This window comes from Pinus tabuliformis, chromosome 5_1, assembly GCF_031772625.1.
Source record: "Pinus tabuliformis cultivar Carrire ecotype Pingquan chromosome 5_1, CPIR1, whole genome shotgun sequence".
NCBI classification, from domain to species: domain Eukaryota; kingdom Viridiplantae; phylum Streptophyta; class Pinopsida; order Pinales; family Pinaceae; genus Pinus; species Pinus tabuliformis.
Genome location: NC_142305.1, coordinates 366,573,526 through 366,645,614, shown reverse-complemented (window position 1 = coordinate 366,645,614; position 72,089 = coordinate 366,573,526). Strand labels below are relative to the sequence as shown.

At 35.5% G+C, this 72,089-nt stretch overlaps 2 protein-coding genes and 2 pseudogenes across 2 annotated transcripts; 2 read left to right on the top strand and 2 right to left on the bottom strand.

Moving 5' to 3' along the window:
- Positions 1–42,607: 42,607 nt before the first annotated feature.
- Positions 42,608–44,314, bottom strand: LOC149164965 (putative pentatricopeptide repeat-containing protein At3g13770, mitochondrial pseudogene; annotated as a pseudogene).
- A 2-nt stretch (positions 44,315–44,316) lies between these two features.
- On the bottom strand, positions 44,317–44,793 carry LOC149164964 (putative pentatricopeptide repeat-containing protein At3g13770, mitochondrial). Its single transcript, XM_089429661.1, has one exon. It carries the CDS (start codon positions 44,791–44,793, stop codon positions 44,317–44,319), a length of 477 nt encoding a protein of 158 aa, XP_089285787.1.
- Positions 44,794–46,503: 1,710 nt separating this feature from the next.
- Positions 46,504–54,909, top strand: LOC149164963 (TMV resistance protein N-like). The gene is made up of 3 exons (XM_089429660.1): positions 46,504–46,840; positions 53,667–54,505; positions 54,607–54,909. Exons 1-3 carry the CDS (start codon positions 46,504–46,506, stop codon positions 54,874–54,876), a joined length of 1,446 nt encoding a protein of 481 aa, XP_089285786.1. The 3' UTR covers positions 54,877–54,909.
- A 1,734-nt stretch (positions 54,910–56,643) lies between these two features.
- Positions 56,644–57,295, top strand: LOC149164962 (xanthohumol 4-O-methyltransferase pseudogene; annotated as a pseudogene).
- The last annotated feature ends 14,794 nt before the right edge of the window (positions 57,296–72,089 follow it).

The following is a 72,089-nucleotide window of genomic DNA, read 5'->3' as shown; positions in this document are numbered from 1 at the left end:
TGACTAAAGAAAATATTGAATATTTTATAATTATTTTATTATTTATATGACCTCTTACGTTGGTGTAAGAGTTTATGAGTTGTGGAACTGAAGACTTGCATTCTATAATCAATTTTTAAGGCAAAGCTTTTTTGAAGGAAAAATTCAACATTGAATCTGTTTATGAGTTATACATATGATGTCTTGTCATTATTTTAATTAGTTAATAGATGCACATGCTATTCATTTTATAACAATGTTGATGTTCAACTTTGATTGAATCTTGTGATATTTTGTTAGCATTTGTTAATATATGTTGCAATGTATTTTTACTGTTATTCAAATATTATGAGTTATTTGTTGTTCATGTTCTTATAAGATGGTGAAATATAAAATCAAAATAGTTTTCATTGTACTTTTATTTTAACAGATTCTTCATAAACATCTTGTGTGGCTAGCTGGAACCAAATTCTAGTGATATTCAAACACACATAATATTTTCTCTTAAATAATATGTTTGAATGAAACCCTCATCCCACCACCTTCCCTGTTCTTTGTTCCATCAAATCGAAATTACTACGCATCAACAACAGTTTGTATATTTTTTGTAGATAACATTAAGTACAAACATATGTCATATTTTCCGTATTTTTCATTTTAATCCAAATGGACTCATCACTATTGAGGAGCACATTAAATAATTTATGTTATCCATGAAACTAGGAGCAGTTTAACATGAAGATAGATTCTTTGTTGTATATGTTGCATGTGTTGAGTGATCCTCTAAAAATGTTTGTCAAAATATGTGAACATAGGGACCTATGGATGGTTTTTCCAATTTTATATTATTCTAGGTTTGTTGTTAGCTACTCATATATTGTTCTTGTATTTACTCGTAGGAATCTAAATCAAAGGGTCATTTCTACGAACATATATTGTTTGATGTTTTCCTTTTGCTTTAGTTAGAACCAGACAAATGCATTTTCATATTAGGTTAACTACATTAATTATTTAGTTTATAAAACCATTAATGGTTGACCCAGACCATTATTTGTAAAATCTCAACCTAGTAGTGGGTACAAAGCTACATTTTGATCTAATTGTATCTTTTCAGTAAGCGTAATACATGCTATTGGCCAAGCTCATTTTGACCCATCAACTAAACACAATCCAATCTTTGAATTTAGGCATATTAATAAATTCTAATGTTACATATTGTAATTTAAAAATATGATTATGAAGAAATTTATAGTGAATTAAATACAATACAAAGGAATGGAAATGAACCTATGGGTAACTTACTTCAAATTTTATGGAAATTTGTTGTAGGATTCCTAAAAGTAATAGCATCCACCCAATAAACTATTGACTAGTTTTCATACCTTCTTTATGCCCCTAAAGGAGAAGAGTTTCCTTTGGGAAATGAGAATAATTTAATGTTGTGAAAATTATATTTCTCTTGACAATTGAAATTTGTAATTGAAATGTCCACAATTGTTGTAGATTCAGGAGATTCAACAATTGTTATGGTGGTTCCATTGCTAGTTGGGATATTTTTGAAAATAAATTTATCAAGAAGTTTTGTGAAGATAAAATAAAATAATTATTAATTGTGGAAATGTCAAATATTAAAATTAATTTTGCTAAATCAATTGAAGATTTCAACCAAAGATTCCATTCTATTCTTAATGGAATAATGAAGACAAGGAGATCATGTGTCAACAAAGGTTTATACTACTGCCCTTCCCTCAAATGTGGCTTTTTCCACTATTGGAGAAGATAAAAAAATATCAACCTTAAATATGGAACAAGCTTTAAATGGTGAAAAACAAATTCTTAAAATAGAATCCAAACAACTTTCTGGTCAGCGGAAAACTAAAACAATTACGAACAAAAAACCTTTAACTAGCAAAACTAAAACATTATTTTTATTTTATTTTATATAAATTAAAATATTATGTTTTAATTTATTCTAATAATATAAATAATTAATATACGAATTGCATTTTGTTTCTTTCCCAAATTTTTCATGCTAATTTTTAAATAATAGTTTCCTTTTTTGTAAATGCCCATTATTAATTTATAATTTCATAATAATAAATATAAAATACTTTTAAAATTATTGATTTTTTAAAAAATATTCAATCACACAATGAAACATCAAGGTTAGGTTCTATGGGGTGATTTCGTAGGAAGGTATTAGAAGAGTCAACCCCGACTATGGCATCTTCGCAATAGTTTTGTTGCCTCCAAGTGATTGTCTTAATTATTGAGATTATTGTCACACAATGATCCTTTGGAGGCATGAATTTACTTCTCACCAGCTAGTCTATTACCACCATGTCAATTTAATTTAACCAATACAAATAAAAAATCAGCTAAACAACACCATAAACTCAACTAAGCGACACCAAACTATCATATCAAACATGCTAAAAAAATATCCTTCGCAAACATTTGTTAAAAAAACATATTTCTCAAAAGTAATATTATATTAATAAATTTACAAATAAATATCCATTCTTGAGAAAAAAACTCGTTTTTCTTCTCTTACATCTTTTCAACTAACATTAATTTCAAATTAACACCATTGAAAAAAATAATTAAAAAATACAATTTTGCAAGTACACTGAAAACGTTGTGTGTCCGAGTCGGCCTCCATTCAAACTAACTTCTATGCAACACCATTGCGACTTCCAACATTCCCACTCTCCTAAGCTCCAATCAACAATGCAATAATTTTTTTTTCTATTTTCGTGCCAATTACAATCACTTTCTATTACTTTCAAATTTTTGAACATGTAAATTATCATATTAAACATGCTCAAAAATATTTTTCACAAACATTTATATAAATAACATTGTATCAACACAATTTGGATTTTTATTTTTATTATTTATTTATTTTATCATTTCTATTTTTAAAACATCTTTTCAACCAACATTTACTCAAAATTAACATTTCCCTAACAGAAAATAAAAAAATAAAAACACTATATCGACATGCTTCGAAAGAAAATCCATTTCCCAAACTCATTTTTCCCTTTAAACATCTTTTCATCTAACAATTCTTTCAAAACAACATCACTCGAAAAAAGTAAAATAAATAATAATAATAATAATAATATATATATATATATATATATATATATATATATATATATATATATATATATATATATATATATATATAGATATCAATATATATATATATATATATATATAGATATCAATATATATATATATATATATATATATATATATATATATATATATATATATATATATATATATATATATATATATATAGATATCAATATATATATATATATATATATATAGATATCAATATATATATATATATATATGTATATGTATATGTATATGTATATGTATATGTATATGTATATGTATATGTATATGTATATGTATATGTATATGTATATGTATATGTATATGTATATGTATATGTATATATATATATATATATATATATATATATATATATATATATATATATAATTGCCAGTATGGAAAAAATGTTACACCCCTAGGTCAGCGTCCACACCAACTAACTTCTATGCAACACCTTCTCGACCTTCGACCACCTATCTTCACCTCCAACCACCAATAAAAATTTCATTTTATTGATTTTTGTGCCACCAATCACTTTCTCTTACTTCCAGATTTTTAAACATGCAAACTTTCATATTTAACATGCTCAAAAACATCATTCACAAAACATTTCTTAAAAAAAAAAAAAATTTTCTTAAAATAACATTTTATCATGACAATTTGAAAACAAATTCCTTTTCTGGAAAAAAAATCATTTCTCTTTTAAAACATATCTTCAAATAGCAATTCTTCGAAAATAACGTTGTCGTAAAAAAAGCATTGCATGATGACTACGTTGCACATCAGGGTCGGCCTCTCCTCTAACTAACTTATATCCAACAACATCTCACCTTTTGACTACTTGACTAACTTCAACTTTGACCACTAATACACTACAACACCTTCTATGTCAGGGTTAGGGTCACGACTTTAACCAACTCATGTGCATTTCCATCCTGCCTTCTGACTACCCAACTAAGTTCACCTTCGACTTCATTGGAGAGATTGTTTCTCTATTTTTTTTTCATCACACCTATCAATTTCCTCTACTTTATTACATTCGCCTATATTTTAATTAAACCTTCCCTGCTAACACTCACCTGACCTCATCTCGATGTTCATAAGTTGTTTCTTGTCAGCAACCTTTTAACAAAATTTTCCTCCTTTCCTCCTTTTTTATTTTTGTTTTGTAACCTCTTGTTCACACCCTTCTTAAACTACATACCTCAAACTTGCATCCATTTACAAAGAAAGAACTTCTATTTGACATTGTCGCTCATAATTTGAAACGTAAATTCTTTTCCTCCCTTTTGACAGTCAACTATATAACAAACAAAGGTGAATATTTTGAACACCTCATAACAAATTATATATCTAAACAAACACACAATGAGTTCTCTTACTGTATAGCTGGCAGATCATCAACACATTTTTTACCTCTAGTCACTCCAAGAAAAACACTCAAATGACCACCAATAAAATTGACACCTTTACCAATTTGTAGATCGGTTCTAAGCTATCAGTATAATGAGCCAAGACAACCCAAGAGCAAAATTTCCTTAATAAAACTAGAATCATATGTTGTGTGCAATTATGCAACCACTCACCTCATTCTATGTCTACATGCAGTCCCCTAGTATTGCTCCATGCTCGTTCCAACCACTCATATCTTCCCTAGAAAAAATCTCTCTCCACTGCAATTACAAATCCAAACAATCACAACTGAAGAATACTAATCCAGACTAGTAGTACAAAACAAAAATCAACTAAGCAACACCATAAATCTTTCTTCTCTTCGATCTTTAAAAAATTGATCTTCTCTTCAGCACTGAAACATCTCATTTCGTCATGTGGGGTTCGCTCTTTCCATTCCATGCTCTCCACCATGCCCACCCTTTTATTTTAGATGGAACTTCGATCATTTGCGGCCACTTTTCCATGCCTCTTCAAAGTCCCTCTTATCGCAATAGTCCATTAAGATCTTAGATGAAGAATATTCTGCCAATAGTAGATCCTAGCCCTTAATAAATAAATAAATAAAAATTCCATCGATGGACTTCCATTATGATTTGAAATAGATATGCATATAAGTGAAAAATATTCCAAGATTCATCCAATTGCGACTTGCCCAAACTAAAAACTTTCTATCTCTTCAAGCGACCAAATAGACATTGAACCATTGTTTACAAGACAAACCGGTTGGTTCGCGTGCAATCCTCATTCCACACATCGTATGTTAGGGATAGGAACAAACGAAAAACCCCACTGGATTCTTATAACATCCAGCCAATATATAATGTATCCATAGAAAGGGTAATCATCATAATCTTTGTCTAAATATAAGCAACCAATATATAGTGTAGCCACAGAAAGGGTAAGCATCATAATCTCTGTCTAAATATAACGTGAAAATTTTCCCTTTATGAAAGATAACCTCATTTGGGGGCGTTACACCACCAAAATGGGGTTTCATCCTTCTCCAAACCATGTCTACACTAGGGAAAATAAGAGAATATGATTCTATGTTCCTACACACGTTTTAGGACAACCTAATCATTTTTTCTGCCAACTAAATTTCTCCAACAAAGAGAAGAATCCTCACTCTCCAACACTCAGACTCCCAAGATTTCTTATGGTCTTTGTAAAAGGGTTTGCTATGAAAAAATTATTTGAATGCAAAGACCCTCCAAGCGCAGTGAATAGAACCATCGCCCTAACTGTATGTTGAATTTTGTACCCATAGTCCAGATTTAAGGGAAAACCAACCGACAGATGTATCCTTTGTCATTAAGGTAAGATCCAACAAAGAAACTATCCTTGATAACATTTGCCAAAGAAATAAATCCAAATTCTCTGTCGCTACGTCGATTGGAAGAAGTAAAAAGATCGGGCTTTCCAATAAGAGACTCCATTCTTTACAGACCAACCAAAAATTTATGAGCACCGATAGAGGAAGCCAATGAAATACAAGCTCAAGAATCTCAAATGGAAAAACTTCCAAATACTTGGATCCATTAGAAAATGAAAAACATTCTTAAAATCAAACCAAAGATTAGATGTTACATTACGAAGGATAAAATCCTTAAAAAGGACTCATCACATCAAACATGCAAATAATCAGATTTAAAATTCCATAAAATATCCTTCGTAAACATTTGAAAACAAATTCAAAAACATTCACATTCTTGAAAAACACAAATTTTTTTGTCTTAAAACATCATTTGAACTAACTATCCTTGGAAAATAACATTACCAAAAATAAAAATAAAATAAAATAAAACAATATTTTGTGAATACGTTGTGCGTCAAGGTCGGACTCCCCTCCAACTAACTTTTGTGCAACACCATCCGACTTCTGACTACCGGACTAACTGCAACTCCCACCATCAGTACAATATTCTTTTTCTTTTTCTTTTTCGTTCAAACAATAAGTTTCTCTTACTTTCATCTTCTTAAACATTCAAACTATCATATCAAACATGCTAGAAAAATATCATTCACAAATATTTGCTAAAAAAAATATTCTTAAAAATAACATTATATTAATACATTTACAAAGAAATATCGATTCTTGAGAAAAAACAATCGTTTTTCATTTTTTACATATTGTCAACTAACATTTCTTGCAAATTAACAACATTGAAAAAGGAAATTCGAAAATATGATTTTGTGGGTACGACGATAGAGTTGTGCGCTAGGGTTGGATTGCACTCAAACTAAGTTCTATGGAACACCATCCCGACTTCTAGTTGCCCGACTCTCCCAAGCTATGACCAACAATACAATATTGTAATTTTCAATTTTCATACCAACAATTTCTTTCTCTTATGTTCATCTTTTTAAACATGCAAATTAACATATTAAACATGATAAAAAATATCCTTCGAAAACATCTATAAAAATAACATTGTATCAACACACTTAGGAAAAAAATCCTTTTTCCTCTGAATTTTTTTTATCATTTCTCTTTTTAAAACATCTTTTCAACCAAAAATTCTTCAAAATGAACATTTCCCTAAAAAAAAATAAAAAAATAAAAACATTATACCAACACAATTCGGAAAAAAATTCCATTTATGAAACTCATTTTTCCTTTTAAACATATTTTCAACTAACAATTCTTGCAAAATAACATTGCTAGAAAAAAAAGAATTAAAAACAAAGAATATGTGAGTATGGCGAAAACGTTGCAGTTTGGAGTCGGCCTCCGCATCAAATAACTTCTACACAATGCCATCTCGACCTCCGACCAACCAATTGTCTTCACCTTCAACCACCAATAAAAACTTTCTTTTATCAGTATCCATGCCACCAATAGACCTTTGACCACCCGACTTTCTTCATCATCGACCACCATTACAAAATTTATTTTATTGATATATGTGCCACTAATCACTTTCTCTTACTTTCATATTTTTAAACACGCAAACTTTCATATTAAACATGCTCAAAACTATCATTCGCAAAACACTTCTTAAAACAAAAAACTTTTTTTTTAAAATAACAATTTATTAAGACAATTTGAAAAAAAATCCCTTCTTAGAAAAAAAACCATTTCTATTTTAAAACACATTTTCAACTAACAATTCTTCAAAAATAACATTGTTGTAAAAAATAACTACACGCCAACTACATTGCACATTAGGGTCAGCCTTGCCTCCAACTAACCTCTATCAAATAGCATCTCGCCTTCCAACTACCTAACTGACTTCACCTACGACCATGAATACAGAACAACACCTTCTATGTCAGGGTTAGTGTCATCAATTTAACCAACTCGTGTCCATTTCCATCACACCTTCTGACTACCCCACTGAGTTCAATTCTGATTGCATTTGAAATATTGTTTCTCTAGTTTTTTATGTCACACCTATCACTTTCCTCCACTTTGTTTCAATCACATATATTTGAATTAAACCTTCCCCGTTGTCCCTTCATCCGACCTTACCTTTGTCCCTTCATCCAACGTTACCTCCATGCACATATTTTATTTCTCATCGGCAACATTTTAACAAACTTTTCCTCCTTTCCTTCTTTCCAATTTCTGTTTCATAATCTCTTGTTTGAACCCGCCTTACACTGCTTATCTCAAACTTGCATCCGTTTACAAAGAAAGAATTTCCATTTGACCTTGTCGCTCATAATTTGAAACATAAATTCTGTCTTTTCCTTTTCACAGGACATTACATAACAAACAAAGGTGAATCTTTTGAACAACTCATAACAAATTATATATCTAAACTAACACAGAATGCCTTCTCTTACTCCATAGCTGGTGGACAATACCAATTTTCGATGACAAGATTCACTGCAAATTCAATAAGATCACCGACGCGTTTTTTAAATCCACTAACTACAAGAAAAACACTCGAATGATCACCAATAGAATTAACACCTTTACCAATTTGCAGACTCATTCTACGTTATCAGTATAATGAGCCAGGACAACCCAAGGGAAAATTTTCTTTTTAATAAAACCTTAACTATACGATGTGTATAATTATGCAACGACTCACCAATTTCTATGTTTGTACATAGTCCATTGGTATTTCTCCATGCTCATTCCAACCACACATATCGTCCTTGCAAAAAATATCTCCATCCGCTCCAATTACAAATCTGAATAATGGTAGTCGAAGAATACTAATCCAAATGAGCAATACAGAGCAAAAATGATCTACGCAAAAATGGTAAACCATTCTTCTCTTCAATCTTTAAAACATATATCTTCTCTTCAGCACTGAAACATCTCATTTCATAACATGGTGTTCACTCTTGCCATGCCATGCTCATCCCCACACCCAACCTTCACTTTCAGATGACCCTTTAATCCTTTGCCACCATGTTTCCATGCCTCTTAGAAATCCCTCTCATTGCAGTCATCCATGGAGCTCTTAGACGAAGAATATTCCACCAACAATGGATCCCGGCCCTTGATAAATCACAAAAATAAAATTCCATCGATGGACTTCCACTGTGAGTCGAAATATATACATCTATTGACGAACTAGCAGAACCATATTTATTTTTAATTAAATGTGGTTGGTATATGCTAATAGGCATATATCGATCAATCACATGCACAACCACATTAGTAAATGTGGTTGAAATATGCCGATAGGCAATAGGTTTTATTATTAATATTAATATTATTAAATTAATTTTTTTATTCATATATTAATTAAATTTCATTTAATTAATCATTATTTTTATTATTATTTTTAGTAATTTTAGTAATATAATTAATTATATTACTAATTAATTAATTAATATTAATAAAAGCAATTAACGATTAATTAATTAATAATTATTAATAAATTAATTTATAGTAATTATAATTATTATTATTATTATTAAAATTTTAAATAGTATTTATTAATATAATAACCATTATTATAATTAATCATCATCATCATCATCATCATCATTATTATTATATTAATCGTTATATTTCTCATTATTTTAATCATTATTAATCATTATCATTAAAACCATTTGTAGCATGAAAATTAAAAATGAAAAATATAAATATAAACAAAATAGATGTAAGTTGGAGGTCAGAGGTTGGGTTTCGAGCCACATACCATAACAGAATGAAAGAGAAATCTTCTGACCCGACCTTCCGACTCCCGACATCCCTCTTGATCCAAAAATAAAGACAAAACAAATGTTAGTCGGAGGTCGGGAGTCGGGCCGCATACCACAACACACTGAAAAGAGCAATCTTTCTAGCTGACTACCCGACTCTCAACTTCCCTTTTAGCTCGACTAAGATGCACGTCAAAGTCGAGCTATCCGCTGGCATAAACATGATATCAACACCGTCCCGACTTCTGACCACCTGACTATCCATCACTATCTAACTTATTCCTAGCTGTCTAAACTAGGGTGAGGCCGTATACCATAACACAATGAAAGAACAATCTTCTGAGTCAACCTCCCAACTCGCGAGTTCCCTCTTATCCCAACTAAGTTTTGCATGAGGGTCACTCTATCTGCTGGGATATACATGATATGAACACTGTCCCAACTTTCTGACCACTTGACTCCCTACTACAACGGGATGGGACAACATACCTGACCAAAATGAAGTGTGTTTCTCTCCACACCTGACCTCTAGACTACCGACCTCCATCTTACTTCACCACAGTGTAGGTCAAGATTTTGGTCACCATTCACAAAAATTTTAATTTAAGTACATTCTGACTTTTGACTAACTGACTGCGTTCTACTCTTGACAGCAATAAAACATTTTATTTTTCATTTTGCGTGCCAACCATAATTATCATTTCGATTTCTTTAAAAAAAATTAAACAAACTCTAAAATGGAAAGTCATTATGTTTCAAAAAAACATTCCCCCCACTCTCACCATGAAACCTAACCTTGATTTTCACATGACAGTGGTTGAAACGTCTCATCACAGTAATGAATAATTAACACGTTTCATGTGAATTTATTGTTAGACATCCCAAGGTCCGAAATAAACTTTAGCAAATTTACTTCTTGCTACTCTCTATTTTGCACTTTCTTCTTCATACTTTGTTTCCAGTATATCTCTGAAACTTATTCCTAATTAGAAACTATCAAGTTCACATTCACTACAAGGCTTTTGATTTCTGGTAAACGTGCACTACCATACAAAACTGCACTAGTAAATTTGATATCTCTCATCAAAAGTTTATTTTTTTTATTCATTTCCAGGGCACAATAGGGAAAGAAAGGCAAATCCACGACGTTAAAGAATACTATACAACACATTAAGGAACGCCTAAGGGGAGCATAAAATCTTGAACCATAGCTCTATAATTTCAACACAACTCTCATCTCGAACATCACCTTTAAAACCTCGATGGGAGGTATGATGAAGTGGGAAGAAATTTATAATTTCTTTGAAAACAAAAGTTTGTTAAATTCTGAAACTTCAACTAAGGATGAAAACATAATTTAAAAAAATTAGAGATACGTAACTCCACAAAGTTGTTTCTAGAGTGAAATTTTTTCCTTATTATGACATGGTTGCATGGGTCATGCGACATCTAGATTTTCCAGCCCATACTATATTAGACTACAACAAAAATTTTATAGCCTCTTGGAATCTGCGAGTACTTTTGGGAGTTTACAAGCTTTGTTCTCCCGAAGTTTTCTTGAGGACCCATTTTCTCGATAACTTCAACAACATAGTATTCAAGAAGTGTGAATGGAATTATGAAAAATTTGTCAAACATTGGTTAAAAGAAGATAGAGAAGGATACAAACTTAAGGGATCAAAATAATATCCAGTCGTCATTTTCAAAAGACCCGTTAGATTCCACATCAAAATTTTGTCCCGTCTACATGGAGAGAAAGACCCTGAGCATTGAAAACTGTGATGGATGGCTTTAATACACAACCTAATCAATGATTCAAAGCATCACAATTGGGTGGAATTTTTTTCTCAGAATTTAGCAGATGGCCTTATGTTTTCCATTTTGTCTCCTCCAAGATATGAACAGTTTTTTTGCATGTCATCCTATATTATTGAAATTATAATTGCTTTCGTTTTGTTTCCTCTCATGAAATGGAATTACCTAGTTGAGAGAAACTTCCTATTCAGAACTATGCCCCTATTTTTTGGGAAAGTAAATTCAAAATCCATTTTTATGACATTTGTAATTATGTGATGACCATTTCCATGAAAATTTGTTTGGATAAACCCCTCCCAGTGTTAGTGAAGGCCTTAAAAAGGCCTTACAAGATATAGGAAACTGGTTAATTGAAGAATTATTCTCATATATTAGATTCTACGAAAGTGAAGTTGGCCGTCACCTTATTCCTAGATATATACGAGAGAAGATCACTTTAAGAGAGGTAGCCAATCAAACTGCCTTGAATCGTCAAGCTCAAAAATTTAGTAAACTTCAAAAGAAAATATGGTTGAACTTCCCAATTAACTTTGGAAACATTTTCCTTAAGGACCAAGGACACACATTTAAGGAGGTTTAAGAAATCAACCATGTTTGGTTTTATTCATTTCCCTTTCATGACTATGGCCCTCGAGGAATCATCAATCACCATTATAATGTTGTCAGCTACATCAAAACCTACACACATCAAAATCCTCCTTTTGATGAAAATTTCATTAATATTTATATTTCTCACCAAGATTTTGAAAGAGAAAAGTTGTTGACTAGGGATGATAGAAGTAGACTGCAAGAGTTTATACAATCTCATTATCACGACTTACTTAACCATAAGAGTCTTCATACAAACACTTTAATCCATGAGATCAAATATGTTGAGAGTCTGAAATACAATTTCAATGGCATTATTTCAGACCTTGTTTCCTCCTCTCCAAAAATAAAAGAATCCCAAATTGAAAAGTTCCTAATGTTTGTTTCACAATTCCAGAGACAAGCACAACAAAAGCAAGAACTATTAATGAAAAAGAGTCGGATACTAAGATAGAACAACAAGGTCAAATGAACAAAAAAATCAAAGGTCGGAAACAACAGAGATAAGAGAAAGAATATGCAATAGAAAAATAAAGTTCCTCTCGTGACAATATCACTAATATTGACGTCACATATGACACCACCAGGGCACATACAAAGTAGAAGAAAATTAATGATGAACTTCAATACATGAAGATTGATACAAACAAAGAAGAGAAAATTACCCAAGACCCCTTTGTCAACAATGATCTGTTTCTCTAAAAAGGAAAAAGAGTTTCCTAAGCAGCAAGAACAAAGTACCTAGATATTTATTCCACAAACTTCTCATGACACATCGATGACACCAATTTATACAAAAATCCCTCTTGAGTATTTTTTATTTAAACTTGTCACTAAAGTAGGAACTATTCATGGAAATGTCCCATCCTTGACTGAGTATTACCTTAATGCTCAAACCATGTCAATTTTCAAGAGAACGAAGAAAAGAAAGCTTGAAGGTTTTGAGACCATTTCATAATTCAGTTGGTAGGCATTAGGAAATGTTGAGGAAAAAGTTGAAGAATCTTTCCAGGCTCTAGGAGCCTTTTTCAATTAAAACCAAAAACATGTTGGTGAAATTTCTGCTGCCTAGAAGAACAATCTATAGAAGATAAAATGTATGTAAATAAAAATAAAGGAAAGCAAAGCTTTTAGTGAATAAATTTGACAAAACCATTCCACAATGCTTGTAGGTGGGTTCACCATTGAAAGAAAAAACTTATAGAGTGAATATGAAAATTAGTTGAACGAACTGAAACTTAAACACTCCACACCAAATCCAAAAGGAACATGAAAAAAAAATTAGAATATTGAAGGAATAATGTGACAACAAAATTCTAACAATGACCACTATTGGTGTCCAAGTATGAATCATGCAATTCACCCAATCCACATTTAATTGTCAACCCAGGGTTCAACTAGTTGTTTCAAGGCTATCGTGCACTGTATGTGCATCCACAGTTTCCCTACCCAACATTCAAAATTAACTATAAATTCATCAATGTGTAACAACAAGTAATACTGTAACAACAATAAGAGTAAAAATGAGTGATAATTATAACAACAATAAGGACTCACAACAACACACTGATAAACATTCACAACAATAATAAACTCATGGAAATGAACCTAACACACATCTAATCCAACAACACCTTGTTAGGAGAGTGGGCCTAAGACCCTTATTAGGGTTGTGGCGAGATCAATGAATCATGATATTCTCGGAACATCAACTTGTCATTAATAAAAGAAATATTACAAGTATGTTGTTACATACACAAAGAGTATTTCTCCTGTAACCTTAACGACTCTTGACAATGATAGCTTTCAGAGCCCGCAACTCTTCTTTATACAATGTTTCAATAATACAACCCCTAGAATTAAGCCATTGTATGCCCTTAATTACATGGTAGTTTCCAAAATGAAATAGAATGTTAAAATATTGCAATGTGTCAATTGAAAGATTGATTCACCGTTGCAGCCAGTATTCAAGGATAACACTGCTAGCTTTGATAGCATCGTTCAGTGAATCACGATCCTTGTAATTCTCCCTTTAAATATGAAGAAATAACTAAATTAGTAAGCCACTTAGGTAATAATCTCCTATGACTATGCTTCATTGACCAATAATCCATAAAGACATGACAAGAGGTATACCTGTGCATTTTAAGATATCGATTAACCACTATTGGTGTGAAATGGATAAAAATAAAATGGTAAAAGGGTAAGTAAAAGTATACAAATATAGCCACCAACATCTCCCCCCAACTGCCCTTACTGCATTTCCTCATGCAGTTCGTCACCTGCGCAAGTCTGGGTTAGAGCTGCGATGATCAACGTGAAGCTGTGCAAGATCGTATTTTGTAGACATCTCTATTCCTAGGGGCTCATACACATATATTTGGATGACTTCTTACCACCAATCCTCACTTACCTCGTAAGTCAGAGTGTACTGATCATCTGGCAGCCGGATGATGGGAAATGAAAACATCAAACCCATCCATTCGACCACATGAAGCCGTATGCACACAATATACTAGGGTATCCTATTTAGAGCCCGAGCAAAATTGGGGGCCCCAAAAGGCTCATATATCTTGAGAGTTGATGACGAGATCATCCACCGTTTCTAGAAGTTATCTTGATCCTCCTCTTGATAGGTGAAGATCTGTTTTGTGCATATATCAATGCACCATTGTTGAGTTTCCCACATATGCTATTTCCATCCCTCGACCCCCAAGAGGGTTTCATGTTTGTTGTAAACATTCACAAACTGACAGTTCTCCATCTGAATGATACGTTGCTTATTTGCTTAATTTTCTTCAAATGTATCAAAAGGCTTTTTCCTTTTAACCTGGTTGAATGTGTAGGAGGTAAAGGCTCTCAGTAGAATGTCTCCTACATATGGAACTAGCTTAAATGACTGATCATCACCCAGGAAGTAGTCATGCATGTACAAATCGCACATCAAATGCTGATCCAAAATATTGTGGCTTCTCATGATGCACTGTAACTACATTGAATCTTCCATATCATGATTGAGATCTTGGTAGACACTTTCTAAAGAAAAGAATAGATATTGTTCATGGAGGAACAAGGTGTAGTTGTGAGCAGGGGGGACTAAAGCCATTGCCTGTTGTGCCAAGGTAAACATATGTTCCTTATTGGAATTTAATAGCTTCTCCTGTTCTTCCAATCCCTCAATTCACTTATGTTGTTTCTCCTGCTTCCACTTTTCCTTTTCTATCTATTCTATGTAGCCGAAGACTATTTTTGTAGCTTGCTCGCGAGTTTTCCTTGTTCCTTCCTGGTGTGCCTCTAAAGGAATGGTCCCTCATTGAAAGAGGGTTGTTGTAGCTTGCCACTTTTGAATTTTTGCAAACATGACAAACTCCCACACCTTTATCATATGCAAAAACGACTCTATCTGTGTAGTTGTTGAAGTCCTTCGCTTGTCTTCAATCTATCTTGCCACCCAAAAAGTTCCAGGTCAAGGCTTTGCAGCATTTTCCATGTGCTTTCTCACTTTTCTTCGTAAGTGTCATAACCATTTACTCAATTTCATGATTTCTATTTTGACCTGCATATTCTCTTTGAATTGTGGCTAATATCTTTCCTTAAGAGGGGGTCTCCTTCTCGTACATTGCTTGATAAACTCTTGTTTCATAGCTACTTGTTCCATAGGCCTCGCAGCTAGTCCAGGGCCTAGCGGGTTGACGTCAAAAAAATCATCAACCAGTTCTTGTTTCACTCTGATTTCTTCTGTTTGTTCCTTGACTCGGGGAACAATCCCACCATCTACTTCTTCAAGTCTCGGGACCTCTACATCTTCCCCCTACGACTCTAGATTTACTGCAGGGTTTTATGGGGTAGTGTCTTTGTCACCTCCCTCTTATACTTTCTTTGCTACCTTACCATCCTCTTCCACCTGTACAAGAATAGTTCCTAACCCTTGCGGGTTAGTTTTGTCAACAAATTCCTCTTCCATTTTTCTTGAGAATGGTTTCTAACCCTTGTGGGTTAGTCTGATTGGTAGTGTCGTCTCCCATCTTCTTAGGAATGGTTTCCAACCCTTGTGGGTTAGTCTTATCTACAACATTCTCTTCCATCTACCCAGGAATAGTTTCTAACCCTTGCTAGTTAGTCTGATCAGCAACATCTTCCTCCATCCGCTCAGGAACAATTTCTGTATAAGTAATACTGGCCATAGCTTCTTCATTTTGTCCTTCAGTCGGCACTGGTTCTTATGTGACAATGCCGACATCCAACCCTTCTATTTGCTCAATTCTTTCACCAATCGATACTGGCTTTTGAATAACCGTGTTAATAATGGTGCCCTTATCCTTCCCAACAAATTTCAGGATCAGAGGAGAAGCTTCTTCTTTCTCCATGTATCTAGAGGAATTGGTTTTCCTTTCCTTTCTTTGAGAAGATGCAAGAAAAGTAGAATGAGTAATGATTCCATCAATTTCCGTTCTCTCAATTCCTGCTGACACAGGCCCTCCTTCCTCTTCTTATATATCCGCTGGTTGTTCTATGCTCCCTTTTACTCTTCCTGCCTGTGCTTCTTCCAAGTTGTCCTTCTACCTAGTAGCTGACACTGTCTCTTATGGAGTGGTGTCAACTATGGCCCCTGTTTCCCCCAAAGGTTCCATATTCATTTGAAGAGGTGGTGTTGGTTCTTATGCGACAGCACCACCTACATTTTCAATTACAAGTTCTTCAATTGTTTGAACAGGTGGTGCTGGTTCTTATGTGTCAGCACCACCTGCATTTCTGACCAGAAGTTCTTTATTGCATCGACAGGTAGTGTTGGTTCTTGTGTAACAACACCACCTACTTTCTCAACCAAGAGTTCTTTAATTGTTTGGATATGTTGTGCTATTTCTTGTGTAACAACACCACCTACATTCAACCAAAATTTATTCAATTGTTTGTACAGGTGATGCTAGTTCTTGTGTGTCAACACCACCTATAACTGAATCAAAGGGTGGTGATTCTCCTCCTCTGTTGGTAGTCGACGCTGGTTCTTGTGGAGCAACATCAACTATACTCTCTTCTATATCCATTGAATCTATCTCTATTGAGCCAACAAGTAACACTAGAATAGTGTCATCTGTGGTGTCCTCTTCCACTCCTACATCTTCTTCCTCTTCCCCTGCAGGCAGCATACCCACATGTTCTTCCTCTGCCAACTCGGTGAATTGTGGAAAAGCCACAAAGGTTCGAGATAGAGCATTCACCACCAATAATCTAACCAACCCACGATTTTTGAGAACCATTAATGGTTGTCAAGACCATTGGGCAGATTGCACCATCCAATGGAGACTGCTCCATAGGAAGTATGGTATGTCTAAAGCATGAACCTGTGCATGCTGAAACCAAAGGCATGCAAGGAGTTTGAAATGATGCTTAAATAATGTCGAGAAATTACCTTTGCAAGTAACATACCTCATAACAAAATATGCCACCTCACCCTATGGATATGGAAGTGATTTACGATCATACCCTCTTCCCTTTTGGACTGCTCTCTCCCCAGCCTGCAAGAATAATTCTGGAAACTCCGGCAGAGGAGACTTCTGAGAGAACCATTTTTGACCTCCTAGCTGTAATCCATTGGCAATTGAAATAGCTTCCTTCGTGATAGAAATATCCAACCCACAGACTCTAGAATTATTTCCTTCCAAGTTTAATGCTGTTGGGTCCCTATAATACTAGTGATTACCCCATTACTATTGTAGTTATACCCCTTATTTATATTGATGTACCCATGTAGTGCCCATATTGTTACTATTGTGCCACATAGAAGCCCACTATTGTTATTGTTGTGCCCTACAATATTATTGTTATGTAGGCTCTGATTGTATTGGGACCACTTAGACTCCTATATATAGAAAGGAGGTTTTTCATTTGTATCATCCAAGAATTGTTCATTTATGTAATGTAAAGGAGGTTTCCCCCTCGAAGAGGCTGAATTCTAAGGCGTTGATCTTTCTTTTCTATCTTTTCTTGAGCTGGTTTCATAACATTTGGTATCAGAGCTTTGGATTCTAGGGTTTCGCTGCTCCAAACAGGTCATCGTGGCATTTTCGCTATAACTTTTTTTCTGTGACGTTTCAGAAGTCGCAAAAAAAAACCCATTTGAGAAGAAATCGCGCTGAACCTTGGGTCCAAATTTCAGAGCTTTTCGCGCGATATTTGCGGAGATATGATCTGAGGAAGTTGGTCTTTTTGCAGACTCCTGAATTACATTCAAAACAGGTGACCTGGGGAAAATCGTCATAACTTTCTTTCTGAGGATCGGATTGAAATTTCGTAAGAAGGTACAGAAAGAGGACGGACTTTAGTTTGTTTTGGGTGTCTTTCAGATCCAAAGGTTGAAACAGTGACTCGTGGCACGTCGTACAAGTTCGCTCTACTGAACCAGTCTAAAAGCAAGTCACTGTGGGAGATTTCACATAACTCTTCCTTGGAGAATCCAATTTGGCTCAGACTTGTGGCATTGGAAAGAGGACGCAGAAGGCTACTACAGGTAGAATGTTTAGAATTGGATGATCCAAAATGACAGAGATACATCAGATTCAATATCAGGCTTCTATAAAGTGAAAAAAGGTGTGTAGTTTTTTTTTAATTTTTGTGTAAGCTTGGTTTAACGAAATTCAAAGGGCATAGTAAAGCATTATTATCGGTAACTGATGCCCCGAGGAAAGAAAATGCAAACACCTAGTAAGGAACCTGAAAGCTCTAGCATGACTCATGAAGAAGAGGAAGAAATGCTACATGATATATCAAAATTACAAGAACAAGTGCAACAAATGTCACGCTCACAAAAGCTAACAGAAGCTAAGATAAGTGGCGTGGAATCTAAGGTAAATGGCGTGGAATCTAAGATAAAGGGCATGGAAGCTAAGATGGAGGATTCGATGGCAAATTTGAAGATAGATTTGAATACAAACATGGAAGAATTGAAGAAGTTGCTACAAGAAAGGGTCACTAATGGTGAAAAGGTAGTAAAGGAAACTCATGATGAGAACAAAAGAAATGTTAATCATGATTCCATAGACTCTAATGTTGGATCAAAGACTCACCATGTTCCAAAAATCGATATGAGGAAGTTTGATGGCAAGGATCCCGCCACATGGATATTACAGATGGAGCAATTCTTCGATCTCAATAATGTGCAAAACACACAAAAGGTACGTATGGCAACTTTATATTTGGAACCAAATCAGTTTGTATGGTATCAATGGCTTTGTTCTCGTAAACAATTTATCACTTGGGCAATTTTTACGGAAGAATTGATAGCACATTATGAGGATACAAAAAGCAACACTTTTTTTAGCCAATTGATAAGTCTCAAACAAAAGGGTTCAATAATGGAGCACATTGAGGAGTTCCAAAAATTGAACATAAGGGTAAAAGATATTCCAGAGGAGCATAGGATTGATGTGTTCATAGGGTCTTTAAAGGATAATATCCAACATGATGTGCGCCTTTGGGAACCTGATTCATTAGAGAAGGCATTCAGGTTAGCAAGAAAAATGGAAAGCAAAATTATGGCAACTAGGAAGCATACCATTCACAACTATAAAGACGGAAGTGTTGTTGCCCATAGTCTTCCACAACCTACAAGGTTGACACCACAACAATTGGAAGAAAAAAGAGCAAAAGGGCTTTGTTACAATTGTGATAGCAAATACACAAAAGGTCATAAGTGTGCTGAGAAGAAATTATTCTACATAGATTGTGAAGAGGAAGAAGAAAAGGAGCAAGAAAGGTCAAAAGAAGAGGATATATTCCAGGAACAAAGCCTAGATGAAGAACAAATAAATCCGACCATATCTTGTAATGCATTGGCGGGAATTACCACTCCTCAAACCATCAAGATAGAAGGACAAATCAAGAAGAAAAAGGTAATAGTGTTGATTGATTCAGGAAGCACCCACAATTTTATTCATTGTAGGGTAGCAAAAGAATTGAATTGCTTCCTATATCCAGCACCAGAGTGTCAAGTGATGATTGCAAATGGAGGAACAATAAATTGTTCTGGAAAGTGCCATAATATCAAGCTATCCATGGGAGAATATGTATTGACTAGCCCAATGCTTTCCATTCCAATGGGAGGTGCTGATGTTGTACTAGGAGTCCAATGGCTACAATCCTTGGGTACAATAGCTTTTAATTTTCAAGAACTTTTCATGAAATTTTCTGTGGAAGGAAAGGAAGTTGAATTAAGGGGTATTGCAGGGAAACCAGGAAAGATAATCAGCTCTAATGGAATGACAAAGCTTCTAAAAAAGGAGCAAAGAGGTGTAATTGCACAATTATGTTCGCTAGATGTTTCCACATTGGAATCATCTATTTCTCCAGATCTCCAAAAAGTCCTGGACAATCATTCCAAGGTATTTGAGACTCCCAAAGGTCTCCCACCTATGCGTGATCATGATCATGCTATTCATCTGATTCCAGGAAGTGTTCCTCCAAACATCAGGCCGTACAGATATCCATATGTCCAAAAAAGTGAAATTGAACGTATGGTTGCAGAAATGCTAGAGGCTGGTATAATTCAACCGAGTCAAAGTTCTTTCTCAGCTCCAGTAGTATTGGTGCACAAGAAGGATGGATCATGGCGCATGTGTCCAGATTATAGGGAGCTCAACAAGCTCACTATTAAAGATAAGTTCCCCATTCCTGTTATTGATGAATTACTGGATGAATTGCATGGATCAATTTACTTCACCAAGTTGGATCTTCGTTCGGGATATCATCAAATCAGAATGAAGATTGAAGACATTCCGAAAACAGCATTTAGAACTCATGAGGGTCATTATGAATTTTTGGTCATGCCTTTTGGCCTTACCAATGCACCTTCAACATTTCAAGGTTTGATGAATTCAATTTTCAAACCATTCCTTAGAAAATTTGTGTTAGTATTTTTTGATGATATACTAATCTACAGCAAGTCTTGGAAGGATCATGTTGAACATGTTGACAGGGTGCTACAACTATTGGAGGAGAAACAATTATATGCAAAAAGATCCAAATGTTTCTTTGGAGTCCAGGAGGTGGAATATTTGGGTCATATTGTATCTCATGAAGGAGTTAAGGTAGACCCTAGCAAAATTAAAGCCATTAAGGAATGGAAAATCCCCACATCCATAAAGCATCTGCGAGGATTTCTTGGGTTGACAGGGTATTATCGCAAGTTTGTTAAGAATTATGGGAGAATAGCAGCACCTCTAACAACATTATTGAAGAAAGATTCATTTTCATGGACTTCGGAAGCAACAAAGGCCTTTGAACATCTTAAAGAGGCAATGTGCCAAGCACCGGTCTTAGCTACACCGGACTTCACAAAAACCTTTATTGTGGAATGTGATGCTTCAGGAAATGGAATTGGTGCTGTTCTAATGCAAGATGAAAGACCCATTGCTTTTGAAAGTCGTCCAATCAAGGGAAAGTTTTTAAGCAAAGCTATTTATGAGAAGGAAATGTTGGCAATACTCCATGCACTTAAGAAATGGCGACCCTACCTAATGGGAAGACACTTCAAGGTAAAAACGGATCATGATAGCCTTAAATACTTTTTAGAACAAAGATTATCCTCTGAAGAGCAACAAAAGTGGGTCACAAAGATGTTGGGTTATGACTTTGAAATCATCTACAAAAAAGGGAAGCAAAATGTGGTGGCAGATGCACTCTCAAGAAAGGATGAGGATGTGGAAGCATTGTTGTGTGCCATTTCTATTATCCAACCAGATTGGATAAACGAAGCAAGGGAGGAATGGAAGAATGACGAAGAAGTGTGGGCACTTATTCGAAAGCTACAACAAGATTCCAGTACTTCTGATACATTTAGCTGGAAAAATGATTCGTTATGGTACAAAGATCGCTTATACCTCTGTAAGAATTCCCAGCTAAAACAAAAGATTCTTATGGAATTGCACACTTCTCCCTTAGGAGGGCACTCAGGATTTTTAAAAACTTACCACAGGGTTAAGAAGGAATTTTTTTGGGATGGCCTTAAATCAGATATTCAAAAGTTTGTGGCGGAATGTTTGGTTTGCCAGCAAAATAAAGTTGAAACAATTAAGACACCGGGTCTATTACAACCTTTATCCATTCCAAGCCAACGTTGGGAGGAGGTTTCAATGGATTTTATCACAGGTTTACCCAAGTCTGAGGGAAAGAGTGTCATCATGGTGGTAGTTGACAGACTTACCAAGTATGCACACTTTTGTGCATTATCACATCCATTTAAAGCCAGTACAGTTTCTACTGCATTTATGGAAACAGTTCAAAAGCTACATGGAAACCCAAAGATTATTGTAAGTGACAGAGATCCCATTTTCACTGGAAATTTTTGGACAGAATTATTTTCTTGTCTTGGTACTCAGTTAGCTCATAGCTCATCTTATCATCCTCAATCTGATGGGCAAACTGAGATAGTAAACAAATGTTTGGAAGGATATCTTCGTTGCTTTGTATCTGATAAACAGACACAATGGGTCAAATGGTTGCCTCTGGCTGAATGGTGGTATAACACTTCCTTCCATACAGCAACAAAAATGACCCCATTTATGGCACTTTATGGGTATCAACCACCATCCATCACATCATATTTAAGAGAAAATTCTAAGGTTCAGGCAGTGGAACATCACATCGAACATCAACAACAAGTCCTCCAACTCTTAAAGGATAACCTCGTGTTGGCACAGAATAGAATGAAACAACAGGCAGATCAACATCGCAGTGAAAGAAGTTTTGATGTAGGTGATTGGGTATTCCTACGGCTACAACCATATAAGCAAATGTCCCTCAAGCAAGCTAAGAAGGATAATAAATTATCACCAAAGTATTATGGTCCGTACAAGGTGTTGCAAAAGATTGGTACTATGGCATACAAATTGGAGCTTCCTGCAGCTTCTCGATTGCACCCAGTTTTCCATGTTTCATGTTTAAAGAAGGTTATAGGCGACAAGCTCCCAGTTCAAACAATATTGCCAGAACTTGACGAGGAAGGAAAAATTATATTGGAACCGGAAGCAGTCATAGAAACAAGAACTCGACAGCTACGAAATCGATCAATTTCAGAGTATCTTATCAAGTGGAAGAACTTATCCGCTGAAGATTCCACATGGGAGGATGAGAATTTTATGCAGAAGTATCCAGAACTACTCAAGCGTTGAGGACAACACTTTTTTGAAGGAGAGGGGCATGTTGGGTCCCTATAATACTAGTGATTACCCCATTACTATTGTAGTTATACCCCTTATTTATATTGTTGTGCCCATGTAGTGCCCATATTGTTACTATTGTGCCACATAGAATCCCTCTATTGTTATTTTTGTGCCTTTAATATTATTGTTATGTAGGCTCTGATTATATTGGACCACTTAGACTCCTATATATAGAAAGGAGGTTTTTCATTTGTATCATCCAAGAATTGTTCATTTATGTAATGTAAAGGAGGTTGCCCCCTCGAAGAGGCTGAATTCTAAGGTGTTGATCTTTCTTTTCTATCTTTTCTTGAGCTGGTTTCATAACAAATGCAAATGCTACTGTGATGGATTCATCAAATCTTTGAAGCCTCTATAAATACACATGCCACCCTGCATCCAAGAAGACTCCCAAAACATCTGCATTGTGCCAAACACCTATTCTGTACTCTCTAGTTCGCTTCTCACAACCTGTCCACCCATTCTGTAATGGCTCTGTAACAACACTTTGGAGTAACAACAAGTCGTCAAGAAGGTGTGCCAGCAGGTTGATTTGCAGTGAGAGATGTGATAGCGATGGGGTGCAGTGAGAGTGAAAACCAGAAGGATAACGATGAAATATGGAAAAATTATGGTGGATAATGGATGATAATGGATGGTAATAATGGTAATTACTTCGTAGCATTGGAAAGGAACATTCATTAGTACAACAGTACCAACTTCAAATCCTGATGCATATGGGTATCGTGCGAAGTATGGTGGAAAATCACGGAGTGAATGCACTTAGTGCAAGGTTTAATAAAAATAATGATAAGTCATTATTATAACATATTTTCATTTATTATAGTACCTACCCTAAACTAAGGGATGACTGTCCACGAACATATCAAGTCATGTCATATGAATTATTAAACAAATACAGAAAGTTGATTAGGAACGTACCTGGCTACTTACCTTAACGGAGTAACAACAGCAAGGGAGTAACAACACCCGAGGCATAACAACACCAGAGGAGTAACAACACCGGAGGACTAACAACACCGGAATACTTAGATGAAATCGCGACGGAGTAACAACACAGGAGGAGTAAGAACACAGGAGTAGTAACAACATGGGAGGAGTAACAACACCAGTGAAGTACTTAGTCAAAATCACCACAATCAGAGTAACAACACCGAAGGAGTAACAACATGAGTGAAGTACATAGATAAAATTTCCATCATCAAAGTCGCAACACTGGAGGAGTAACAACGCGAGTCAGGTACCCGCAAGAAAAAGATTGATAGAGTAGTAACAACATTTCAATATATATATATATATATATATATATATATATATATATATAGAGAGAGAGAGAGAGAGAGAGAGAGATAGATATTAAATCAGGGGTGCAATGGAGGAATTCCCTGCACTAATAACTTCAAAACCAGAATTATCAGAGAGATATTTGATAAAGTAGTCTCTTGAAGCTGGATGGTGATATAATCTGAGGTGATTTCCATTCATGATCAAAGGAGTATGTGCCTCATCAATTGTGATAAGTTTAACAGTCCCATTGTCAAATACCTTGTCAATTTCATATGGTCCCATCCACATGGAGCAAAGTTTTCCTTTAAAATCATTGAACTGTGAATCATAGAGTAATGCCCAATCTCCTCTTTGAAACACCTTTTTCTTACTGAATTTATCATGCCATTTAGTTCGTTACCACTGGATTACAGAAGTATTTTTGACAACTACCAAACAAATTTCGTCCAACTCATTCAACTATTCTAGTCGGTGTTTCTAGGATTATGAAAGATCTAAACCTACTTTAAGGGTTGTCCTGAGCGTCTTAATTTCGAATTCCACTGGAAACAAATGGGATTTCCCATAGACAAGCTCAAATGGTGAAAACCATGTTGTGTTCCATCATGTTGTTCTATACACCCACAGTACCTCAGGAAGTTTTTCAGCACAATTCTAATGATGGTTCACTACAGTCTTTGTAAGAATATTCTCTAGTACCTTATTTGTCATTTTGAATTGACCATTCGTGTGAGGGTGATATGGAGATGTTACCCTATGATTGATTCCATATTTATTCATAAGTCATGCTATCACATGTGATGTAAAATGTGCCCCTCCATCTGAAACACTCTCTAGGATCTCTGTATCGTGAAAGATTTCCTTCAAATAAAAAGTCTAAGACAACCTGTTCCATTGCTTTCACCACAGCCTTGGCCAACTTTGTTATGTAATTCGTGCAAACCAGAATGTGATCTTTCTATTGTGAAGGCGGATTAAATGGCCCAATAAAATCGATATCCCATTTTTCAAAGGGCTCAAAACCTAGTTGGGGTTATGACGACATTTCATCTGCCCAACCAGGTTGACCTATTTGCTGGCAACTATCGCACCCTATAACATATTTCCTTACATCACAAAAAATAGAAGGCCAACAATATCCCATTTGTAGCACCTTATGACCTATCCTCTTATTTGCAAAATTTCCCCCACGAGGACCATCATGAGCAGCTTTCAGGACATCATAGATATCATCTCCACTTATGCAGCGCCATATTTTCTGATCAGATCCTGTGTAAAATAGATATCCCTCTATCCATGAATAATGGGCACTGTGATGGATAATCCTTCGTTTTTCTTTGTAAGACAAGTGTTGAGGCACCTTTCTTATAGCTAGAAAGTTAGCAATATTTGCATACCACGAAGCATGAGTAGAAATTGAAAAAATATGTTCATTTGGAAAACTATCCTCTACAGGTGTACCTTCATCACTAGTATCCATCCTAGACAGGAAATCTGCAACTACGTTATCTTTTCCTGGTTTGTCTACAATGGTAATACCGAGCTCCTGAATTAATAGTAACGATCTTGTAACGCGACCAGGGGTCATTGGTTTGTTCATCATATACCTGATAACTAGATGATAAGTGTGCATGAGAGTAGGATACCCTCTGATATAATGCCGAAATTTATTAACAACGTAAATGACATCGAAGAACTCCTTTTCAGTTACTGTATAATTTAATTCAGCAGGGGTCAAATTATTGTTGACATAGTAAATTGCATACGGCTTCTTGTCCTCCTGTTGCCCCAAAATCGCCCCTACTGTTGTTTCAGAAGCATCAATAGAGATGTGAAATGGGAGTTTCCAATCAGGGGCGAGTAATATTGGAGCCTTGCAAACTAGTTCTTTGATTTTTACAAAACCTGATTCACATTCATTTTTCCACACAAATTCTACATCTTTAGGTAAAAATTGAAAAAGTGGAAATTCTATTTTAGAAGAAAATTTCTATGAAATGACCATAATAGCCAACATAACCAATAAAGTTGCGTACCTGTGTCGGTGGCTTAGGCGTATGGAATTTCAAGAGTACCTCTACCTTTGTAGGATCACCCCGAATTTCTACAGCTGAAATAAAGTGTCCCGACACTATCCCTTCTTTCATAATCATATGCCATTTAGTTGTGCTTAGAGAAACATGTGTTTTCTTGCATCTTTCAAGTACTTTCTCTAAGTTTTTCAAAGCTTTTGTAAATGAATCCCCACATGGGGTAAATTCATCCATGTAAATGTCAACACTATCATTAACTAGATCAAAGAAAATTACTAATATTTCCCTTTGAAAGGTAGCAGGTGCATTATAGAGGCCAAATGGAAGGACCCAGTATGCAAAGGTTCCCCAAGGGCATGTGCAGGTAGTTTTGTCTTGATCCTCAGGAGCTATTTCTATCTGATTATATCTGCTAAATCCATCCAAAAAGGAGAAAAACCCCTTCCTTCTAATGTATCAAGGTCTTGGTCAATAATGGGTAGGGGACAATTGTCTTTCTAAGTTGCTTTGTTTATTTCCCTGTAATCAACACATATCCACCACTTTCCATTCTTCTTAGGAACAATGACCAGTGGGGAAACCCATTGACTGTTTGATATTGGATAAATAAAACCCACATCTAATAGCTTCTGTAATTCATATTTGACAATGTTTTTTAAGGTAAGATTTATTATTCTTTGTGGCTTCCCAATAGGTCGACATTCCTCTTTAATGTATATATGATGAGTACATAAGTCAGGAGGGATGCATTTGATATCGGTGTACTCCCAAGGAAAAGATTATTTATGCTCATGAAGGACTTTTACCAGTTGTTCTGATTGGGAGTGTGAAAGGTTAGCATTAATATTCAATGTTTTCCCCGGTTCAATTTCTAAAGGAACACTCTTATGATGTACAATTTCAGTAATGTTTTCTATTTTTGGTTCTGGTTCAATATCTTCCTGAACATTGCATCTCATGATAGTTTCTAAAACTAACGGGTTAAATTAGAAACGGAGTTGGGATTGATGAGAAAGGTGCTAATGGCATCGTCCTCCCTTTCATCTTTAAAACAGAGAACCTCGTTGATGGTAAGGATGGGTCTAATTTCTTCATCTTCAGATTTGGGCTCTTTGGTAGGTAGAGAATTTTGAATCAAGGTAAATCCGGGTTGATTTGATGAACTTAGTTCTGCAGGGGGTAAAGGATAACATTCGTTGTAACTTCCCCATTGGATATTACCATTTTTCCAGACTGACACCTAATATAAGCATCTGCAGTTGCAAGCCAAGGTCTTCATAACATCAAAGGATGCCCACCGGCTAGGGATTGGGTATGTAAAACATACGTTCAATGGGGTATTTCCATGAGTCTACCAAAATAGTGATATCTTCCAGCTTCCTTACTGGTCTAATAGTAGACCAATTTGCCAATTCTAAGATGGTGCGAGTTGGTTTAAGGTTCTATAGACCCAAGGCAATCACTGTTACAGAGGTTATAACATTAATCATTGCCCCCAAATCTACCAATGCATTTGGGATATCCACCCCATTAATCTGCACTCTCAGAATCGGATTCACGGGATCCCCGTATTTGACAGACATAGATTTCCCCAACACACCCATGACATGAATAGTAAGAGGGTCCCTTATTTTTCTGCTAGGTTTCTTAAAACAATATTCTTTAATTGTCTTAGCATAAATCAGTACGTCCTTCACAGCCTGAATTAACATAATTTTAACAAATAAATTCTACAATTCTCCAAGAATATCAAATTTAGGATGAGGGATTTGTTTGCTCAAAGATAATCTTTTAGGATAGGGTGGACTAGTATAACACCCTTTAGTAACAATAGTTTGTGAAGGGGTTTTTTCCTTTATAGGAATTTGTGTTAGCTCATCATCTATCATTCTTTGTTCTGGTTCTGAGACTTCATCATCGATATGCTCAACAATTATAGGCGAAGTCTAAGCATTGACCACTCGACCGGATCAAAGATTTAATTCATTACATTCCATAGTTGCAATACTATATGCAAGGAGATTGAGTGTCTCAATGTGTTGAGCCCCTTTTTTATTTGGATTTGGATTGGGTTGGACAGGGAGTTGGGGACGAAGAGGAGGATTACTAGTGGGTGCATTAGTAGCGAGTTGTAGTTGTTGTTGTGGCATAGGTTGGGAGAATTGTCTTGAAGGACGAGGAGGCGCTCCACGCCAATTCCGGGACCATGAAGAATTTGGACCAGATTGAGGATACTAGGGTTTCCAGGGCATTGGATATTAGTAAGACTGCGACCAAGAAGGTTAAAAAGGTATATGATGCTGACCAAAATTCATATTATTAAATTACTAAGAGGGGTCTTGACACATACCTTGATTCATATTGGACGGTCGTGGTTGCCATGGTTTCCTTGATCCCATAAAATAAAGTTGTTCTGCTTCTTCATTTGTCCCTTGAAAGGCTGCCTTCAACCTAGGAAGAGAAGGGAAAATTCTCGTGGAATGACTATGTTCACATATCAGACAAGTCTCCACAAAATTTAATGGGCATTCCTTCAACGGGTGCTTCATCTTGCATTGAGGGAAAAAAATAGATATGGCCTTATCTACTTCCATCTACTTCTGCTTCACCTGCAACACATCTAGTTGCGGTGATAATGTGCTCAGGATATTGGTTCTTGGGTTGTCCAATAGATTCCCAATTTCAAGCTTTATAACTCCACCACTAAATGTTTCGAGAGTTCGGATTCCCTCCCTCTATCTCGTAGCCCCTCATGAACACTTGATGCATAATTTACAGATGGTATCAAATTCCTCCCTTGATATATCTCCTTTCCCTACTATGTTCAATAGCTCCAAAGATTCCTCCCTCATGGCCTTGAGAAAAATGATCTTCAAGATATTATTATCCAAGTCACTGTGGCTGGATCTCTGCAAACTATATTGAAAATGTTCCACAAAATATTTCCTATTCTCTTTCTCTTTCTACATAATCTTAAAAATTTCTTCCTTTACATCCTAGGATTTGCAGTAGTCTTGATATTTCTTGAGGAAAATTGTTTTCATATCATCCCATGTAGCAATAGAATTTCCTCCCAATCCCATAAACCATCTTAAAGTTGTGCCTTTCAAAGTAGCGAGAAATCTATTCAATTTTTGAGCATGAGAAATGTAATCATACCCACGACAAACAACGTCAAATTAAAAAAGGAATGTGTCCTGGTCCTCAGAAGCAAGACCATGGAAATTGGGTAATGTTGTCAAAGGAATAGGCTTCATAGGTGCATCACCTATGATATCTTTGATTGGAAATTCAATTGAAGAAGTTGCAGGAGCCATGAATATTTGTCAATACTCAATTGCAATTTCAACAGGTTTTGGCTTTGGAGGTTCTATAAAAGGTGATGGAAGTATTTTAACAACACTCCCTTGATCAAATGGTGCCAAGAATTCCCTCAAATCTTCTTCCTCTGAACTTGCAATATGTAGTTCCTCAGATCCTCTACTTGCTACTTATTCTTCCCCTAATTGCACTTATGCTATTGGAGGAGGTTCTAGTTCTGAAACTAAATGCCCTCCAAATCCTGTATGAGATCTTACCCTAGCAGAAGCTCATGACAATGCTCCAGATTGAGCCCTTGAGATGATCTCTTGGATGTAAGTTTTTCTGCCCAAATCAACCCCTTTTCTTTTTAGGGGTCTCCCTCTGCCCCTTTTATTGGTGTCTCTATTCACACAATCAGGAAATAAAAGGGAAACATTCAAACCAATTAAAAGCTCAAGACCTGAAGCAGGATAAGAATTTCCTTCCCCAGGATGAGAGAGTGGCCCCTAAAGAAAACGAAAGAAAGTAAATAAAAAATCACATAAATCAAGCTGAAGACCTAAATATAGGGTGAAAAATAAAACTTCCCTTCCCACGATGAGAGAACAATACTTATGAAAGCAAAAAAGAGGCAATCTAAAGCTCTGGGCCTAGATCAGGGTGATAAAAAATTCCTTCCCGAGGACGAAAGAATAATCCTACAAAAACAAGAAAATAAAGGAACCAAACAACCAAATGATCTAATACTTAGGACCTCGCGCAAGGTGTAAGCTTCCTAACCCAGGACAAGATATTAGTACTATGGTCAATGCTGGTTGTAATTTCGTGCCTTTAATAGCCTCCTTGACAACGACACCAAAATGTTGGTGTCCAAGTATGAATCATGCAATTCACCCAATCCACATTTAATTGTCAACCTGGGTTTCTACATGTTGTTTGAAGGCTATCGTGCACTATATGTGTAGGCCACAGTTTCCATACCCAGTATTGAACATTAACTATAAATTCATCAATGTGTAACAACAAGAAATATTGTAACAACAATAAGAGTAACAACAAGTAATAAACGTAACATCAATAAGAGTAACAACAATAAGGAATCACAACAACACATTGATGAATATTCACAACAATAATAAACTCACGGAAATAAACCTAACACATCTAATCCAGCAACACATGGTTAGAAGAGTGGGTCGAACTCTCGGATTAGGGCTATGGTGAGAACAACGAATCATGATATGCTTAGAAGATCAACTTCTCATTAATAAAAGAAATATTACAAGTATGTTGTTACAGACTCAAAGAGTATTTCTCTTGTAACCTTAACGTCTCTTAACAGTGATAGCTTTCACAACCCGCAACTCTTCTTGATACAATTTGTCAATAATACAGCGACTAGAATTACGACATTGTCTACCCTTAATTACATGGTGGTTTTTGGAATGAAACAAAATGTTAAAAGATAACAGTGTGTCAATCAAAATATTGATTCACCGTTGCATCCAATATTCAAGGATAATGCTGCTAGCTTTGGTAGCATCGTTCAGTGAATCGCGATCCCGGTCATTTTGTCTTTGAATCTGCAGAAATAACTAAATTAGCAAGCCACTTAGGTAATAATCCCCTACACCTATGCTTCATTGACCAATAATCCATAAAGACATGACGAGAGGTATACCTGTGCATTTTAAGATATCGCTCAACCACTATTGGCGTGAAATGGATAAAAATAAGAGGGTAAAAGGGTGAGTAAAAGTATGCAAATTTAGCAACCAATGACGACGACAATGAATGTAGAAATTGAAAATCTTAGGTTTCAATCAATTCAAAGTCATGAATTGAAAAATAGTCTCTAGATTTTTAAGGCCCAAGCCAAATATTGAGGAAAGTGCAGACTAAGTTTTATAAAAAAATGGACAAAATTTGCAATTTTTTTTCTACAAAATTTGGATTTTCAAGACAGAACAGAATCTTTGGTGGAGGAAGGAAAGTACATCATAGAAAATTCACATCAATTCTTGAATGGGAAACATAGCTCGAGCCTAAAAACATCTCAAAAGTATCGAAAATGGATAAAATATTAATGTTTACTTCCTTGAATCAATGATGGTTTGAGGCTAAAGAAATCAAAGTTGCATCAAAAGGGCCACTAAAAATTGCTTGTCAGTATGGAAGATGGGGACAGATTTTAAAGAGGAATTTGATTTGTCAAGATCCAAACTATTGAAAGATGCAAAATTTGGCTCAATGCAACATAATCTCAAAGACACTGCCACAGATGACTAGAGAGTCATAGAAATCTTCAAAACCTAGAATCATAAAAACTTTCAGAGACTTTTGAATTTGCCCTTTGAGAAAATCAATTTGATTTCCAACTTTAGAATCAAGTGAAAAAAAAGAGTTGTGCAAAATTTCATATCTATGTGCGAAGTGAATATCACTCATTTTCATCCTATCCACTTCTTAGCAATTTCTCAACTGTACTCAGATTGGGCTAACTACATCAAGGCAAACACACCACATTTACCTAGCATGGACAAACTTTCCTTTTATTCAATGTTATTTATATGACCTCTTACATTGGAGTAAGGGTCCGCATGTTGAAGATGTGCAAGAATTTTATTTTCCTAAGTATTTTTTGAATTGAAAGCTTTTTGAAAACGGACACTTCTTGAATGCATGTTGTTCCTGTGATCACTTTCACTTCTTGATGGATATAATTGTTCTTCAGTTCTTAATTTTACTCATCTTTACCTATGGCTCAATATTGGCATATTGTTCTTGACAATTTTTTGGATATGGTACACCTTGATTTCTTGCTAAATGAAATTTGTTATTTTTGCATGTGATTGCATATCTATTTGGAAGTGAAACCTAGTATTGAAAATATACTTCACTAAACTTCAATATAGTTTATTTTGAAGCTCTATATTTGAAGGTTCACACACACCCGCACACACACACACACACACACACACACACACATTTTTCGAACATCACTTATATTTTTGGCATACGGTAGACCTTATTTTCTTATTGAAAGAAATTTTCTATTTTTGTGTGTGATTGCATATCTATTTGAAAGTCAAGTCTCGTATTCAAACTATAACGCACTAAAATTCCATCGTTTTCAACGTAGTTTATTTTGATGCTATGTATTTCAAGGTTTACATGTATATATATTTTTAAAACATCACTTGTATTTACCAGGCAATTTTTAAAGTCGAAGGTTTTTTCAAAAACAAAATTCCTAGTTTAATGTGTATCTGTATTTTAAATAGATGTATATGCTGCTCAATTCTTAACTTTATTCATGTCTATTTATAACTGAATATTTCCACACCTCTTAAGATATGGCACACTATTTTTTTCCTTTGTCAAAGAAAATGTGGTTGCGGTTTCTTCTTTGTACTTGCATATCTCTCTTCCACTTAAGTCAGGTATTGTAACTATACTGCACCAAATTGTTCATATTTTCAAGATAATTTATTTTCAGGTTTCTTATTAGTGCCATTGCATACAAACATATTTATGCAACAATATTTGTATTTCCAACAAAAAAATTTAAAATAAGGCTTTTTGCAACACAGAACTAGGAGTTGAATGTGTTTTGACCTATGAGATTGATTTCCTGTCATCACTCTAATTTCTTAATGCATGTATCTATTACAGTAAATATTAAGATATTCTTTTAAACATAGGTATGATACACTTATTTTTCTTCCATATCAAAAAAAAAATTCTTAACATCTTTCTACAGTGCAAATAATCACTGTCATTTTGAACGTAAATCCTTTTCATGGGATTTCTGGTGGGAAATCTCATCAAGTCCGTGGGTATCTTGAAAGTATATCACACGCACTGGACTGCACTAAAGATCTTCTTGAAGCATGCATGAATTTTATATTATTATTCTAATTTGAATTTATCTCTATACCAAATTAATATTACCACCAGGTACCATGTTGATGGTATGATTTCGGCACACCATCCAATCCAATCCCGCCTAATGTTTTATTTCCGTCTGGGTCAGATTCCATTTACATGTAGTGTATTAATGAATTGTTTATGTCCATTTAACAGTCTGCAATAACATGTGCTTTATATCATACATTCGATGTAAAATGAAAGTATGTTTTATGGATTTTTTTTAAGGTATAAAATAAATCATTTTTAATTATTTTAATCGAATTGAATTACACAACCCACAAATTTTATCGGAGTAGTCTAACAAGGCGGAGGAATTGCCCGGTTTCTGTCACTGCCCAAAAAACCGTCTGGCTCCAGCCACCGGAAATTCCTCTGCCCTCAGCCACCTTTTGTGAGCTCCGCCACCCTCTGCCACCATTCCACCCATCACTGTGGAACATTAATTCGTCTGACAGAATTCTGAGCACAGGTATGGCAATTCGAATTTGCCCCAAACACATTTCCATCTCACTCATTTGCATTCGAATTTTCTCAAAGAAGAAAAGTTGCTCAACCATCCTCAAGGCCAAGCGTTCATTTTGGGCTACATGAGTACAGGCTTCTAGAGTGAGTTTCTGACAATCCATAATACTGCAAAGCGTATCATGTTCAACTTTTGTAAGGGAAAGATGTGCCATCAATGATCACCTCACAACATTTGAAGGATGCAAATATCTGTTTGTACTTGAAGTGAAGCTAAACTATTAGCCAATGGCATGGCAAGGAATTTCATACCATTACTGGCACAAGGATGGAGATATTACAAAAAACACAAACTTTGCTATAGCCATAATATCTTGTGTTGTCTCCATTATCAGAGTAACTTGTTATTTACAACTGTTGCTTTTACTCTGGGCAATGAAGTCATGCCATCGTCAATGCCAACTCAAAATGCCAATGAAAGAGACTTGGAAAAAATGGATTCTGTTCAACGAGCAGAGATATTAAAACATTCTATGAGCAAGGAAAACTGGATGAGGCAATGGGTTTTTTACATGTTATGGATCAACAGGGAATTAAGCTAGACCTCACTGTTTACAATTCTCTATTGCAGACATGTATTGACATGAAAGCAGTAGCAAAGGGAAGGCTAGTTCATGAATATATGATCAAAGATGGGTTTAAACCAGATACAAATTTGAAAACCAAACTTATTATCTTGTATGCTAAATGTGGTAGTCTTGTTTATGCACACCAAGTGTTTGACGAAATGTTTGAAAGAAACGTGGTCACATGGACTGCCATGATTGCCGGATATGCTTAACATGGGCATGCTGAAGAAGCCTTATTGTTGTTTTCCAATATGCTAAGGGTTGGAATTAACGCTAATCAGTATACTTTTGCAAGTGTTCTGCGGGCTTGTACGTGATCATGGGCTCTGGAACAGGGAAAACAGATACACAGTAGCATCCTTAAGACAAGATTTTGGTCATATTTATTTGTGGAAAATGATATTGTTGATATGCACTCAAAATGTGTAAGTATAGAGGATGCACGCCGAGTTTTTGACAAAATGTTTCAACGAGACGTGGTTTCATGGAATGCAATGGTTGCAGGTTATGTTGTGCAAGGGGATGTTGACAAAGCCTGGAGACTCTTCTGTCTAATGCAACAAGCAGGAATGAAGCCTGATCAATTTACCTTCGACAACATACTACGAGCGTGTAGTAGCTCAGCAGCCTTGGAAAAGGGTAGCCAGGTTCATACTTGTGTTATCAGGATGTGTTTTCAATCATATTGTGTTGTGGGAGGGGAACTTGTTGATATGTATGCCAAGTGTGGCAACATGGACAATGCACGTGTTATATTTGAATTGATGTCCCAAAAAGATGGGTTGATGACAGAGCCTCTTTAGTCACCTTGCAATGATCGGTCAAGCGTCAGAACTCAGCTAACTACTGAATTAGCTTCAGAATGTGAGGAACATCTTCTTAATTTGTAAGAGAGTAGAAATATTTGAATCAACAAAATCCAGTTTGAGCAGTGGGAAGGTGAGAAGAGTGGTAAAATGAACCTGCCTGTCTATCGCTTGGTGATGTCCGCCTTGGTTTGTTGCTTGTCTATCGCCTAGGTGGTGAGCTGCAGAGCGTGGGGTAGAGTTTTCCCTCGGAGTGAGCTGGTGAGCTGGTGAGTCGAATTGGTTAGGGGAGCTGCAGAGCCCACGGGGAAAATTTGAATGAAAATGAGCGAAATGAAGATTGGTTTGGGGCAAATTCGAATTGCCATACCTGCGTTCAGAATTCTGTCAGATGAATTAATGTTCCACGGTGGTGGGTGGAATAGTGGCGGAGGGTGGCGGAGCTCACGAAAGGTCACTGAGGGCTGAGGAATTGCCGGTGGCCGGAGTCGGATGTTTTTTCCTGGCGGTGACGGAAACTGGGAATTCCTCTGCCTTGTTAGACTACTCCAGCAAGCTGATTTTGCCTTCATGGAATAGTATATGATAGCGTAGTAGATTGTTATGTTATTTTGAACATGCCCTCTTCATGATTTGTTGATGTTCACTGAATGATGTTCTGTCCTTTTATGCTTGTGATAAAGTGTTAACTGTCCTATTACCCAAATCAACGTTGGTTGTTATCTTTTAGTTGTGTGTTCGGTGAAAGTGTTTATTTTGATCTTGTGTGCTCGTGTATATATGCGTGTTGATGTTCCTGGTCACATATAGTTTATGGTCTGCTAGGATAATGATGGTGTTGATTAGTTTTCAAAATTTTAATGTGGATGCTCTTTTTTTTCAGGTCGTTCTACAGTTCTGCTTCCAACCAGGATTGTCCACACTTTGAACCTCAATGTGGAAGACATAAATTCTCGGCCAAGCACACAATGTGGTCTTTTTCCAAGAATGCAATTCTCATCCAAGCACACAATGTGGTCTTTTGCCAAGCACACAATGTTTATCTATAAAAAAAAAATTTGTTGTCAAATGCATCATGGAAGTGATGGTCATGGTTGAAGACTTGTATTTTATCTAGTACATGGTTTTCCAACTTCCAGTTGTACAGTAAGTGATAAAGCGGTGATAGATTAATTTACCTTTTGTATAAGCATCATTACATCAAATGATGCTCTGGAAGCACGAGGGAAGTATTCTTCAATACTGTGGTAGTTTCCATAGTCTTGAGGAAACAGTTCTAGCATTTAGTAATAAATTGAATATAATGAAATCCATTGTAGTGAATTTCTTGCTAGCAATATGTTATATTCCAAACTTTTGATGTTCAGCTCCACTCCATTTTGGCATCTTCCTTTTTATGTCAGTAAAGAAGATCTGTTGCAATCACTGTACTTATCATTCCAATGGTAACCCCTTTAGATTATTAATTAACCAATTTAAGCAAATAAGGAAGATTCTTGCAAGTGTCCACTCTATTCCATCTATGTTCCTCAAACATGCCAATGAAAACACTGATTCATTCTTTGAAATCTTCTCCCCTCACCATATTTCCGTTGTTGATCAAATGGCTCTGCGATGCATATAGTAATGACAGTATTCCTATACCCACCTGCCCCTGATAGTTGAAATGGCTTAGGCATTTTCTAGGAACTACAAAATCCCATGTTACATTACACTTTATAAATGTTCCAAGAATTTTTGTCCTTGCTCATTTCCCTTAACAAAATTTATAAAATTTGATAGCATTTAAAAATATTGATGGGGTTCAATTATTTGAAACAGAGTTTTAGGTTCTAGAATTCCATTTGGTATGAGAAGGAAGCTCATTTGTTGTCATTCTTGCTATTGTCTTTACTTTATGGTTCTTGTTATCAATCCTAAATCAACTTTTTGTTTTCTTCTATTGTTCATGGGAATACCTCGAATTCTATTATATTTAGTTTGGTTTAGATTGGGAAAACAATTGCATCAAATTATATTTCTTTTTAAAGGCAGGAAAGATGGGTATATGGAGTAGACATAAAATGTTCATGCTATATTTACTGTGACTTTCACATATACCAATCAAACTACCCCATGATTCCAGTTCTACACAGCTTGAACTTGGTAAGCAGGCATTACCGTAAGATTTCAATTATTTCTTTTATTGGAGAATTGTTGCAGAGAAGAGAACCCCTTTTTTAGCATATCCACTGGCCACTACACATTTCTGCCATTAAAAGGATTCAAGCTCATCTTTTGAGGATTACTAATGCTCAGTAAAAATGATCTCAGCATAAGCTCATTTGGTACGAGAAGGAAGCTCATTTGTTGTCATTCTTGCTATTGTCTTTGCTTTATGGTTCTTGTTATCAATCCTAAATCAACTTTTTGTTTTCTTCTATTGTTCATGGGAATATTTTGAATTCTATTATATTCAGGTTTTTCTAGATTGGGAAAACAATTGCATCAAATTATATTTCTTTTTAAAGGCAGGAAAGATGGGTATATGGAGTAGAGATAAAATGTTCATGCTATATTTACTATGACTTTCACATATACCAATCAAACTACCCGATGATTCCAGTTCTACACAGCTTGAACTTGGTAAGCAAGCATTACCGTAAGATTTCAATTATTTCTTTTATTGGAGAATTGTTGCAGAGAAGAGATTCCCTTTATTAGCATATCCACTGGCCACTACACATTTCTGCCATTAAAAGGATTCAACCTCATCTTTTGAGGATTACTAATGCTGAGTAAAAATGATCTCAGAATAAGCTCATTTGGTACGAGAAGGAAGCTCGTTTGTTGTCATTCTTGCTATTGTCTTTGCTTTAAGGTTCTTGTTATCAATCCTAAATCAACTTTTTGTTTTCTTCTATTGTTCATGGGAATATCTGGAATTCTATTATATTCAGTTTGTTTTAGATTGGGAAAACAATTGCATCAAATTATATTTCTTTTTAAAGGTAGGAAAGATGGGTATATGGAGTAGACATAAAATGTTCATGCTATATTTATTATGACTTTCACATATACCAATCAAACTACCCCATGATTCCAGTTCTACGTAGCTTGAACTTGGTAAGTAGGCATTACCTTAAGATTTCAATTATTTCTTTTATTGGAGAATTGTTGCAGAGAAGAGAACCCTTTTTTTACCATATCCACTGGCCACTACACATTTCTGCCATTAAAAGGATTCAAGCTCATCTTTTGAGGATTATTAATGCTCAGTAAAAATGATCTCAGCATAAGCTCATTTGGTATGAGAAGGAAGCTCATTTGTTGTCATTCTTGCTATTGTCTTTGCTTTATGGTTCTTGTTATCAATCCTAAATCAACTTTTTGTTTTCTTCTATTATTCATGGGAATATCTGGAATTCTATTATTTTCAGTTTGTTTTAGATTGGGAAAACAATTGCATCAAATTATATTTCTTTTTAAAGGCAGGAAATATGGGTATATGGAGTAGACATAAAATGTTCATGCTATATTTACTGTGACTTTCACATATACCAATCAAACTATTTGACAATTTCCATAACTATATGTGTGAATGTCGGGGCTTTGTTTATCATAGTGTTGCCTTTGACTTATCTCCTGCAAGAAGCTGACTGTAGTTAATTGCATCGGTGGATCATAGGAGCTTGTTTACATGCTCTTTGTACATGAAGTCCCTCAAGGTATATCTCCATCCACCATTCAGGTACTCCTTACATCATGATTGATGTTGAAAAGCAATAAATCCTATGTGGTGAGCTTTTGATGGCAAGTAACTTCAATCATTTCACTGCTACAACTGGGAACACCTATGGCATAAATTAGAGTTGAAGTGATTGCATAGAGTAGTATGAAATAGGTATTTGGGCTTGAATTTGATTAGGACAATTATTGTGTAGCACACCTGTATAATGACTAGGAGATTGAGGGTGTGATTAAAGGGGGGAACTATGGAAGGAGTTTTATGGCCATGTCTAGTATGCATATCAATTATGTGAGGATGCTCTGAAATTCAGCAATTTGCATATTTTTACATTTCATTATTGATAGAAGAGAGCAACTAGTGGTAGACACCTAGTATTCAAGGATCATCCCACATGTCAAATGACTGGCAAGTGATATATGACAAACAAAGATGGTAAAGGTTGGTATTTGCTGGGGCTGATGACAATTCAACTTGGCATTATATTTTAAAATCCAATTTTGAATGGATTGATGGACGAAGATATTAATTAAATTCATTAGTTAGTGGGTTTGGTTTAGATATTGTCAGTGTTCCATGGGGATGTGCCCCCTAGTGTGTTTCCCATACTTCAGGGGCTGTATGTCCCACTTTTGGGGAAGCTCAGGGAAATGATTCCCGAGTGTGGGGGATGCTTTTGCCCAGCTACACCCCCCCATCCACAGAAAAAAGATAAGGGGAAACACATGGGAAATGATTCCTGACCTGATAAGACAGAACAAAGATAGGGGATTGAGTTTTGAGGAGTTTGTGACCTTGGTAATTAATGGTAATATTAATTATTTCAAGATGTTTGAGAGGTGCCAATCTCATTGGACTTCATATGGAGAAAGTAAAATTTCATATCCCATTCATATTTCAGTGGACTTAACAGTTTTCCAGATTTTGGATTGTAGCATTTCCACTTGATTGTACATTGATGAATTTTCATGGGTTGAATTGTTATTGTTGAGATTTTATCATATGGGGATCCCTATGTTAGGGGCCCCGATGCCCCCCTATCCCCTATGAATTTCCATAAAATTTGGGGTTTACCACATGTTCCCCCACATGTGTTTCTCCACTCACGCACTCTGCTGCAATGGAAACTTGGTGGAACATAGGATATTGTGCATACTTTGTTTTCTATTATGACCAATGGTTTTGAAACTTGTAATTTTAGTCAAGAGAAAACAATTATGTTCGATTACAATCCATGAATCTATCCCTATGCAAAAAATGGCTCCTATCTGTTGTTGATTTACCATTTAGTACCCAATTGAAGTTTGATGGGAAGTTGATATGAGGTAGTGGGATTGGCAGTAGACACAAGCTGATGGAACATAATCAATTTAGCTGATGTGTGATTCTTGCCAAAGTTATGTGCTTTAATGATTGTTAAGGTATGCTATCAGCCTAGCACTTATCTGGGTAAGAGTTCCATGAATCCGTCCCTATGCAACAATGAATTGTATCCCTTGTTGATTTACCATTAAATGCCCACTTAAATTTGATGGCAAGTGGCAAGTTGATCTAAGGTAGTGGGATTGACAATCAATGCAAGGTTAAGGAGCAGAATCAATTTTGCTGGTGTAATTTTTACAAAACTTGTTTGGTCTAGTGATTGTTAATGTATGCTTGAAAGTGGGTAACATTTTGGGTCTATCGATGTCAAACTTCCATTGAAGATGGAAAGAGAGATGACGGAAAGAGAGATGATTCTGAACTACAATTTGAATTAGTCTCTATAAAATTTAAATTGTTTTTCAAATTGTTGTTTTTTCCCTTGATGAGAAGTCTATAACTTGAGGGAATAAAATTTGATACGACATGGTAATAATGTTTGAACTATAAATTGAATTTGAAAATATATTCAAACTCTGTGCATGGCAGGTGTTGGTGGTAAGGGAAATCTTCTCAGGATTAATGCAAAAAATCTCGCACCAGCTCAAAATTCTCTATCCATGTTGTATCCAGTCTTTGAATTGATATGGATGCTGCTAGTTGGACGATTTATTGGCCTTTAGCTATTCTCCAGTTCATAATTCATTGCTTGAATGATGTAGTATTTTATAAGTCTCTTCTTTACATATGTTGTCAGGTTTAGAAGCTTTGAACTCTTGCCTAGTTAAAAATGATTGCTCTATGAATAGATGCCACAGGCCTAATTTTGTAGAATGCAAATAAGACAAATTTAATTGGTTCTATATAGACTAGACAGAAGCCAATCACAGAGCACAGTGAATGCAAATTAAAGGTTTTGTCAAGAATGTAAACATAATGAGGATATATGGAGCATAAAAATGGTGGAAGTTGTACACATTTGCTACCAAGGAATGATAAAAAATGTGTTTTCTTCTGTTTTTCAAAATCATTATTCCTGTGATTGTTTCGAAAGTTACTAGTTTATTCCCTTTTACATTAAACTTGTTAATAGAAATATGTAGATCACTTAGAAATGCAATAAATTCGAAGGTAGATATAATCTTTTGCAAATATTATAAACAAATGAGGATTCTATATTATCGCCGCTTCATTTCTTTGTTAAATTGTTAATGATATAATGATAACTTTGTTCAATATAAATTTGATTCTTATTCTTCTAATTGGATTGCACGAATAAGATAAAATCTACAGAAAGGTTATACATGTTGGTTTATCGATAATTACTCTTTGGATTGCCTCTACTTTCAGTTGATATACAGGAATGTTCACTTCTTACATGTAACTTGGAACATTTATGGCAAGATTTTATGTATCATACTTGGGTTAAAAGCCTCTTGCAAAAAACAAGGAAAATTTTCTAAGCCTTTTCTGTCATGTTAAATAGCAGTTTTCAATTTCTACACATCTTGTTAATACTTGAATTTTGAATATCTTAGCATCGTGAACTTGGTTTGCTTCAACAATACCCTTTCGTTTATATGCTTAGTTTGTGTTCCTTATTGGAAGGTGGTTCAAAATTCATCATATGCACTTACTGTTTTAAAGGTTTTTATTTGGTTTAATTTTTTAAATGTTTGACTACCTCACTTGGCACAGTGAAGGACAATAGAAACAAAGAAGATGTTCCTCACATTCTCAAGCTAATTCAGCAGTTAGTTGAGTTTCAATGCTTAACCCTAACTACAATTTCCCTCTGAACAATCTTGGAGATGAATTTGGTGGTAGTGTGATAGTGACCACAGACACGAAGGTTTTTTACAACTTGTACCAGTGTCCCTTGGGGTGTGCTAATAAGCCCGAAAGCAATGGTTAGCTTTTCACTGTGATGGCAAAGAATATATTCCTTCAACTCTTCCTCTATGTTATGCAGCACAAAGTTTGTGTCTGGTACATACCCTATTTCCTTCATCTTACTAGTCAAGTTATCTATCATTGCATAAATCTCCTCAGATTGAGGGTGTGATCTATCCCCTGCAACAAAATTATATACACTCTTCTTGATTTCAATCCAATTGTAGCCAGTTTCTTTGCTTATTCCTCTATCCCTCATCATTTTTCTAACCTTTACTGCATCTTCCAACCTGCCAGATGCTGCATAAATGTTTGCTAACATCACATAATTACCAGAGTTTTGGGGGTCTAGCTCAAATAGGTGTTCAACTGCTAATTTGCCTAGCTCAACATTGCCATGGATTCTGCAGGCACCAAGCAAGGCACCCCAAATTGAAGCATTGGGCTCAAAAGGCACTTTCTCTTTGATTAGTTTATGTGCATCATCTAGGCTCCCAGCTCGTCCAAGAAGGTCAACCAAACAGGCATAGTGCTCTGCTCTTGGAGTAATATGGTGATCTTGAATCATGGAATTAAAATATTGCCATGCTTCGTCCACTAAACCTGCATGGCTGCAGGCAGACAGAACAGCCCAAAAGGTAACATCGTTAGGCTTTGTGCCCATCTCTTGCATTCTCTCAAAATGTTGGAGAGCATCCTTTCCATGCCATGCTTGCCATATCCTGTAATCATGGTAGTCCATGAAACCACATTTCTTTCATGCATTGTGTCAAAGAGATGTCGTGCATCTTCTATCCTCCCGGATTTTGCATACATATCAACAAGAGCATTCCCCAAAACAATATATGGCTCAGATTCAACTTTAAAAATGTGAGCATGGATTTTCCTGCCCTGCTCCAGGGCTGCAAGGCCAGCACATGCACTGAGAACACTAGAAAACATAACATGGTCTGGTTTTATACCAGCACGCCACGTTTCATAATAGATTGATAATGCCTCTTCATCATGATCGTGAGTGGTCTGGTTTTATACCAGCACGCCACGTTTCATAATAGATTGATAATGCCTCTTCATCATGATCGTGTTGTTGAGCATAACCAGTAATCATTTCCGTGCAAGCGATCACATATTTTGCGTACATCAATTCAAATATAACACGTGCATTGCCCATGTTGCCACACTTGGCATACATATCAACAAGTGCCCCTCCCACAACAGAATATGATCGAAAACCCATCCTGATAATGCGAGCATGAACTTGGCTACCCTTTTCCAAGGTTGCAGAGCTGCTACATGCTTGTAGTATGCTGCCGAAACTAAATTGATCAGGCTTCATTCCTGCCTGCTGCATTAGACAGAAGAGTCTCCATGCTTTGTCAGCATCCCCTTGCACAACATAACCTGCAACCATTGCATTCCATGAAACCACGTCTCGTTGAAACATTTTGTCAAACACTCGTAGTGCATCCTCTATACTTCCGCATTTCGAGTGCATATCAACAAGAGCACTTTCCACAAATAAATACGATGGAAATCTTGTCTTAGGGATTGTGTATCTGTTTTCCCTATTCCAGTCCATGATCATGCACAAGCCCGCAGAACACTTGCAAAAGTATACTGATTAGCCTTAATTCCAACCCTTAGCATATTGGAAAACAACAATGGGGCTTCTTCAGCATACCCATGTTGAGCATATCCTGCAATCATGGCAGTCCATGTGACCACGTTTCTTTCAAACATTTCGTCAAACACTTGGCGTGCATAAACAAGACTACCACATTTAGCATACAAGACAATAAGTTTGGTTTTCAAATTTGTATCTGGTTTAATCCCATCTTTGATCATATATTCATGAACTAGCCTGCCCTTTTCTACTGCTTTCATGTCAATACACGTCTGTAATAGAAAATTATAAACAGCGAGGTCTACCTTAATTCCCTGTTGATCCATAACATCTAAAAAACCCATTGCCTCGTTCAATTTTCCTTGCTCACAGAATGTTTTAATATCTCTGCTCACTTCACAGAATCCATTTGCTGAGTGATCTTTCATTGGCATTTTGAGTTGGCATTGACGATGGCGTGACTTCATTGCCCAGAGTAAAAGCAACAGTCGTAAATAACGAGTTACTCTGATAATGGAGACAATGCAGGATATTACACTTTTGTAATATCTCCATCCTTGTGGCAGTAATGGTATGAAATTCCTTGCCATGCCATTGGCTAATAGTTTAGCTTCACTTCATGTACAAACAGAGATTTGCGTCCTTCAAATGTTGTGAGGTGATCACTGATGGCACATCTTTCCCTTACAAAAGCTGAACATGATACGCTTTGCAGTATTATGGACTGTCAGAAACTCACTCTAGAAGCCTGTACTCATGTAGCCCAAAATGAACGCGTCGCCTTGAGGATGGTTGAGCAAGTTCACTTCTCTCAGAAAATTCGAATGCAAATGAGCGAAATGGGAATTGGTTTGGGATAAATTCGAATTGCCATACTCAGCTCAGAATTTTGTCAAACGAATTTTCCATGGTGGTGGAGCTTGCGAAAGGTGGCTGAGGGTGGAGGAATTGCCGGTGGCCGGAGCCGGAGGATGGTTGAGCAAGTTCACTTCTCTGAGAAAATTCGAATGCAAATGAGTGAAATGGTAATTGGTTTGGGGTAAATTCGAATTGCCATACTCGGCTCAGAATTTTGTCAAACGAATTTTCCATGGTGGCAAAGCTTGCGAAAGGTGGCTGAGGGTGGAGGAATTGCCGGTGGCCGGAGCTGGACGTTTTTCTGGGCGGTGACGGAAACCGAGTAATTCCTCGCCCTTTTTAAACTAATCCATTTTTATCTACTTTAAAACAAATTTTATTTATATATAAAAATTAAATTTTATTATAAAAAGTATTTATATATAAAAATTATGGTATATTATATATAAAATTAAAATAATTAAATTACTTTATATAAAATTAATTATTTTTATAAATAATTAATAAAAAATTCATTAATTATTTTATTAGTAATTAATAAAAAAAATTATTTTATTTAAATTGTTAGTTTCATTCATATTTTGAAAAAGTCCTCGAATTATGAAAAGTCCATAACTTAAGCTTTCTATTCGACCTAATCTCCACCTAATTCTATTCTAGGTAAGCTCTTTTTCGTTCACAGTGAGGGCGGCAAAAGTTGCGCTTTTCATTCGAATCATTTGATTAGCGTAGTTTGCATAGAAGCGTATCTTAACTTTTTTAGGTTGACTTTTACGGTTTATATTTTCAGGCCTTGGAATTTTATGTTGTTTCACGCGTTTTTATGAGGTTGACTCTATTTATAGTTCAGGAGCATAATTTATAATAACCAATCAAACCGGACTTCTATTTTTTAACACAAATTTAAATTATAATTTTATATTAATTTACTAATTATTAACACTTACTTTAAAATTTATAATAATAAATTATCCAATGTAATATTTAAGCCCATAGGCCTTCCTATGCATCAACAATCGTCAACACTTTTACTCTGCTCCGTTGGATCAGGTGAGACACTTTCAACCGTTGATTTGAAGTGTCACTGCTTTTTGCAAATATCCGTTGAGTTGCATTACTGTTTTTTCCCATTCTTTTATGTCACTCTTGAAGATATTTTTACTGCTTTTTCCCTGCCAGTTGGTGTTGCTATTCTTCTTCCCTAGCAAGAACTGTTCTTCTTCCCTGGCTTTTGGCAAGCATTGAGCTTCATCTACCATTGCCTCACAAACTGTCATGGGTTGCCCATGTTTGTGGATAACAAGGAACTTCACACGGGAGATACTCTGTCCCCTACAATCCTCGGAGCCATTCAAAGTGCGTCAGTTCATATTGCCCTTTTTACTGAGCGTTATGCTGAATCCCCTTGGTGTTTGGAAGAGCTGGGTTGGATTTTGAGATCATATCACAAGCGTAACTTGAAGATAATTCATGTGTTTTGTGACATTGAGCCTAAAGACCTTCGTTACGTTGAGAGTGGGCGTTACGCTAAAGCCTTTGAAGAACACCAACGCAAAGGCAGAGTTGCGGTGGAATGCATCCAAACGTGGAAGGCAGCCATTAATCAAGCCTCCCACATTTCTGGTCTGCTTTTTAAATCGAATGAAAGATAAAACCCTTTTATTTTCTTACAAGTCCATTGATGTTATAGTTTGCGAACACATGTATTGTGAAACAAATAATCCTTTTTAACCAATGGATTTGCTTGGAGAGGCCAAACACGGTGGAAAATTTGCTAGAATTTTGGTGATATAGAAAAATAACGTCTTATCTTTCCAGAACTTTGATGAAATTTTCAAACTTTTAAGAATTTCGTTTGGGATTAGACAAAATCTATATGAACGGGTTCTACTATGCATAAATTATAATAAAATTTGCTTTGCTTTAGTTTATAAATTATTTGTTATATATTTTTGGAGGAACGACATATTTTTCTGTAAAATTTCTTCAGAATGAGATAGGTATTTGTTAGAATCATAGATTTGAGTTATAAATTCTCTACAAAGTTATTTGAATCATATTCAACTCATGCTTCAAATTTCTGACAAATTTTTATTAACTCTATAATTAAAAAACTATTTTTTACCCAATTAACTCAACTCCATTAACCTGCCCAAAACAAAATTTCACAACACTGGCATCCTTTCTAAAATTTTTATCTTCCTTCTTATCATGAAAGCCTGGAATTCGTCGGATTAAAACCGAGAATTTCAAGTTTTTGCTGAAGTACGATCATATGTAAGAAAAGTTAAAACAAAATTTTGTTAATTCAAAAATATTATCTTATTTTTGAAACCCTGGTCGCACTGATGAAAGCCTGGAATTCGTCGGATTAAAACTGAGAATTTCAAGTTTTTGCTGAAGTGCGATCATATGTAAGAAAAGTTAAACCAAAATTTTGTTAATTCAAAAATATTATCTTATTTTCGAAACCCTGGTCTTCATTGCGATGCAATATAACCATATGGTTAGCGTTAATCATACTTTTCTAGGATGATGGCTCTACAAGGTTTTTTTGAGTGCATATTTATGAAAAAATAGGATGATATTTTTATTTATTAATAAAATTACAATTTTTTCTTAAAAAAAATAATAAAATCAATCTTACTGTGAGTGTTTGTGTTTGTAAAAGATATAATTAAATAAACCAAAACATTTTATCCAAATAGTGTGTGGTAAGCAAAAATATAACTTTAGATGACTTATTGTTGGAGCCTAAGGGAGCCTATTGAATTAAGCGAACAATGACCCTGGAATCACTGATACAGGGCTACGCTTCAGGCCCTTGAACGAACTTAATTTCTAGATTTTCCAACATAGAAAATGAGATTTTTAAATTTTTCTGGCAAGTTTATGAGGAAAGGATATGAGAGTTTTTAATTTTGTTTGGTAAGTTTATGAGTAATTACGTGTGTAGAGGTATCTTTTTAAGATTTGATGAAGTTGAGAAAAAGAAGTTAACAGAAAAAGCTTGAATGAACATACGACGAATGTAATTTCATAACATTTTTCAAAAACAAACCTACAAAAGTTTGGACCAGCTAGATTTTATGTTGAAATGGTTTGATACACCTCATTTTTGGATGGTTTGATTTTCCTTTCATTCATTTACTGCATATGAGTTGTGACCAAACCTAGCTTAACATTTAGTATTTAAGATTTCAGATCTGAGCATCAAAGAGTGAATATATATTTTAGTGCTCGGTGCAATGCATGAGTATGAATTTATGAAACATGCTTTATTAGTATCCTTAAATTTAAATTTATCAAGGCTAGTTCATATTTTCATTACTGCTAACTTTTTTTGAGGAAAGAAAAAACTAACAAGTTTTCTATATAACTGTTTACATAAATCTGTTGGGGTTAATAGTCAAAACATGGACTGTAAACCATAAAATTTCTGCATTTTACAAACATCTTCCAAAATAGGTCTGTGACCTATTAGATGAAATAGATGAAACAAATTTTCCTTTCGTAAATGTGGCACATGGTTTTTATTTTAAAAAAAGCTAAAAATAAAAATCTCAGTCTACAGCTAATAAAAGCACTAAAGTCCATCAAGCAAATACTAATGTAAAATCAACCGTTTGCGATCATGCCCGTGCCTTGAAGAGAACCCAGAAAGAAAATTTTGTAGTGAATTTCACCCATCTAATGCCGGTGTCCCCGTTTTGAAAGAGCATTAGCCACTAAATTTTGTCCCCTGCGAAATGTGAATTCCTTAAAACAGGTCTTTAGATCCTTTATCCGGCGTTACTGCTAACTTTATGAGTGCTTGCATCCATTTGTTGGTGCTCCAGAAATCATGGATTAATGCTAACCATATGATTACATGAATCCATTTGTTTGTTATTTCAGTGATCATGGGGAATTTCTTGAGAGGATTGTGAAAGCTGTATTAAAAGAGGTAAAATTGGAATCATTAGAGGTGGCTACATACCTCGTTGGACTGGAGCAAACCGTGGAGGATTTCCAGAGTAAAATATGTTGGAATTTAATTCCAACTGCAACATAAATAGCTGGACAGAAATCTAATTTGCTGTAGATATTCCAGACTATTGGATGCCTCAAAGTCGTGCTTGATATTTTCCACATTAATGTGCATTAAATTTTCAGCATTAAATTCCCCTGCAACAGCCGACTTCATTTCTTCAAAAGGCATCACCGCTTGCTGCATTCAATACGCAGATAAGCTTTAGAAGATATTTGTATTATTTTATTGTTTAAAGACAAATATGTTTTAACATATAAATGTAATGAACAACAGTTCTGTTTTAAGAGAGAAGAATCATACAGAGTCTTTTCTGTAACGCACAGCAGTGCTGAAACTGTAATTTTCTCAGATAGAGAAATTGGTTTGTGGAACTGAAGCATTCCTGATGTAATCCCTCTGTCAAGAGGAAGATGCTTTTCAGCATAGACTGATGAATCCCTCTGTCAATAGGAAGATGATTTTCAGCATAGACTCGTGAATCCCTCTGTCAAGAGGAAGATGCTTTTCAGCATAGACTGGTGAATCCTTCTGTCAAGAGGAAGATGCTTTTTAGCATAGACTGGTGAATCCCTCTGTCAAGAGGAAGATGTTTTTTAGCATAATCTTTTGTGAAAATGCCTCTATGTGAGGAAGACATATTTGTATCAGTTGGTTTAATGTTTATAAACAGAAGTTTTATTTGCGCGTTGTTGTTACACCGTAACCAGAATATTTGCGCGTCGCTGTTACACTGTAACCAGAAAATAGTCTTGACGTCAAAACAGAGTGTTGCTGAAACACCGTTGTTGCTACACTGCAAACAACAACTGAAGAAACTGCGTTGCTGAAACACCGTATTCCGCAGACGATTTTTATTTCCGCTGTGTTAAAACAAAGTATTGTTCTGTTTTTTCAGTTTTGTTTAGAATTATCAGAAATTCTCAACATGGTATCAGAGCTAGTCCAGGCTCTTTGAAGACATCAAAGAAGCTGAAGGAAGGTTTCTTGCTGCAGCAGCTTCTCCAGCAGAGTGAAGACTCAGTCAAGAAAGATCCAGGTATTTCTCAAGTTTTCTGTGTTACTATTGAAGACAGTCAGTTATTTTAATACACAGTCAAGTATTGCAAGAATGGCCAGCACCAGCACTAGCATGGGTATTTTTAATACTCAGCTCCCACTACTTAATGGGAAAAATTATGACTATTGGGCAATAGTTATGAGAGCTTTGCTTTTCTCAGAAGATTTATGGGAATTTGTTGAAGATGGTTTTGAAGAACCAGCAAATGAAAATGAGTTTAATAGCTTAACTCAGGCAGAGAAAGAGTTGTTGAAGAACTATAAGAAGGAGGATGCTAAGGCCCTCTACTTCTTGTATCGAGCAGTGGATGAGAGTGTGTTTCCAAGGATAGCAGCAGCCAAGACATCCAGAGAAGCATGGCAAACTCTCAAGACAGCCTATCAAGGCATGGAGAAAGTGAAGACAGTAAAACCTCAGTTCATTGAGGAGGAAGCTTGTGATAAAAGCTTAGAGAAGACAGTGAATGTGAAGACAATTGTGTCTCACGAAGAAGAAGAGGAAGGGACAGCAGCAAATAATCCTTCCTTGGTGGCTCCTCCTCCACCACAGCAAGTACAACAAACCACACCACAAGCTGGAATTCGAACAGCCTTGAGAAGTCAAGGAAGTGCTTCTCCAAGCACACCACAGGGATCAGAAATACCCTCAAGTTCGGATGGAACTCCAAGCACACCAAGAAGACCAAGATTTAGAAATCTGAATGAGATTTATGAACAAGGAGAGGTAAGTAACAATACCGGTCTGAATTCATTATTCGCTTTGTATTGTCATGTTGATGACCCAGTTCATTTTGAAGATGCTGTAAATGAAGATAAATGGATTGAAGCAATGAATGAAGAAATTGGTGCAATTGAGAAGAATAAAACATGGGAATTAGTGGACCTCCCTAAAGGCAAAGATGCCATTGTAGTTAAGTGGGTCTATAAGACCAAAAGCAATGCTGAAGGCAAGATTGACAGGCATAAAGCAAGACTTGTTGTGAAAGGCTACAAGCAGCAACAAGGCAAAGACTATGATGAAACCTTTGCACCAGTAGCAAGGATGGAAACAGTCAAAACAATGTTGTCTATTGCAGCACAATACAAATGGAAGATTTATCAGATGGATGTTAAATCTGCATTCCTGAATGGAGTGTTAAAAGAAGAGGTTTATGTTGAACAACCTCCAGGCTATGAAGTTGAAGGCCAAGAGCATAAAGTCTGCAAACTGAAGAAGGCTCTTTATGGGCTGAAGCAAGCTCCAAGAGCATGGTACAGCAGAATAGATGCTTATCTAATTGAGAATGGGTTTTATAAGTGTGATGGTGAACCCACACTCTACATAAAGGAGAATGACGGTAAGATTCTTATTGTTGTTTTATATTTAGATGATTTGATTTTTACTAACAATGATACTTCTCTCATTGCTGATTTTAAGGCAGTCATGAAAAGTGAATTTGAAATGACTGACTTGGGCTTCTTAAGATATTTTCTTAGAATTGAAGTAGACCAAAGTGAAAATGGTGTTTTCATTTCTCAAGTTAAATATGTAGAAGCAGTGTTGAAGAGATTTAACATGCAGAACAGCAAGGCAGCTGTGACTCCAACTGTAATGGGGTTGAAATTGACCAAAGAAGACAGTAGCAAGGATTTTGATCCAAAATTGTACAAGAGCATAGTTGGCAGCCTTATGTACTTGACTGCAACTAGGCCGGACATTATGCATGATGTGAGTTTAATCTCCAGATTTATGGAAAGACCGAAAGAGACTCATTGGCAGGCAGCCAAGAGGATTCTGAGGTATGTGAATGGAACGAAGGGGTTTGATATTTTATACTCCTCTTCTGAAAGTTTCATGTTGACAGGTTACACTGACAGTGATTGGGCTGGAAGTGTTGATGATAGGAAAAGCACATTGGGATATGTGTTTCATATGGGATCGGGAGCCATCTCATGGGCTTCCAAGAAGCAACCAGTTGTGTCTTTGTCAACAGCAGAGGCAGAGTATGTGGCAGCAACAGCAGCAGCATGCCAAGCAGTGTGGCTGAGAAGAGTTCTCAGAGATTTGTGTCATGAACAAGAAAAGGGCACAACCATTTACTGTGACAATAGCTCAGCAATAGCATTGTCTAAAAACTCTGTTTTTCATAAAAGGACAAAGCACATAGACACCAAATTTCACTTCATACATGAATTGGTTAACAATGGTGAGATTGTTTTGCAGCACTGCAGAACAGAGGATCAGTTAGCTGACATCTTGACAAAACCATTAGGAAAGAAAAGTTTTGATCATTTCAGGAAATGCATGGGTATGCAGAAAAAACCCAGCATTTGAAATTAAGGGGGAGTGTTGGAATTTAATTCCAACTGCAACATAAACAGCTGGACAAAAATCTGATTTGCTGTAAATATTCCAGACTGTTGGATGCCTCAAAGTCGTGCTTGATATTTTCCACATTAATGTGCATTAAATTTTCAGCATTAAATTCCCCTGCGACAGCCAACTTCATTTCTTCAAAAGGCATCATCGCTTGCTGCATTCAATACGTAGATAAGCTTTAGAATATATTTGTATTATTTCATTGTTTAAAGACAAATATGTTTTAACATATAAATGTAATGAACAACAGTTCTCTTTTAAGAGAGAAGAATCATATAGAGTCTTTTCTATAACGCACAACAGTGTTGAAACTGTAACTTTCTCAGATAGAGAAATTGGTTTGTGGAACTGAAGCGTTCCTGATGTAATCCCTCTGTCAAGAGGAAGATGCTTTTTAGCATAGACTGATGTAATCCCTCTATCAAGAGGAAGATGCTTTTCAGCATAGACTCGTGAATCCCTCTGTCAAGAGGAAGATGCTTTTCAGCATAGAATAGTGAATCCCTTTGTCAAGAGGAAGATGTTTTTCAGCATAGACTGACGAATCCCTCTGTCAAGAGGAAGATGTTTTTCAGCATAATCTTTTGTGAAAATCCCTCTATGTGAGGAAGACATATTTGTATCAGTTGGTTTACTATTTATAAATAGAAGTTTTATTTGCGCGTTGCTGTTACACCGTAACCAGAATATTTGCGCGTTGTTGTTACACCGTAACCAGAAAATAGTCTTGACGTCAAAACAGAGTGTTGCTGATACACGAGTTTCAGCGTTGCTGAAACACCGTTGTTGTTACACTGCAAACAGCAACTGACGAAACTGCGCTGCTGAAACACCAGTTTCAGCGTTGCTGAAACACCGTATTTCGCAAACGATTTTTATTTCCGCTGTGTTAAAACAGAGTATTGTTCTGTTTTTTCAGTTTTGTTTAGAATGATCAGAAATTCTCAACAAAATAATGAATCAAAGCCAGTCAAATGGCACAATTATTTTGAGCATTGCAGGTGTAGGCAGAGTACGGAAGTCAGCTCTGGTTAAATTTTTGTACAACTTGAAACGTTCTGATTTTACTAGGTCTTGTTATTTGTCTGAGGTCGAAGAAAAGGGTTTACCGTCTTTGCAGCATAAGCTACTTCGTGACTTGCTGGGTTATGATTTGCATATTGATAATATAAGCCAAGGAAAGGGTATTCTCAGAGATCGTCTAGGTGGCCTAGCAGTTCTGGTTGTTTTCGATGACGTGGATCATTTTGAGCAAATAAATAGCCTACTTGTCACAGATGTTGTGGGATCTGGTAGTTTAATTTTGATCACATCTCGTGACCAAGATTTACTAAGACGATGTTCTCCAAAAATTGTATTGTATAATGTAAAGGCATTGCAGTTAAAGCATGCCCGAGAACTTTTTTGCAGGCATGCATTCCTTCAATCCGAACCATACAAAGGATTTGAAGATTTGGTTGAGGAATGTTTGAGAATTTGCGATGGGTTGCCTTTATGTTTGCAAGTTTTGGGTGCACAGCTTCCTCGAGGCAGGCCTGACAGAAGGTATTGGGAGCTCCAGTTGGAAAAGTTCTCAAGAAGCCTGCCAGACGATCTAATAGAGAGATTAAAAGTGAGTTATGAGACTCTGAGTAACCAAGAGAAGGAGATGTTTCTGGATATTGGATGCTTCTTGGCGGGAGAGGACAAAGATTTAGTATTTCGTGTATTAGAGGGATTAGGTTACAACGACGCCATGGACTGCCTGGAAAGTCTCCGTCAAAAATGCCCTGTCGAATATCAGTATGATGATTTCCCATCTTATGATAAAGATGAAATTGAATGCCGCATAAAAAACCCTGTAAGATTTATATATGCATTTAATAACTTTTCCTGCAAAAAGTTTGATCCGGTGGAATTTTATATCATTGTGATGGTTTGTTTTGGTTGCGTTCAATTCAGGGACATGACATGAAATGTATTACAGTTGGTCCTGGCTGCCTACTGCCTCCCAACGGTTCAATGTGTAAATATGGAACAACCAAAACGACACTAAAAGTTACAATGCGCGATCATATTAAGAAAATGGCAAAACAGATCGCTAGAGAGGAGATTTTTGTGTTGCCAGCACCTAAGCCATTACGGCTCAGCAGCTCAAATGATATCCAAGCAATGTTGAATTGGCAGGTACGTTTGTGTAGTCTTTATAAAATGCTAAATTTTTTAAAATAGGGTTATGTATTTAGTAGCAGGGTAGTAAATATTGAATAATGAGGTAATATATAATGGAATTTAAGATGATTGAGATCCAATTCTGTATAATTTCATTACATTTCAAATTTATATAAGGGAATTTATTTATGCATTTCAAATTACTATAATATAAACTATAGCTTGAATTGAATTAATATTATAAGTTAGTTTTATAATAAAGAGTTTCTTAATTGGGTTGTAAATTTTTATCAATTTAGTAAAAAAAATTAAACAATTCTTTGCATTGCATTGGCTTGCCTTGTTTCTTGTTCAAGTTTATTTTCTTTGTTGCATGGAAATGCATTTTTCATTTTATAGTGTTTTATTTTTGTTATGTTTTTCTCTGTTTTGAATTTAATTTATGTTTTCTTTTAAAGAGTGTTTGCATGGTTTATCCTGGGAATTCTATTTTGTCGCTGTTATGTTGAGTAGAAAAATCGATAGAGATGAAATTCTTGATCCATTGGAATGAAATTCTCGAAATTTTTTATGGATAGAAGTAGGTATGCTTTTGTTTTCAATATCTATGGGTTTTACTAATAAATTTGTATAGGGAAAAGTAGTGTGGTAGATAATGGCTATGCATGGAACCCAATTTTTTCAATAGTTTCAATCCATTATTTCTTTATTACGGTGAAGCCGTGGAAAAATCGCAAGGGCTTTAACCGTAGAGATAGTGCTTTTATTTTATTTGGCAGTTTTTGCTGAATGGTTTTGCCCTGCCTATTAATTTTGCAACAGGGGAAGAGAAGAGTTTGCCATGGAGGGATAATATAAGACGAGAAGCTTCGATTTCTGAATCTGTTTTCTTTTCTCTCACTTGTTTCTTATTTATTTATTTGTCAAAATCTGCCGCAGATGCGGATTTTGCCTCTCAAATCTTTCTAACACGGTATTTGAATGGCCTGCCGTGAATCTGGGCAGGTGAAACAATATGCAGGACAATTATACGCGTGCAAAAGGATGTTCATACACCACTTTGTGGCATTCATTTTATTAGGTAAGGTGAGAAGAAACTATTCTTTTCTCAAAGAGATAAATCATTTGGTCATTTTCGGTTCGCTCTCTGCAAATTCTATCAACTCGATCATTTTTTGTTTAATTACTTGTTATTTTTCTCAATACCATCAGTTGAATGTCCAGAACCTATATTTATGGAGATGACCCATGTAAATAGGTAGATGAGAATGCCCAAGTAAACAGTTAAGCCTATACAGGATGAGTGTTAACATTAATTGATTAATTTATTCACTATTGCCCTGTATATATGCACCATGGCGTTTTTATCTTATTTTGTTGCAGGGAGCCATAGCTATTTTGCCATATTCTTGATATAGCAGGGAAGGTTAAACCATTTTTGTTTATTATTTCACATGGTTTTAAGTTTTTTGTATAGGGCAGCGATAATTGTCCAATGGGTGATATCGACAAATCACATGGAAGGCGCAAGTGTCAAAAGGAAATACAAATTATTAATTTGCAATTTAAAATCATGATGAAAATCAAATATGCCAGGGATCTTGGGGTTACGTTGGTAGTCAATCTTCAACCAAACTTCAAAAAAAATGTCATATTTAAAATCAAAAGGTTGTGTGGCCTTGTTTGACGTTTCAGACATCAAATCATCATGCTAATTTCTCGTTTTTGTTTATGCTAATTTAATAATCCTATCGGCTTTTCGAAATTGTACTTCCATTCTTTGATTTGCCTCGAGAGGCTGGGCTTGCAGAGGAGACAATCGAGGCAATGCTGCGGCATTATCCTTCGATCAAAGGCATCAACTACGACCTCCCTCATGTCGTGGCCACTGCTCCCCATCTCCCAGGTTACTAACAACACCTTTGCTTCATTAATGGTATATATGCATAACAATCTTATACATATAAATGTATGTAAACAGGTGTGGAGCACATGGGAGGAGACATGTTTGAAACCATGCCCTCTGCGGAAGCCATATTCATGAAGGTAAGTCTTGAACTTGCTGAGCTGTCATGTAATTGAATTACAATGAGCTGAGAGCACGTTTTTACTATACAATTTGTTTGTGCGATGTCATTAGTGGATCATGCATGACTGGGGTGACGAGGACTGTATCAAGATACTGAATAGCTGCAGGAAGGAAATCCTGGAGACGGGGAAGCTCATTATTGTTAGCATAGTGGCGCTGGACTCTAATCACAGAGGAAGTGATAATAATAATGGTGGCCAGAAAGAGAAGCCAGTTTTGGATCCTAATTTAGTTCTAGTATTTGATCTGGTAATGGTGGTGCACTGCTCTGGTGGGAAGGAAAGAATAGAGAAAGAATGGAAGAAGATTTTATTAGAAGGTGGATTCAGTCGTTATAAAATAATCACCATTCCTAATTTCCAGTCTGTGATTGAAGAGTTTCCTTCTTGATTATCTACTCTTTATGGGCTCATTTTTAGTATTTACAGTGTTAAAATGCAATCAAATTATTGTATTTACAAAATAAACGAAGATTTATCAAGGCCTTATGGAGACATGAAACATTCGTAGCTAGTGATTTTCTTTAGTCTTACCTCACACTCCTGAGAAGACAATGCATTAATAGGTCACGGGACGCTCCTCATCTCCTTCGAAGACATGGAGGATCCATAGACAGTGCTATCTTTTTGTCTTACCTCTCTCTGAGTAGATAATGTATTAACGGGTCAGAGAGTTTGTTTTTTGTGGTTCTGTTATGGCTCATGAATGGATGTGTTTATGGATTGAAATTTAAGGAAATATGGGTTTACTGTAGCATATGAATGGGATGCATCCAAGCATTGAAATTTCATAAGTTGGGTTTATTGTGCATATGAAATGGAATGTGTTCATGCTTTTGAAATTTTACAGAGAGAAAAGAAAAGATGGATTTGGTATTGCATATGAATGAGATGTATTCTTCATATATGCTTGGCCATCTATAGAGGTTTCTTGATTTTGGGTAATTAACTTACTCTAAAATGAAATAAGACATTCAATGTGTTCCTTGTAATATAGATATAAACAAAACATCTAAAGAAAAGTAATTGCACAATGATCCACTCCAAGAAAACAAGGTTTTCCACAAACCAATTAACTCTTCTAGAAGAATTCAACCATTCCAATTTAATAATCCTATCGGCCTCTCTTTGTATCTTTTGAGACAATTGCTAATTATAATAACTAATCAAACTAGACTTCGTTTTAAAAAAAAAAAAATTAAAAAAAAAAAATTACCTAAAAAATTTCCTTATATGTCACCAGAACTCAAAACTTTCAACATAAATGCTATAAATATTAAATTTTTAAATATTAATAATTACCATGTATCTAATTTATTTAGTGTAATTTATTATTAACTATGGGTAGGAATAAAATATTTGTATTCTTTAATATTATATATTTTTAAAATTAATTTTTTATACTCTAGTTTTATATTTTAATTTTGAAATATTGTATTAAATTGTAAATACCTTTTTCTAAGTTCTAAAACATGTAGAGTTTAAATTTGAAAATTTATTTTACTTTTCGAAATTAGTCTTTGCACTTCGTTTATATCAACTTTATTTTAAGAAGATTTCAAAGATATAAAAAAAAAATGTGAATTTTAATTTTTAATTAAATATTAAATTATTGGTAATTAAGATTTATTTAATTTCTTATTATCGTTTATTTATGTTGTTGGGATAATGTGTTCACTCTTAATTAATTTATAGTTGACTAAAAATTAAACCAATAATTTTTAAAGTTGATATGGCAACATAAAAATAATTTATTTTTTTATTTTTTATTTATTTAGGCTATGATTAGTTGAGAGGGCTAGAGTCTTATTTAGTTATGATGATTTGTTGGTTGATGGTATGCTTATAAGTTTTTTTTAGTTAATATCATGTACAATGAGTACATAAACTGAAAGTTTGAAAGGACATTCCAAGTATGTATTTATTTCTTACCTCGATGTGTTAAATACAAACATTTATTTCGAGTGGTGGCGTAAAATTGTAGAATACACAAGTTCCAACATAGGTTGAGAGTCAGACTCAATTATGGTTGGCATTCTTATGCCACATGAGTTTTACTACGGATGACCGACTCCCGACTATCTGATGGGTCGACTATCCTTTTAGCATGTGCAGTCTTCTTATTTGTGAGCCTAACCCCTGGCCTCCAACCTAGTCGGAGTCAGTCTACTTTATTGGTGCATTAACCTGCTTGACCGGGGTGCAATCCTCACCACGACTAAATTTAAAACATTAATATACAATAGTTTGAAATATATATATATACCACGTGACAATATAGCATTGCAACAACCCCTTATATCTTGCACGTGATAGTTGCTCAGTGGCCCACGTGGCAGTAGTGAGCTCAACGAGCCCAATTTTGCTATTTTTGGGCCTCACCCACAACCTCTCACCTAGATCGGGTCGATCCCCTTCGTTGGTACATTCAGCTTCTTGACCTAGGCACAGTCCCAACCCTGACTAAATTTAAAATCTTAATAAACAATATTTTGAAATATATATATATATATACACCACATAACAATGATTTAGTGGCCCACGTGACAATATATCATTGTAACAACGTCGTTCACCTCTCACGTGGCAATAGCTTAGTTGCCTAGGTGGCAGTAGTCAGCTCAAAGGCTAGTTGGAGTCAGCCTATCCATTCATGCACCCAGTTTTGTTATTTCTGAGCCTAACCCCAAAGATTTGAGCTAGTCATAGTTGGTCATCTTCATTGGTACATCGAGTTGCTTGACCCAGGCGAAATCACGACCCCGACTAAATTTAATATATATATATATATATATATATATATATATATATATATACATACACCATGTGGCAATGATTTAGTGGCCCATGTGGCAGTTTACCATTGTAATAATGTCATTCAATTGACCTTATCCACTCGTGCAACCAATTTTTGTTATTTCTATGCCTGACCTCAGCCGGCCTAGTCGGCTCGACCCCTAACCTCTTACTTAGTCAAGGTCGGTGCCCTTCATTGGTACCTCAAACCTGCTTGACTCGGTGTAGTCCCGACTGTGACTAAGTTTAAAATATTAATATATAATAGCTTTACACACACATATACATATATACCACGTGGTCATATATCATTCTAAAACAACCATTCATCTTCCACATGGCAGCAAATTAGTGGGCTAGGTGGCAGTAGTCATCTCAAGGGCTAGTCAATGTTAGTCCTATCCATCAGCGCATGTAGTTTTGTTATTTCTGGGCCATAACCCCGACCCATGATGCTCTATTATTGTGCTCATCTTGAGAAATCTTCCTCTTGTCACGTCACTCCTTGTTCCATCGTATAGTGATAGGACGATGCCTAGGCGTCAAATCTGGAGTTGCGACGACTAGGTCATCGTTAGGCTCGATGGATAAGGGTTATCTAATTAGAGCTATAAGGTTTCATTCTCGGTTAGCTTCTCTAAAATGTGACTCTATAAAGGATCTTACCATGGTTTGATTAAGTACGTATTGGCAAGTTATAAGCAGTTGAATAGATCTTGGATTCGGTGGCTTTTAGCAGGTCTTGCTCTCTTCTTACACACTCTACCCATCCAGAGTGGATTTAGCAATGGTTTGGCTTCAATGGTTTTGCAACTAGCTCGACCTACGTCACCATCCTTCTAAAGTCACAACGAATCATAAAGTGTCCACTGGTGCTATCCCTCCCAAACTTATGACAAGGATACTTTTTCTGAGTCCACCAAGTACCCAGAATACAAAAAACGACACAGGAAGATTGGCATTCGGTACACAGATGGGGAAATTCTCTTGAAGGTTCAGAAACCAAAATCAACTGTATGGACAACGGTGCACCAGGTGAGCTATTGGTCTATAAACACTTACCACTTCGGGAGAAGGAATTTTAAGCATGCCACCCCCAGCCAAAAACTTGATGCCTGTTGAAGGTCCTCTGACTCTCTTGCCAATAGTAAGGATGTGTGACACATTGATCATGGTGGGATGACTTCATCTACCCGTCAAGTCAATCTTGAGGTACTACGCAGGGAAAGGATTTTGGCCTGAAAAACTTCAACAACAATGCAATGCATGTCAATTCCTCCCATGAGGTTGTGCCCTACCAAAGTGAGTACATTCCAACACCAACTACACAAGCCCTCATGTGCAACTACAACCTAAAAGCTAAGAGATAAGAATATCCTGAACATTCTTTATGAACATTCACATTCTGTAACACAGAATTGTGGCCCTCATCAGCTCACAGACCGGATTGACATTATGTCCTCGATGTAACCTATTAATTTCAATAAAATAAGTCCTTTATTTAACATTATCATAATTAGTCTAGGTATTGGCTGACTCTAGCAATTATTTCGCACTTTGCAATTTATATTATTATTAATTATTTTTTATATTTCTATTTATTTTTAGAAATAAACTATTTTTTTTATATGGTACTTTGTAATTTTTTTATAGATAATAAAATTTCCAAAACCATTAGTTAACATGAACAATATTTTTTAGGGAAGAATTTATTGCCATAAATTCTTATTTTTATTACATTGCTTAAAAAAATAAGTTTAAATTTTTATTATAAATTACATATAAATTAATTACAATTTCAATGAGTAAGGATTTCAAAATCTACGACGATTAGGATTTTCCTACTTAACGCTTAACGTTGTAAATAGAGGCAATATTGCATTAATTACACACTCCATCTTCTTGAGAAAACCATTATTAATTGTTCATACAAAATCCCAAGGAAATTTAATATAGTAGCACCTCTCTACTAATGGTGCTTTAATACTTGCATTTATTTTATTTAGAGTTTTCATGTAGTGAAAACATAATTGTTTGAGCCAAATCAATAGCTTAATTTAGGGGTAGAGCTAGTCTAACAGTAAGAAACAAACAATTATGCCACAACTAGAATTCCCCAAAGCAAGTCGGGGGTCAAGAATTCTTTTCTTTCACCAAACTGTTTCACTGCCCACTCCTGACTCCAGATTATACAGCGCAATAGGTTCATATGTTCACTTATTCTATTTGGCTAGTAATTTATTATTGACAGCTACCGACAAAATTTCATGATAATATAATTATAATTATCACAATAACAACCAAATATCAATTTATTTTAAATATGGATTATATTGTAATGTTCACTAAACTTTATGCAATCTTGAGCATTTAATAAAATTACCCAATCTTTAACACTTCATAAAATTTGTGTGCAACTTTGCAAAACTTTCTGCAATTGGATCTCTACCGTGGAAATACATTGTTAATAAAGTATGTGACTCTTCGAGCTTGTGTTTTTCGAACTGCAACATATTGATTCGTTAATAATCAATAGGATATTCACTCATAAAACTTATCTAAAGAGATGAGCAATTTGAAAAAATAAATTAAAAGGTACATACACACATCACGAGCGTACACCCTTTACAACTCATGTCATTCCATTGGGACAATACTTGTGGGTCCCAAGGGAAAGAAGTTGGAAGTTGGGGTTGACTGGTGTGTGCTTTTGCTTAACACACCTCAATTGTTGTTGAGCCCGACTATAATAAACTGTGATTGTGAGTTCCACTGGAACAGGTCGGGAGGTTGGGCCTGACTTAAGATCATGAATCAAGCCTCCTTTTGCCTTCTCATTTTTTGTCTACGCACCTCCAATTTTTGACTAACTATTGAGACCACAACATAAGGCCAGGAGGTTGTGTTTCTGTTGGCGAAAATTTAAACAAACAATAAGTAAACATTAGACTATATATATATATATATATATATATATATATATACATCTTAATTATATTTATTTACATTCAGATTGGTTCATAGTGCCTTTTGTCTTATTTCACAATGGTATTTGTGCTGTGATATTATTCATTTGGAGGGGTGTTGAATTAATACAACGCATGATAAGGACAATGTGTTATCATATTTATTATTTTGTAGATGGATTGGGACATACGAGCATATAACAAATTTAATATTTTATGAATATTTACACAAATTTCTAAGTAGAGCCCCTTCTCGTGCATACCATGGTTTAGAGTCAGGGTTATCTCACTTTTCCCATTGTCAAATGAAAATGAGGTCCAAATTCTAACTAGTCAGGGTCGAGGAGCTCCCACTACAGGTCCCATTGGAATAGGTCGGGAGTTTGGGCTCAAATTGGCATAGGGATTCAAGTCTTCTTCTCCCTATTTTCTTTTTTTTTCCATGCACCTTGAACTGTTGAATAACCGTTGGGCTCACAACATGAGGTCGGGAGGTTATGTCTTTGTTCACCTTGTAGCTCTTCTTGTGACCTGACTTTACTTCAATAACAACTATGAGTTTTGTTCAGTGGCCCTTTCGCATTGCAAGGATTGACCACTCACTTCCCCTATATTGACCTATTTAAATATATCAATTCTCCTTTTGCAGTAGTGGTATGATAAGTTGGACAGATGATTATTTCTAAAAAAAATCATCTCTCGAGCTCTGACCTATTAACTCAAAAATTCATCCAACCCTCCACCCCAGACATTGCCCCAACTTGGATTCGGCATCAGAATCGATAAAGCTATTTAATTTTTTTGAAGTACCTCCAACTATTTGACTACCCAAATTTTGGGTCCTCCATCTACGAATAAAATAATATTTTTTCTTGACTTGAGCTCCTCTCATTATTCTTAAATTATTCTTGTTTTTTTCCAATAAAATGAGTCATTTTTTTAGTTTCGATCTAGGTTTTAAAAATAGGTTTTCCCAACTATGACATTGATCTTGCCTCATTTTTTGAAAAATGGTTGAGAGGTATTTTCACATTAATTTGAAATTTTTTACATGTCATGCGAAGTAAACAACTCAGTATCCAAGATTTTCAGAACCTTGCATTTATGATTAAACCTCCTATGTCAACTATTCTCTAAAAGCACAACCCAAAAACCTGAACTTCAACTTGAATTGTAGCAATTTTCTCTATAACTTGCAACTTTTGGTAAGTAGTGATATTTGAAAAGGTTTCATTTTCTTCAATTAGACTGGTCTTCATAAAAAATCTTAATTATTTGTCTTATTGCCCATAAAGGCCATAAAATGGGGAAAAAGAACAAATCCCTTGCTTCAAGGTAAGGAGCTCAATATATTAAAGAAAAACTAAAAGAGGTAGAAGATCTAGAACCAAGAATTTATTATCTGAACTAAAATTTGATTTCCAACACTACTTTCAAAATGCAAGACACATGTACGATGAAATGGGAGGAAATTTATAATTTATTTGAGAATAGGGGGTGGCTAAAGTCAGAAAGTTCTAGTAAGGAGAAAAATGCGTCGTACGAGAACATTAGAAGGACATAATTACACATGATTACCACTAGGGCTAAATTTTTTCCTTATTATGACATGATACAATGGATTTTGGGTCATATTAGCATTTGTACATGCACAATTACAAATTCCAATAGAAATGTGATAGCATCCTGGAGGTCAGACACCCTTTCAAAAATTTATAAGCAGAGTTCTCCTAACCCATTCTTTACTTCTAAGTTTCTTGATAATTTCAACAACACAATTTTTAAACAAATTGACAAAAATTATGATAAACTGATTCAATTTGGCTGCAAGAAGAGAAAGAGGGCTTGAATCTCAATCATCTAAGGATTTCCCTATTGTTATTTTAAAAATTTATTTTAGGTTCATTATCAAAATGTTGTGCATATTGTATGGCGAAAAGGACCTTCAACATTGAAAAACGCTGTGGTTGTCATTGATTCATAGTATCCACTATGACTGAAAACATTTCAATTGGGCTAAGATTCTCTATCAAAACATGAAAAATGCTTTGAAGTTGGTAGTTTCATGCCCTTCGAGCTATGAACACATTTTTTTATGTCTACTTATCTCATGGACATTGTGATTACCTCTGGCCCCTTTCCTCTCATGAATCATAACCATCCCACTGATGATTAGTTGTCCATTCAAAATTATGCTTCAGTGTTTTGGGAAAGTAATTATAAATTTCATTATTATGACATTTGCACTTATGTAATGATCCCTCTACATGAAGTCATGTTTGGTAATGCTTCTCCAATGATTAGCCAAGAGAGGAAAGAGCCACTAGATCAAATATGAGATTGGTTCATTGAAGAGTTTTTTTCCTATATCAGAATATATGGGAGTGAGGTTGATCCACATATATTGCCAAGGTAGATTCCTGAAAGAATTTCTCTTAGAGTAAAATGGTCAAGATATCAAACAACATTAAATGGTCATGCACGAAATATGAGTAAATTTCCATGGAAGATTTGACCAAATTTTCCAATTATGTTTAGAAGAATAAAATTGAAGGACAAAGGTCACGCATTCAAGGAAGATGAAGAACTTAACAATCTTTGGTTTTACTAATTATCCCATTTTTTTATGGCCCTAGTGGAATAATAAATGATCATTATAAGTTTGTAAGCTATATAAAAAAATTTACTCATCAAAAGCCTCCTTTTGATGATGTTTTCATAAACATTGATAGTTTGATCATGTGATTGAAAGAGGAAAAATAATGAGTGTTGAGGACAGGGAAAAAATTTAGGAATTTAGAGAAAACGCTTATGATTTTCTTAAACAAAAAGGCGTCTTGTCTTATATTATAATTTAATATTTGAAATATTTTGAATATCTAAAAGTTAATTTTGCTCAACTTCTTTTAGAAACATCGTCTTCTTCTGAGCAGTTTCAAAAAATTCAAATTGAAAATATGCCTGATGTTTCTGTTACGGTCTAACAATCAAATATTCTCCAAGATAGCAAATATGTTGATGTTAAAGAAAAACAATGAAAGTATTGAATCTTTGTTTGAATACTATAGAAGTTTTAAAGTAATTTTTTCATTAATTTTCCAATGGGAAAAGAAATCACTACCTCATCACATTCCTAAAACCTCTAAGAAGGACAAGAGTATCATGTACGATTCATTAAGCCACAAAGAAACAAAAGCAAAGGAAATCCAAGTGTGGACAAAGAAATCCATTGAACATTGCATAAAAGTATGGGAAATTGGGACATACTTCAATGAATAATTTGATCTTCCTAGATCCAAACCAATAATGGAGGCAGTCCCAGGTTCTCTGAATAAACAACAGAAAAAGATTGCATAGTAAAAGTTTTGAGAGAGATGACTGAATCAAAATTTGGATACAGAAAAATTTCCAAAAGTTTCTACAATTTCATTTTGAGAAGATCAAAATTATTTCAAAATTTGATGTTAATTATAGTAAAAAGAAAAGGTTTATTTATATCAATGGGTGAGGTCAACATTGTTCGTTTCTATCCGATTCACTTTTCTACAATTTCTCAGGTCTATACAGATTGGGTATGCTTTATCCAAACAAATTCTATTCATCAACTCACCATTGAATATAAGGACTCTGAAGAGGAAGAGGAAGTTTGAAAAAGTTTGTCGCTTTTTCTAGGAAATTATCCTTAGATAAGGACAATATTTCATTTTCAGCATCATCATTATCTAAAGATGATATGAAATGATCATAAACTAAATACTGAAGTAGAATTGATTAACCATTAATGATTTGAATTTTAGTTGAAGGATGCAAACAAAGGAAAAACTTCTTGAAAAGAACACCTTACGACAACTAATTAAACATAAAATCGATGAATAAAAGAAGTGCAAACAGTAAAAACATAGTGATACCTGACAGCAAATTGATGATGGAGTTCGTCCCTGATGGACTACGTCTTCGGGTCCGCTTTCAAGATGGGCAACCGTTTTTATTAGGAATGAGAAGAGGGTGTTCATTACATAGAGAAAAGACTAGACTAAATGTGCTCGTAGGCACTTTTGATCACCGTCATCAGATAGCCCTCTGAACCAGCTTTCCAACACCTCTTACGGTTTCCAAAACTGACCTCAGATGCTCCCATAACACTGAAAACAAAAACCGCCTATGTCCTCCAGAATCTGCATACAAAAGTCAAGAACCACTCTAATGTCTTTCAAAGGAAAAATCTGCCTCTTATAGGCCTGAAAATACATTCAAACTCCCTTCACTGAGTTTAGGGATGAATTTGGCCTAATTTGGGTTTAGGAGCTTCGGTGTTGTGATTGCCTAACACCTAGGCTAGGGTTTTATGACCTTTGAATTAATTTTTAACAACAAAAACCATAATAAACCCAAAAATAACTTTATCATAAAGTTTTCCCGCTGGCGGTCATGTTGACAGCGCGGAATTAGTTGACCACCCATGTGAATAGGCTGCGGTCTAACCGCAAGCGGACACCTCTCCGATGGTTCCGTTGTCGAAGAGTTTTTACGATTAAATGTGACCACTTTCGGCGTAGTCTTCACCGAGTTATCCTGCCTACCACAGTGATAACCTCTGTCGCTTACGCAGTCGTTCACATGCTACCGGTTTCGATGCGGTTTCCAGCCCGGCGATGAGGACCTGGTGGTCATGTTAACCCTGACGGATTATCCATCCATTTTTCACATGACCTTCCGATATGGTCTATGTTGGCTGCATGGTTTAGATACTTTTATGGTTTATTTGTAATGTTTTACAATGTGATTTAGGTTGAGAGCTATATGGTGAGGTTTTGAGGTCATAGAACTTAGGTTTAGGGTTAGGCTTTTAGACTTAGGAATTGTATTAACAGATAGGTTTTGATGTTGTGATATGTTAGGACTTAGGTGATAGGTATGTAGCATGGTTTAAATGTAGTTTTAGGGTTTTAGATTTTACTTTAGGTGTAAAAACACCTTTTTCAATAATTGTCACAAAGCGACATAACCACATATGAATCGTCGACAAAACAACGTTTGTGATGACACCCTTGACGAAATATCAAACCTCTGCGATGGATGACACAAACATGTCGACACCAAATCCTGCTTGTCAAATGACAAAAAAACATGTCGTCGACCATTCCTCACAGAACTGTTGATGAACTCAAGTCGACAGCTAGGTACAACCCATATCAATTGAATGCCATGAAAATTATAAACATTACCTGAACAACCTGATCCCTAACCAACATTGTCAATCTGTCGAAGCTTAACTGAATTACGATGATACTGAATAAACAAATAGTCAATGAGGGTAGAATAAACAAATAATCGATGAGGGTATAACTCCCTCTCTTTCCAACTTGACCTGACGATGTACCAATACATTCGATCAATCACTTGCAAGTGATGACCCTGATGATGTTGACCATGGCACTTTTCGATTTAGTGACCTATTTCTTCCATCTATAGTATGAACAACTTGTGATGATGCGCAAACGACCTGTTATCAACATGAAAATTGAATTCTTTCCATGAAGAATCATGAGTTAGTGATTCACAATCTTTGAAAACAGTCTCTACTGGATGTTGTTTAATAACAGAGACAATCAAAGACTTTCGACATCAAACCAGCTCATGATTTAACATACTTTCCTGATTCATGTTTACTAAGTGAACTTGCTGCACTGAACCTATCCAACTTTAAGGTGAAATTTGTTGCAACTTAGTTTGTCCTTGAAAGTATTGAGTTAGCTATTGATTTTTTTGAACCACTTTTCCTTTATTTATTACATGATGTTTCCATTGATTAGCACCTTCCTCTGATGCATATGTTCCCATTAAACACTTTGATACTGCTTTAAAAAAGGCTTTGATATGAAAACAAATAGGTTTCCTCTCCACTTGAAAAGAGGTTTCCAAACTATTCGAGACATGACATGGTGACACAATACAAGAGAAATTGAACATTGACTTTCCCCAATACTGACCTATATCCCTACAACTATTAAGTTCCAAACTTAAACTGAATTGATTCATTCTGAAATTAAGAAGAGGAGCTTTAGGCACAAACTGTCTTTCATTTTGTATTCCTTTCTTATGATTAAGATGTTTGGTTTTACATAGAATTGAACAAGTTTCTATCTCTTTAATCAAACCATCTTTAAGCTGAGTTGCATAATTTAAACAAGAATCATGTTGATTGTTATGTTGATCACTTGAACACATGATTACAAACTGGTTGTTTGAACTTATTAGTCACTTCATCTGATTAACATTAACTGAATTCAAGTTATTTTTACTTTGATGTGCACTGGAAATCAATTCAACACCATCTTTCTTAAGGTGATATTTATGTTCTCTCCTATAAAATACTGCATCATGATCATAAAGATAAGGACTTTCTAAGAAAACTCCACATATGTCTACTGAAACCACATTTAATTCCACTTCATCAATGTAATTAGCTGTTATGGCAAATCTTAATTGATTCTATTTGGTGACTTTTATCTGAGTTGATTTATTTATCCATCCTAATGGGTAAGGTCTTGGATGATTCTGTGTTTCCAAACCCAAACTTTTAACTAAATATTCAGATATTAGATTCGCCTGTGATCCACTGTCAAACATTGTGTCTATCTTTGTATTCTTAGAAGTTATCCTTATGTTAAACAATTCAACTCTTTTATCCTCATGTGAAGGATTTATGTTTGAAGAAGATGCAATAGTTTTCGAACTTGAACCAGTTTCAAAAGTTTTACCTGTCGTAACCATGGCAGTTATCATCCTTTCATCACCTGAATCTGAACCTAGATCTTGCTGGACTGCTGCAATGGCCTTCTTTTCATCATTTTCCTTATGGAACTTTTTATGCTTAAGTTTTGGATGAAGTTTCAAACACATAGATTCATCATGACCGATTCTTTGGCAATGAGAACAGGTAGGTCTTTCCTTCTGAACAATCGTTGATTTCTCTCTCTTCGAAATGTTCTTCCCCTTACTATCACTGGAATCTTTGGTTTCCAACTCTTTGGATGATTGTGATGAAAACTTGAATGGTCTACCACCTGATTCAATATTTATGGCTTGAACACACACTTCATCAAAATCATCAGGATTAAACATCAATAATGTATGCTACAAATATGAATGTAAACTGTCGATGTATTTTAACAAAGTTTCACGTGTATCCAATGAAATACGAAGTGCCAATGCTTTATTTAGGAACTCCTGAACACTCTACCCTTTACCTTGCCTCAGATGCTGCCAATCGGTAACAACTTGCTGCATGTATCCTAAAGGATAGAACTAATTCCTAAGAGGTTATAAAAACTTAGACCATGAAGAGATGACTTTTCCTTTACTCTTTACATTTATCTAAGTTTTACTTTCCCACCAAATTAAAGTTGTTCCCCCCATTCTAAGTGTAGCTAACTGAATTTTAGTTTTAGCACTAGAAATGTTCTGAATGTGACAATACACTTCTAATTGCTTTATCCAGTTATGTAGCTTTTTAGGATTCATTTCGCCATCATAAACAGGTAACTAAAATTTAACATCAAGTTTCAAAAGAGATGTTTTCTTACTTTTCTTTTCCGTTTCAGATTCTACACTGGAAGAAGAAGAAGAAGAAGAAGAAGAAGAAGAGGATGATGGAGATGATGGAGGTGAACGTGGTTTATCGGTCTTGCCTTTTCCTTTTTCCTTCTTCAATGTCTTTGAAGAATAAGTGGCATCTCTTGCCTTGTTGTCTTCATACAATTATCCCAACATCTATTGCATAGTTAAGAACACCTGCTGAAACTATTCTTCACTCATCTTAGTTTTAGTGTTTTCACCTGCATTAAGTCCTGACATGGTCGATTTCTAAACGACTTGTCACTCTCCAATCTCTGGATTGATCTGCTCAAGGATTCCTTCTCCTCGTTGCGACTTTGACCTAGTAAACATTCAATGGCAAATTCTACAGACGCAACATACTCTGATGCCAAATTATATGATCTGAAATGATCATAAACTAAATATTGTTGTAGAATTGATTAACCATTAATGATTTGAATGTTAGCTTAAGCATGCGAACCGAGGAAAAACTGCTTGAAAAGAACACTTTATGACCGTTGATTAAACATAAAATCGATGCATAACAAAAGTAAAAACAGTAAAAGCATAGCGATACCAGACATCAATTTGATGATGGAGTTCGTCCCTAATGGAATACGTCTCCGAGTATGCTTTCAAGATGGGCAACCATTTTTTTTAGGAATGAAAAGAAGGTGTTGATTACACAGAGAAAATACCATACTGAATGTGAATGTAGGAACTTTTTATCACTGTCATCAGATAGCCCTCTAAACCATCTTTCAAACGCCTCATACGGTTTCCAAAACCGACCTCGGATGCCCCTGTAACACTGAAAACAAAAACCACCTATGTCCTCCAGAATCTACATATAAAAGTCAAGAACCACTCTAATGTCTTTCAAAGGACAAATCTACCTCTTATAGGCCTTGCAAATACATTGGAACTCCCTTCACTAAATTTAAGGATGAATTTGGCCTAATTTGGGTTTAGGAGTTTTGGTAATGTGATTTCCTGACAGCTAGGATAGGGTTTTATGACCTTTGAATTAATTTTTAACAACAAGAACCATAATAAACCCCAACACTTTATCATAAAGTTTTCCCATTGGAGGTCAGGTTGATAGCACAGAGTTGGTTGACCTCCCATGTGAATAGGTTGCGTTCCAACAACAGGCAGACACCTCTCCAAAGGTTCCACTAACAGAGAGTTATGACGGTTGAATGTGACCGCTTCTGGCGCAATCTTCGCTCGGTTATCCTGCCTGCCACGGTGATAACATCTTCCGCTTACGTAGTTGTTCACATGCTACCGTTCCGATGCAATCTCCAGCACGACGGTTAGGACCTAGCAGACATGTTAACCCCAACGGCTTATCTATTTGTTGTTCACATGACCTTCCGATACGATCTATGTTGACTACACGGTTCAGATAGTTTTATGGTTTATTTGTAATGTTTTACAATGTGATTTAGGCCGAGAGCTATATGATGAGGTTTTGAGGTCATAGAACTTAGGTTTACGGTTAGTCTTTTAGACTTAGGAATTGTATTAACACATAGTTTTTGGTGTTGTGATAGGTTATGACTTAGGTGATAGGTTTGTAGCATGGTTTAAATGTAGTTTTAGGGTTTTAGATTTACATTAGGTGTAAAAACACCTTTTTCAATTATTGTCACAAAGCGACATAAAACGACATATGAATCGTCGATAAAACAACGTTTGTGACGACAGCCCTGATGAAATATCAATCCTCTGCAGTGGACGACACAACCATGTCGACACTAAATCCTACTTGTCGAATGACAAAAACACATGTCGTCGACCATTCCTGGTGGAATTGTC

Bases quoted from the DNA above. Each gene is read 5' to 3' on its own strand.
- LOC149164964 (XM_089429661.1), bottom strand. From the start codon at position 44,793: ATGCCAATGAAAGATCACTCAGCAAATGGATTCTGTGAAGTGAGCAGA.
- LOC149164963 (XM_089429660.1), top strand. From the start codon at position 46,504: ATGTTTGTGGATAACAAGGAACTTCACACGGGAGATACTCTGTCCCCT. The intron at 46,841-53,666 runs GTCTGCTTTTTA...TGAGCATTGCAG, and splicing joins TCAAGCCTCCCACATTTCTG to GTGTAGGCAGAGTACGGAAG. The intron at 54,506-54,606 runs GTAAGATTTATA...CGTTCAATTCAG, and splicing joins AATGCCGCATAAAAAACCCT to GGACATGACATGAAATGTAT.